Source organism: Bombyx mandarina, chromosome 17 (assembly GCF_030267445.1).
Source record: "Bombyx mandarina strain Sakado chromosome 17, ASM3026744v2".
Taxonomy (NCBI): Eukaryota; Metazoa; Arthropoda; class Insecta; order Lepidoptera; family Bombycidae; genus Bombyx; species Bombyx mandarina.
This window is the reverse complement of record NC_143223.1, coordinates 8639453-8711541: the sequence shown is the minus strand read 5'-3', so window position 1 is coordinate 8711541 and position 72089 is coordinate 8639453. Positions and strand designations below refer to the sequence as shown.

At 38.0% G+C, this 72089-nt stretch overlaps 2 protein-coding genes across 5 annotated transcripts; one reads left to right on the top strand and one right to left on the bottom strand.

Moving 5' to 3' along the window:
• Positions 1-15269: 15269 nt before the first annotated feature.
• Taf1 (TATA-box binding protein associated factor 1) lies at positions 15270-50039 on the top strand. Of its 4 annotated transcripts, none has more exons than XM_089734340.1 (35): positions 15270-15654; positions 16789-16856; positions 16997-17226; positions 17477-17591; positions 17700-17881; positions 17989-18160; positions 19020-19193; positions 19884-20011; positions 21450-21697; positions 22194-22353; positions 23302-23536; positions 24455-24640; positions 25723-25895; positions 26640-26760; positions 27193-27350; positions 27719-27914; positions 28706-28969; positions 29622-29755; positions 30340-30508; positions 32253-32367; positions 33181-33380; positions 34415-34496; positions 35062-35177; positions 38987-39175; positions 40359-40589; positions 42104-42248; positions 43129-43259; positions 43644-43806; positions 44601-44743; positions 45445-45607; positions 46100-46156; positions 46643-46732; positions 47750-47904; positions 48640-48741; positions 49757-50039. In XM_089734340.1, exons 1-35 carry the CDS (start codon positions 15435-15437, stop codon positions 49829-49831), a joined length of 5490 nt encoding a protein of 1829 aa, XP_089590466.1. In that variant the 5' UTR covers positions 15270-15434; the 3' UTR covers positions 49832-50039. The 4 variants fall into 4 exon arrangements, with proteins under 4 accessions (XP_089590466.1, XP_089590465.1, XP_028027174.2 ...); XM_089734339.1 differs by having other exon boundaries at positions 35062-35192; XM_028171373.2 differs by having other exon boundaries at positions 33178-33380.
• Positions 50040-55388: 5349 nt separating this feature from the next.
• On the bottom strand, positions 55389-58282 carry LOC114240663 (polyglutamylase complex subunit TTLL1). The gene has a single exon (XM_028171292.2). It carries the CDS (start codon positions 57843-57845, stop codon positions 56541-56543), a length of 1305 nt encoding a protein of 434 aa, XP_028027093.2. The 5' UTR covers positions 57846-58282; the 3' UTR covers positions 55389-56540.
• Between the last annotated feature and the right edge of the window lie 13807 nt (positions 58283-72089).

Sequence of the window (72089 nt, the reverse complement as noted above, 5' to 3'; positions counted from 1 at the left end):
GTAAATTCTGTACTAATACAGTACAAAATTTATTTTGAACTACAGTAAGCAACAATGTATTTCGAGATGTTAAATGTCAAGTAGGGTGACCAGGCTCTCGTTGTAGCGTTGTTGATGTCCACGGGCTTCAAACAAACTATTCAAATTAAATGAGTTTGTATGTCCTGCATCAGTAAAACATAATGATTATAATAATCAAGTGAGTATGTAAACGTTCGTAGATTGAATCGTAGAACTAATTCGGTTCGATTTTCTGCAAATATCGATACTACATGCGTTAATTTACTTTATCCTACAAACAATTCACTACAGTGGTTTAATCACTAAATGCAATTATACATATTGTTTATGCAATTTTTTACCGACGAAAACTGTACACAAAAATATCGCTGTACAATAAAAGTTTTTTAATTGAAGTATTTTTTTATTTATTTTTTATTGCTTAGATGTGTGGACGAGCTCACAGCCCACCTGGTGTTAAGTGGTCACTGGAGCCCATAGACATCTACAACGTAAATGCGCCACACACCTTGAGATATAGTTCTAAGGTCTCAGTATAGTCACAACGGCTGCCCCACCCTTCAAACCGAAACGCATTACTACTTCACGGCAGAAATAGGCGGGGCGGTGGTACCTACCCGTGCGGACTCACAAGAGGTCCTACCACCAGTAAGAAACAGGTATTTGATTGTATTATTGATATTTGTTGTTATTGATAACAAGTAACAGGTATTTGATTGTGTTATTGATATTTGTTATAAAATGTTTGGTTAGTAACGAATTCTTGCACATCCATTAAATGGTGGCTTCTAAGATTAACGAAACTTCGCAGGTCTGTTTTTTTAGCGAGTAGCTAAACTGAGGGAAAATTTGCTGTCTTTTGTGAAAGGAATAGTCGCGGCTTTTCCAGAGACCTTACCGCTTGGCTAGAACGGATGGGTGAACTCAAGGGTTTAGTCAGGAGGAACAAACATCTTTGCGATTGTCGTGAAAGATACATATTTGTTGAAATTATTCACGTGTCACCTAAGCCATACTTTTATGGTCCTAAGTCTCTTAGTGCCAACATGTCCAAAGCTTCAGCACAATGATTATGAATACGAATGAAAATGTGTTGTTTATTTTATTAATTAAAATAATATAAGTAAGTTTTTACAACAAAATGCTCGTTTTCTAATTTTAAACACGTACTCAAGACGTATTTACGAATGTCTTCGACGACGTAGGAACATTTTGCAATAATGATCGAAATGCAAAAATTATATAGCGCCATTATTGATGGTAGGGCGTGCTGAGAAATCATACAGGTAAGTACCGCCATTCTATCTATTTACTGTAAACAAGGCAGTGCTGATGGGATAGTTGTCACACAGTTGAGTCATCGTCCTCATGTATCAAGGTGGGTTTTTTTCGTAGATCGTTAAAGTTCACGGCCCAACTGGTGTCAAGTTTCTCAATCTATGGGGTCGTCGCACACCCTTATAGGGGCACGGGCTAGGCTTCAGGATGAACACCATTGCCTGGAAATTAGCTCCACGCTGGACAGGGGTGAGTTTGAGGTGGGGGTGGGGATGTCATGTTTCTATAGAAGCCCATAAATAGCAACCTGAATGATGCCATCCAGTCTAAGTCTCAACTGTATTGTAAGGCCATCATACCTTATAAACCGGATTACATTATTAGTTCGTAGCACAAACTTCCCGATTGGCAGTATGCTGGTATAATATTCAGAAAAGGCTGTCTCCGGTGCTCCCGGGATCCCGATAGTGGTCTTTTACGGAACTCGCGAGAAGAGACACGTTGGTACTATTCGAAGTTGAAACCCCACAGATGAATGAGAATATTCACGGTAACTACCTCAATCTATCAAAACAATACTGGGAGACCATGAAGTTGGGTCAAAGAACGGAATGAATTGAATCTAAAAGTACCGGAATGTATACAGTAAAGTGTTTACATCACATCCCCGATCACCGGGACGTATGGAAACGCGATCGGCTTTCGCAACTGCTAAGCTGAACTCTTTTAATTATTCCTGACTCGGTAAAATTTTGTACGAAACTTTTACGGATAGCGTTAATGAATCTCGATGGCTAATGAGCTTTATGTAAACCCTGAGTAAGTAATATTATTAGAAGGGCGCAATTTTGTACTCTAATGAACAAAATTAAGGTAAGCTGTTTTTTTTGTTCATTCCATGTTTAGAATAGAGGTTTAAAATTGAAATGCTCATTTGAAAAAGTTATTTTTTTTTATAAAATTTGTTTTCTGTTACGAATAGCTATTAACTTAATGTTAAATTTATAAAGAATCATGCATATGACATAGTAATAGCATAGTACAGGTACTAAAATAAAGTTAATATAATATAGGATCTCTACACACCGTTGGGTCTGAATCATGCCTTGTAGACATTGTGTGAATAATTTGAAAGTAAAATAAGAATATTTCGTAGTCAACTGCTACGTATTTACGTCGTAGACACTGCTACGGAAAATGTACTATTTATTATATGTATTTTGCTACATTCCGTGTCTGTTACGATTTACGTTGTTTATATTTAGAGAAAAAATATATTATAAATTAATAAACACGTGTGGCACTAGGGGACTGCTGCGCTAAAGCTATTGCATAGCATTTGTTATCAACTTGTGCAATTATAATTAGACAATAATAATTTAATATTAAAACAATAATAAAATAAGACCACGCTATATTTATAAACATTAACAAAAGCAAAGCATTAACTGTCCCCTTCACACTCATAAGCTAGACCGCGCGAGAGAGAGAGATGGGCAGACTTTTCATGATGCGCATGCGTGCGACGTCACGCCGCGCGCTTATTCACAAAACACTACGCAAGCGCAACGCGTGAATGTGTTGAACGTGAGCTACATGGTAGGCAGAGTGGGGGGTGTTAGATTTTATTTTCGTTACGGAATTTCTTAATTCGATCGCCGCGCTTAAAGACCGCGATTACAGCTATGCAATAGCTTCAAAAAAAAAATATATATATATATATATTTTATTACCACAGTTCATTTTATGTTAAATTAAAGTCATTAATTTTAATTAACATCGTCTTAATTTACATAGATGAATGACGCACTTAAATCAGCCAGTGAATGCAGAAATGTTTTAAAATACTCTACAAACATTCGCTCCATAGGATGGGATGTTGTAAGCACGTCTAAACTGGAAATAGACAACATTAGTTCAACTGACCGATGCTAAATGTTCTGAGTGTTCCCAGCGGTGTCTGTTCAGCCGAAGCAGTCTAGTACAATAGATCAGTTGGTAAGCCGCACAAGGCAATTGCGGATGGACGAAAGCGTGAACCTTGTATTTATTGCCTTCAACTGCAATAAAAATGTTGCAAACACACATTTATTTAGACTTACTGGCGGCACGCGAGACGCATTCCGTGATGACTGGCACTTACCGAGCTTAACGCATTCGTTCGAAAAGTTTCATAGCATGTTGTAGTATATTTATTAAAAAAAAAAAGAATTGAAAAGTATTAAAAAAATATTTGGTAACTTTTTTTATAATTAGATGGGTGCACGAGTTTTTTTTTCTACCTAAGCTGATAGCCTTGAGAGGCTATGTCAGCGTAGCCCTAACGTGTAGATCAGCCCTCGGGGCTCAAACCTGGAGGCGTTGCTAACACTAGCCCCAGCAAGAGCAATGTTTTGCAGAACCTACCACCAGATCAGACACAAATTCACTGCTCACCTGGTGTTAAGTAGTCATTGTAGAGTAGTTAGGTAGTTAGGAATAACATCGTGTAATAATAATCAAACCCGCAAAATTGTAATTTGCGTAATTACTGATGGTAGAACCTCTTGTCAGTCCACACGGGTAGGTACCACCACCCTGCCTATTTCTGCCGTGAAGCAGTAATGCGTTTCGGTTTGAAGGGTGGGGCAGCCGTCGTAACTATACTGAGACCTTAGAACCTATATCTTAAGGTGGGTGGCGCATTTACGTCGTCGATGTCTATGGGCTCCAGTAACCACTTAACACCAGGTGGGCTGTGAGCTCGTCCACACATCTAATCAATAAAAAAAATACATCCAATAACCATTTAACACTAAGTGAGCCCTAAACTTGTTACCCGGTTAAGTAATTAAAAAAAATCCAATTTAATTCCAATTCCAATTATTATATACTCTAAATATCGTTTATTACTTTGATATTTTTAATTCTGCTAGAAACTTTCCATGAAATGCATCTGCCGAATACTGGAAGGCGAATTTACTAGTACCTACACAAAAAAAAACTAAAAAAAAATGATCCATATTGTTTGAATAAAGATTAATAGTTTTGATAATTATGTGACAAAACAGTTCAGCCCGCATAAAATTGTATGTCTGATAAATACCGTAACGTAATTTCCAAACCACAATTAACCATAATAATATAATACACAGGTCTACGAAAACAAAATGGCACGATTACGTGCCGAGCTTAAAACTGTTGTTTGTTCTGATGTAATACCGTAATTCCGAAATTACAAGATAAGGCTTAGTCTTGACCATGGTCTAAAATATTGGAATATTTTAAGTTGTCAGTTGATATTGAGTTAAGATGCTAGTTAAAGTGCTTTAAGAATAGAATATTTTAGAAGATTGGTACTGAATTATTACTCTTTTTACACATATAGTTTTTTTTTCTTTTTATTCAATTTCAAAAGTCAAGAAAATTTACGGAATTAATTGAATTACGCCTACTTTAAATACATAACATATATCTGTGTATATCTATATAATAATATCTTATATAATATATCTAATATAATAATAACCATATATAAATAACCTTAACAACATTTTAACTTGAACACATTATAAATAGGCATGCGTTATTCTTGTTTGAAATACTAATTAACAAACCAGATACACATTGCTATGATTCTAAAATCTAAATTTATGTTTGTTTCAATTATTTAAAAAGGCGGCCATATTTTTATTTGTTCAATTAAGAGAGGTTACAGCCTTGGAGTATAAAATATTTTTGTATTTTTAAAGTTATGTTTATGATAAGCTAATTTCAACGAAACGAACAAAAAGCAATGTTTAAAAAAAAGAACTGGCGAGAGACAATAAAACAGCTGGATCAAAACAGTTACGATCCCTAGTAATGAAGAAATTATAACGGAGGAGTAAAATATACTGTAATTATGTTCCATCCAACTATACTGGAGACCTTAGAACTTATATCTCAGGGTGTGTGCTGCATTTACGTTGTAGATGTCTATGGACTCCAGTAACCACTTAACACCAGGTGGGCTGTGAGCTCGTCCACCCATGTAAGCAAAAAAAAAACAAAAAAAAACCAAACGATTTCAAAAAAATACGGCTACCCTCTAACATCTCGTAAACATTCAAATACGCTAAACGTGACGCTTAGCACTTTTTAATGTGATTTCCTGAGCTTCGCTTTAATTATGTAAACTTTGAACTCATCGAGGCTTAAAGGATAAGATGTAGGGAATTACAGCGTGCGCGTATCAAGGGAATTGCGACTATGCTAGGGGATTCAAATCTTATTGGAAAGTCAGCAAATATGTAGTATTTATTTTATTTGATGGCTTAGATGAGTGGACGACCTCACAGCCCACCTGGTGTTAAGTGGTTACTGGAGCCCATATACATCTACACCGTAAACGCGCCACCCACCTTGAGATATAAGTTCTTAGGTCTCAACAACGGCTGCGCCACCCTTCAAACCGAAACGCAATACTGCTTCAAGGCACAAATAGGCAGGGTGGTGGTACCTACCCGCGCAGACTCACAAGAGGTCCTACCACCAGTAATAGTATCTAACACGTATTAATTGATTTGGAAGGCCGATGAACATACGGCTCACTCAGTAGATGCTAACCACTAACCGATGCTCATGGACATCACAGTGCCAGTGCTACAGCTCACAGCCCTTGTCTATCGCTAACATTACATGCTCACGAACGAGTTCAATGATGAAAGAACAATATCGTGTAATAACAAAAATATAAAGCATAATTACAAGATCATTACAAATGTATGTTTGTAACGCAACTTATATTTCGTAAAACTTACTACATAAGAATTAGATTCGTACAGATGGTTGTTTTACTGCTGGAGCCTCATTAATGAAGAAGTTACAGTGATAATGTAAACGCTTATTCAAACAACTAATTAATTCATTTTACTAAAACGGAGGCCTAATAGCGACGCGGTTTTCGTACAAAATGAGCTCGGCTAAGCGGAAATATTTTGTGGTCTCCCAGCGGACTGGAGAGCCGTCCCAGCTCGCCTCAGTCGTGTACTTTAGTAAACCCTATTCCCATCCGTTTCCTTCGCTATGAAAATTCACTTACCGCCCACCGCTCAATCTCTCGAACTTAGAAAAGTTTTTAAGGTGCCGTCGTTCTGTGCACTTAAGTACGACGATATCTGAATATTTTATGGATCACCACGATGGTGTGGTTCTTATTACAGTTCCAAACTAAAAGTACTGTTTTTTACCGTTAGGTCAGTCACCATTTCATTATTTACAAGAAGTTTTTATTACACCCGTTCATTCCCATTTGGTTACAAATGACAATATATGGTAAATGCCTTTGGATAATTGTCATTTTAAATGCATTATTATATATAGACAGGTATGTGACTATTCAAGTAACAGAGAATATGAGTTTCCCCAGGGTTTGACTTATTGAACATGATACCCGTTAACTAGACATCGATGTAACATTGAGGTCACTATGTAGTTACTGATCTGTAACTCTCACAAGTTTTTTAAGTAGATATAACGTGAAAGTAAAATAGCACTACTTTTTAATATTATTAATTTTTAATAATTTTTGTTTGGATTTCTTTCAGAACAATTTTTTTGTTTATGTTGTTGTTTTGTTTTTGTTTTTTTAATTTTTGAACAAGTGTTATTAAGTAGTAGGTAAACTTTTGGTTTAAATTTGCATTATTTTTAACAAATGGAAACAGTATAAATTCCGTTTCTGCAAATGGAATGAATAACAATATAAATACGTATGTATATGAAACAGTTGTTACATTGTATAAAACGAATTTCTCCAAACTCCTAGTTGTGTGAGAAGTTAATCATCTCACAGACTTGTCGCCTTTTATTGTACTTGAGTGAGGTATAATTTGGTTAACCGATTTTTTTATTACCACTATAATTGCATCTAATTACGTTATGTATGCAATTAAGATTATTTAGGCTGTTTTCTTTTTATTATGTTATTATGTTTGTTATTATTTTTCGTGTTATATTTCAGTTAAATACAAGTGTTTGATAATTCGTCATAATACTTAGGTAATAATTCGTCATAATACTTAGGTCTTTAATATTTTTAATTATCTTTTACACCATACTGCCTCCTATCTCAAAGAACCATTTGAGTTTCTTAGTGATACGTATATAATTTCCCTGAGATCATTAGATAGCTTGAGACTAAAGATGCCCGGGCATTAATCTTCATTTCTTTGACCGTCACATTCACCGTCCAGGCAATTCAATAGCGGAATGAATTATTTGCTGCAGTGAGAAATGCGTCAAAGTTAAACTGCTTAAGTGAATGATGGAGGAAAATTACTTCTATTAATTTGTACATGTTTCACCTGCTTGCAAACTTTGTTGACGTTTATGTAAGTATTTTGGTATGTAAGTGATATAAAGATTATTATTATATGTATTTCGTAGATATACATTTATGTTAGTTTCCATATATTCTTCCACATTCTTTATAAATATATTTAATATTGTTAAACTTAGTGAAACAAAGTATATATACCTGCGTTTTCTTTTGCTGGGAGCTATAGCTCCCCTATTTGAAAACCGTTATCAGGGAAAATTGCTTCTAGTGGTAAGACCGCCTGTTGTACTTATTCTAACTGCCTAACTTCTATGTTCGTTATGTTTTGTGTGGATTAAAGTATATACGCTATTTGTCTACAATCATACGAATTTTTACAATTGGGATGATTTTTTTTATTATTATTAAATAATTGATTTCGTATTTTAAATGCGAATGAGATAGCTCTATGTTTTTGTTTCCTAGCGTTTCCAATCAGCAATCCAATTTGAAATCTCTTTCTTTAAATTGTATTTATTATCTCATTTTTGCAATCAAACAAAGGTCGGTTACTCGTGTAAATAAATAGGGTATTTTTAATTAGCCTGTTAATTTATAATCTCATATCTCAAACTGTTAACTTCAAACAATTATAAAATGTTTGCAATCAAATGGTTACTTGTATAAATGAATAAGGTATTATCATTATTATGTCTCATAGAATTGTTTAAAAGTAGCTACTTAGACGGAACTGAACATTGATATTATAATGACTAATATATAATACTTGAAATTATTTTTTAATTTTCAACAGTCCGTCCGTGACTACGAAAGCTGTAATATTTTCGAAACATCTAAAATAATGTAATGATAATAAAGCCGCCAGATTAAATCCTATAAGTAGTTTCATTAGTCAAAACAACAGCCCTTTACATCTGCTTACAAATAAAACATAATTTTTGATGTGAATTTTGAGGTTCCTGCACTGGAGCGGACAAATTAAAGGTTAGATAAAAATTTACGTCAGAGCTTGTTGAAAAGACGTCATGAACTTAAAATTACGTCTCGTTCGCCAGTGAACGGTTGAAGTTTCTTGCAATAGTATTCTGGGAGAGTCGACTTAGCTCGGCTAATGATACCTAAGTGCGTCAGTGTGTCATTAAAGATTATAGATATTAGCGTTTTCATGGCCACAATGTTTGAGAGTGCGACGAATCTGACTAAAGTTGCGCAGTTCAATTCATATTAAATTTGAAGTAACGAAGAGCTTTTCATTTTCGACAAATACCTATTATTATTTTTATGTTATATTGATAAATCAATAACCTGATCAAATTACATCTTACTTTGTGTTACATAATGAGTTAAGCCCATACGCCAACATCGCAACCCATCCTTATACGGATGCTTGATGGTACAGTGACAACCGCGCGTCTAAGAAAGAATTTTGTGTGCTTAGTGGGAGTTTTTTAACTTCTCGATCGCGTAAAATTTAACTCAAATTGGTATGGAGTTGGAACAGCACCCCTAGCGGTAAACGAAGGGATGCTGTTCTTTCAAAAGAATCATAATCTGGTTGTGTGTACATACCTGTTTTCTTCATCTTACTTTTTTTTTCTTTCCTACCTATGTTGATAGCCATGAGAGGTTATTTCAAATTTCTCCTTGACGTGTAGGTGAGCTCACGGGGCTCAACCGGAGTGTTGCTAGCACTGGTCCTAGCAAAGGCAGTGCTTAGCAGAATCTACCACAGGATCGGAAACGCAACCCAATGAGAAGATCCGGCGAGAAACTCAGTGGGCTGTGTCTATGGGTTAAACCAACTACCGACCGATGACGTCCATATAGGATTTACGATGACTGCAATTGACTATCGTGATGTCCTCGCGGCAAGTTTTTATTTTTATGTGGATGAACAAGCTTGCTGTCTCGTGTTGAGCCAAAGGCATCACAACGAGAATACCGCTGCCTATCTAAAAGATGACGTCTTGACGTCACAATCGCATTGTATCATTGCTGTGCCGTCATTTAAAGTGTGATCGTTTCGCAACAAAAATACGCAAGATGATGGTATCTAACTAATAAATACAGGGAACAACCCTGCTAATTTCAATAAACGTATCATAAGATTAATTTATAAACAGCTTTATGCTTGTTATTAATTTTGAAGAGGTTAATTACTCGAGATTACGTTGCCGGCTTTTGGCATTTACACTCTCAACATAAGCTTTGACTACGTAACGAGAGCACCTTATGACCAGATTTACATTATAATAATAGGTATATGTACGTAAATTGAAACCACGGATTACTTTATAATTACTAGTAAGTTAAGCGTTTTGTGTTTTATATTCTTAACATTTGTATTGTGTACTCACATAGCATGTATTCAGTTCAGATTTGAATTCTCTTAAATTAATAATACGCTTAAGGAATGCAACTGTTTTAATGTGAAAGTGTGATTGTTTGTTTGTGTGTGTGTTTGTTTATCTTTTTTCACTTAGAAAAGCAGTAGCAACAGAAAATCTTGCTGACCAATGAATCTAGCAGAGAATCTATCTAGAGAGGCAGGCACATCTCATCTTTTCATAAATATACCTAATTAGATCGTGTCACCAAATATGGACTAATAGAGATGAGAATAATGAAGATAGAATAAAGAACTAATATGATTTTTTTCCCCTACCTATGCTGATAGCCTTGAGAGGCTATTTCAGCATCACCCTAACGTGTAGGTGAGCTTTTGGTGTTCAAACCAGAAGTGCTGCTAACACTGGCCCTAGCAAGAGTAGTGTTTCGCAGAATCTACCACCGGATCGGAAATGCGACCCACTGAGAAGATCCGGCGAGAAACTCAGTGGACGCGATATTTTCAATCACCCAAATAAACGTAATTTGTTACTCAAAAGCTATCCTAGTGAGATAAGGTAGTACACGTCTTAATTTACGTCTTCATTATTTCTATGCGTATCCTCATTAACTATATTATTATAGAGTGAAATATCATAGTTGAATATTCATGATTCATTTCAAACTAATTTCCGCTAAAGTGTACACGTACGTATAATCGATTAGAATAATTATCTAGTTGTTACGAAAAGGTAGTTTGTTTTATAGTTCTCAAATCGATTTCTTGCTTGAAACTTAATCCCCGAGAGTTGTTCAGAGGAAACTACTTCACATCAATTTAACAGATCATCCAAGCGGACACACACAATTTAGCTAGACGTACCGTCTATAATAGTTGTAATCCGATTAGTGAAATTAGTTCGTACAGTTTAACCCGCTGACCCTTCCGTTTCTCGTATCCCAATTTCAGCGAACTACTTGCTGAACGTATTCCAGCCCATACAATAATATGATTCGGGCTCTAGGAATATTATATTTATAATGTATTATTTTATTCACATCAAAGTAAAGCTTAGCCTAGTAAAACTATAGCACAAACTGAGTTGCTCTATAAAGAGAAACAACATTTAAAGCTATTGCTTCACCAGTTTTTGTTTTTTATATTTCAATATTTAAATTCCCATTTATGTCCCCTTTATAACATACTAGCGACCCGCCTTCGCTTCGCTTCGGAAACATTAAAACACACATGAAACCAAAAAAATAAAATATTTTTTTTTTTTTTAAAAGTAGCCTATGTTCATCAGGGACAATGTCGGCTTCTAATGGAAAAAGAATTTTTCAAATCGGTCCAGTAGTTTCGGAGCCTATTCGAAACAAACAAACAAACAAATCTTTCCTCTTTATAATATTAGTATAGAAGTATAGATTAGTATAGATTAATAACCTATTTTAAGTTGTATGTCATAAATCATATAGAGGTTACATATTTATACGGGATTTATGCGCCACCCACCTTGAGATATAAGTTCTAAGGTCTCAGTATAGTTACAACGGCTGCCCCAACCTTCAAGCCGAAAACGACGATTCAAAATTTGATTTAGAATAAATAATCTTATTACAATTTTTCTTAATCTGCAATGTACGGAGAAATTGCTTTAAAGCACAGACATTACTATCTTGGCACGTTAATCGCATGATGGGATCAAAAAGAACTTACGCCCGATACCCTTTCGTTAGGAGTTGGTTGACGGCTAATTTGCATTTTCCTTTTGTGTCTGCGCTTCGCAGTTCGCCTCGGAGCATCTTTTGTACGAATTTGGGAACTTTATCTACCGGTTTCCGTCGTGTCGGAAATTTGATAATTGTTTTGTTGTTAGATAAACAGTTTTTCTTAAAATCTAATATAAAATGAATAATTAATCCTGTTTTCAATTTATTGTTTCAATTTTACACAGTGTGTATTGAGAGAGATAATAATATATTATGAAGATTATTTTTTACTAGACGATGACCGAGGTTTGCTCGGTAATTTTATTTATTTTTTGATAAATTGTGTTTTTTAGAAATTCTATTTAAATACGAATTACATATTGATAAAATGATGAAATATTCCAAGATCGTTTAATATTATATTAAACATCACAACTAGTCTCAAGTGAATAAGATAACTCAAGTATGTTATACTCACTTATTATCTCGTGTTTTTTTTAATTTTATTGCTTAGGTGGATGGACGAACCCACCTGGTGTTAAGTGGTTACCTACTGGAGCCCATATACATCTGCAACGTAAATGCGCCACCCACCTTGAGATATAAGTTCTAATATCTCAAGTATAGTTACAACGGCTACCCCACCCTTCGAACCGAAACGCATTACTGCTTCAGGGCGGAAATAGGCAAGGTGGTGTTACCTACCCGTGCGGACTCCCAAGAGGTCCTACCACCAGTAATTACGCAAATTATAATTTTTGCGGGTTTGATTTTTATTGCACGATATTATTCCTTCACCGTAGAAGTCAATCGTGCACATTTGTTGAGTACGTATTTCATTAGAAAAATTGGTACCCACCTGCGGGATTCGAACACCGGTGCATCGCTACATACGAATGCACCGGACGTCTTATCCTTTAGGCTACGCCGACTTCGTGTCGTGCCGCTTTGTCGAAATGGCGCATTGATACCGACTGTAGATACGTACTGATGGACTCTAGGTCCAGGTCATCATGCAAGTCGATGTTCCTGACAAACCACGGGGCTCCGACGGCTATCCTGCAAAAACAGGATTTAATTATTTGAAGTGGTTTTAAGTTAGTGCGGGCCGCGTGAGCGAACACTACACTTGCATAGGTCATGACGGGGCGTATGCAAGTTTTGTAGAGTGTCACCTTATTTATAAGAGACAATTTAGTTTGCTTGCAAATCATCGGATAGAGGCGTCCTAGTATGAAGGCGGCACGGTCGCGTACCGTCTTTAAGTGGGGGCGGAATGTCATCCTGCTTTTGTTCATACATAATTTTTTGTTCATGGTTGTCAACATCATTTTAAAAATACACAAGCAATCTAAATCATTAAACAGTTAATTCATATATACAATAACATAATAATAACATCTGTCTCATGGGATTTCGTAATTGGAATAGAGTATAGTAATTAATATGAAATGGTCCTGTTTTGTGCTAAGAATGTGAATTATGTATGGCCCATTGTCTGTGAAGCTATTATACCTACGTACGTAAATTAGCCTTAACCTGTCCACTACATGGGCTCATTAATTATCCACAATGAACAACATGGATTTCGGATTCGGTTGAAAATTCAAATCGCTGTTCAGTGGTTTCAAGATTACTTTGTTTTGAATACTTTCGTGTTATGATTATCAGACATGATTTCCGAGGAAAAACATTGTATAATTTTATTACGAGCGTAAAATAAAATCATCTAAATTCTAACTCCATTAATAGTTGCTTCAAATAAGTAAATCTGTGTTAAAATTAAATAACACATAATTAGATATTACAACTGTTTTGTATATAGAGGCCGATTTTTTGTTTTGTCAGCTTGACGGTAGTAAACTTTGCTTTTTTTTCTAGCCGCCTGCTTACGAACTTGCTACTACTCGCCTCTTGTCTTATATTAAATTATGAACTATATTGAGCAATAAAATTAAAGAAATTAATTGAAGCAGTAATGACAGGAACGCGAGATATGATTTAATATGGTTGTTTCCGTCATATTATATTATTTATATTATTTCTTCTCTCTCTGTCGAATCCGCGGCACTCGAAGCTGTGTCTGAATACACCATCTTGGACAATTTTTTATCTAGGCAGGGCTCACTTGGAAACGGAATCTGAAAGGCGCGTACAGTTGGGCTGGGCTGCGTATGGAAAACTCTGTCATATCTTTAACTCAGCAAACCCGCATAGCCTAAAGATGAAAGTCTTCAACGATTGCGTGCTACCGATCATGACATAATATGGCGCTCAAACGTGGCGCCAAAACCTACTTGACCGTAGGTCTGATTCGTAAGTTCAAAGTCGCACAGCATGCTATGGAAAGGGATATGCTCGGAGTTTCTTTCATGGATCGAGTCAGAAATGAGGAAATCCGCCGTAGAATCAAAGTAACCGATATAGCCCTAAAGATTAGCAAAGCTGACGTGGTAATAGGCCGGATATACGTGTCGCAGACCCAATGACCGATACCCGATCCAACATACCCAGAAGCGCAGTGCTGAGCGTCCCGCTTCCCTGTGAACCGATGACTTACGGCGATATGCTGGAGAAGATTGGATGCGGAAGGCGGAGGACCGTTCATTATGGCAGACTATGGGGAGGCCTACATCCAGCAGTGGAGAGAGATACAGGCAAATTATTATGTAGGTTCTTAATCGTATTGTTTCTATAAAAGTCTAGGATGTGGTTCTCGAACTCTTCCAAAAATTTATTACTTTATTCCATCTCACTTACTTAATTTCACAAAACATTCAATTTTATTCCTCAACTAGCGACCCGCCCTCGCTTCGCTTCGGAAACATTAAAACACACAAGAAACAAAAAAAAAAAAATAAAAAAAAAATTAAAAAAGTAGCCTATGTTCATCGGGGACAATGTCGGCTTCTAATGGAAAAATAATTTTTCAAATCGGTCCAGTAGTTTCGGAGCCTATTCGAAACAAACAAACAAACAAATCTTTCCTCTTTATAATATTAGTATAGATATAGATATCATTTTATACCTGAACTTTTTTACTGGGCAAGGAACATTGGTGTCGGCTTATTTTTTTAAATTATATTAATTAATAAATTATTGTTATGAGTATTAATTTTTTTGCCAATTTAGTGAATCAATCAAACATTTTTGATAGTGGAGTTTATAGTTGTCCCGACTTTTTGATGGGAACGCGAGAAGCGAAATTGTGCGAATTGTTTTATTTTGTCTATTTAGTGTTTCTTCAGGTTTAAATCTGTAATAACGGTGGCTTATTAACTTTTTAGTATCTGTAAAAGTGCACAAATGTGGGAAAATGAAACAAAACCGATGGACGTAGCTTTTTGGGATCTTCCAAAATGTACACTGAAAAAGTTTCAATAATTATTATCCACCATTTTACTGAGATTATAATTCATCCTATATCATCTCATCTCATTTCATTTCATTTCATACCATACCAATTGATTAATGTTTCAAATTAATCAACTTTGTTTTTTATTTCATTCTGTATTATCATTTTTCATAAAAAAAGGAAATAAACAACTAGTCGTTATGGTTTGATACTTTTGCCATTTCAGTTAGAAAAATAGAACTTCTACTACTGTTATCTGTCAACTCAAAATTTATGTCAAAATCTACGAGGCATACAGCAAACACTCATAAATAAAGATTACTACCATTTGAAACAAAAAAATTGCAATGCAACTTGAATAGCCTTATTAAACATTATACATATCTTAAACCAATATTATGAACTTGGAAATGTAATTGTATTGTACTTCTTCGAACCATGTGTGATAGTGACGAACAAGGTGACCACAGCCGTTCAGGCTTGGATCTGACCGGGTTCTTGTTTGGTAATATTGACGAAAGGGGTCAGTTAGAAGATGATGGATTGCTAGATGGTGAATCGAAGCGAATGTTATCATCGCTTAGTCGCTTAGGTTTAGGGTCTATGCTCTCTGAAGTCCTGGAAGTTGAGGAACCAGTTAAAGAAGAGGAAGAAAAAGGTTAGTGTTTTTTTATCAATTTCGACTCTGTATTGTCGATGTTGAGTGTGTTACTAGATTTGACGACACAAAATAAACATGTTAGAATATGTTTTTAATTGATACTACGGACCTTAAATGTAAATAAAATTAAAGGGGTAAAGCTAAAAAAGAATCGTAGAATATCAACTAAGGATTTTCAGAATTTATTCATTCTGTCCCTTTGTTCACTCAAATCTGCAAATACTGACCTGAATTTCATGTAGATTTTGTAGGTACTAGTGAGACAGATTATCTTGCTGCATAGGCTTTGTTTCATTACAGAAGAATGTTGCAAAAAATGTTATTGTCATTTAATAATCTTCGAAATTATATATAATTTATAATTAGTATGAAAGTACCTAGCCCTATTTGTATGTTTTCACTCCCAAACCATTATACTAACTTTGAAATTAGTTTGGTGTCGAAATTATTACTGTATAAACCTTAGGAAATAATATGGCCTATATTTTGTCCCACTGCTGAAAATGGGTCTCCACTCTTATATAAAAAGTAAATTGGTTATGCACAGCTGTATTGGCAATTGAATGAAAGCCAAATAAAAAAAAGTAAAATAGTAAAAACAAATAGTTGTTGATTTTTATATTTAAAACCTATATTAGATATTACGAAATCATTAGTGTAAATTAGTACATTTTTTAAATGGTAACATGCACATAGACATCACATGGCAAATCAGTTTGAAGTCCCAAATGCCGAAATCACCTACTCTTGAAGTGGAATGCTTGCTTATTTTCTAGTAAAAATATGCAGAAAAGTGGATTGTAACCTTTGCCTTACCTTTACGTATCTGATATAAAAGCTTTGAATTGGATAACCAATGGTATTAATGAGAAATATGCACTTATGATGAGAATATGCACTTAGATTAGCAGTGAGTAAGCAAACTTCAGTCATAAATCATACATAGTCAAGAGTAAAATCCAAGTCAGGAAACTTAGATGATACTAGTTTCTTTTAGTATGGTTCAAACTACTGTTAAGGTTTAATCTCACATTTTCTTATGTCAACTGAAATTTTAACTTAACTTTTAAACTGAAGACATTATTAACTGCAGTAATGGTAAACATCTAATTCTTTATTTTATTTCATCAGACTATAATGAGAAAAGTCCATCGGCTGTGGACTTTTTTGACATTGAAGATGCAGCAGAGGATATAAAAGTATGTTTTTGATTTCACAAACCAACTTATAATATTGCATAGTATTTAATCTATTAAACAGCTATCGATTCTATCTAAACACCTACCATTATTTTAAAACTAATCACTAGCTCTGAAATAAATTTATGTTTGTGTTACAGGTAGAAAATAATGTGATAAAATTTGAAAATACTTCAGATGTACAAACTGTGCATAGCAGCAATGTTCCTTTGATTATTGATTCACAGAGTATTAAAGAGGAATTAAAAGAAGATACTTGGAGGGACACTGATATTGCAGGAGAACAAGAGGTACAGAGTACCAATGATGATGGCTATGAAGGTGATATGGAAGGTGATGGTGGACTTATGCCCCCTCCTTCTACAGTTCCGTGAGTATATTCTTTTCCAACTTATGAATGAAAAAGGAACAGATTCACCCAATTAGATAGAGAATTTCATTTTATGACAACACAAATTGCATAATTGCTAATAGTATGGTATAATGTAACCAAATCAATGGCTTATATGTAAGTACCAACATGTTGCCTATTTCGTCATCAAAATTTAATTTAGTAAATATTGGTAAATACAGAAATACAATATGACATTAAAATAAAATGAAAATTAATTGTTTTACAGACCACCCAAACAAGAAAAACCCAAAAAACTAGATACTCCATTGGCTGCAATGCTTCCATCTAAATATGCCAATGTTGATGTCACAGAACTGTTTCCAGATTTCAGACCAGATAGAGTGAGTAATATGTCGTTTTTAAATATTAACAACAGCTGAATTCTCAAGCTAATAAATGTTTTTTATTTGCTGTTTTCATGAAATTTTTTTTGATAAATATTCATGTAGGTACTTCTTTTCTCTCGACTTTTTGGACCTGGAAAACTGTCCAGCTTACCGCAAATATGGCGCGGTGTTAAAAAACGTAGACGTCGAAAGCGCAGTGGAAGTACAGGTAGTGACACACCACCGATGGTTCCAGACAGTCAGGAACCTCAATATGCAAGTGACGATGAAGAGAAACTTCTCAAGTAAATATACTGAAGATTAAAACAGCATTTTATTTATCAATAGCTTACTCTTATGTATGTATCCTTAAATTAATGATTAAAAATAAATTTAATAACACTTATTTTAGGCCTATGGAAGAAAATCAACATATGTCTAATGACGATAAGGGATTAGGCTCAGGAGACAAAGCACAAAGGCCAACACCGGCCCACTGGCGTTTTGGTCCTGCTCAAGTTTGGTATGATATGTTGAATGTACCAGAGACAGGGGATGGGTTTGACTACGGATTCAAATTAAAGGTATGGAACAACATCATGTATTTTTCTAAATAAAATTATACTTTAAATCGTCTTCGTCTTAATGGATGAGACGCCCGGTGTATTAATCTAGCGCTATATGTCAATAGGCTATAGCCCTGCGAATATGCCACTGTTAAAATCCCGTAGATAAGGCCAATACTACAAATGAAATAGTTTTTAACTCACAACTGTAAATTCTCACACTCCACAATAAATAAATATGTAATAAAAATAAAGTGAAAAATGTGAACAACGTAATTATCTTACAATTCAGCTGTTAACTACATTTCCGATCCTGCGGACCGAATGGTAATCAGTCGACTTCGCCCTAAACACGTCATTCCATCTTCCCAATCCACTAACCATGCTTTTATGTACATCAAGCACCGGTTACCGTTCTCATCGTACCCGTCGCTTACGACGAAGGGCTCAGCGAGTAAATTAACCTGAGTTTTCGCCAGATCTTCTCAGTAGGTGGCATTTCCGATCCGGTAGTAGATTCTGCGAAGCACTGCTCTTGCTAGGATTAGTGTTGGTAACGTCGTCAGGTTTGAGTCCCGTGAGCTCACCTACTTGTCAGGTTACGCTGACATATACTCCCAAGGCTATCAGCTTCGGTAGGAAAAAAAAGCAAAAAAAAACGATTCAGATATAAAGCTCAAGTCTCAAGGTGAGTGGCGGCATTGTCTTTGTGTTATGTATGGGAACTGGTAATTATTTAACACCAGGTGTAGCTTGTTCACCTACATATACACTAAAAATAAAGAAAAACTCATTTGAAAGATTAAGTATATGTTTCTTACCTATTCGGGTCAATTTAAAACAAACAAATTTATTACGTATATTTATTTGTAAACAGACTCAAGGAACAGATCGTGAAGAAAAATCAAAGGAAGTTGAAGAAGAAATTAGAGACACTGTGGAGAGTGCGGATAGCCCTGATAGTGGCTTTCCCGATGATTCTTTCCTTATGCTGTCACAGTTGCAGTGGGAAGATGATGTTATATGGGATGGAAGTGAAATGAAACATAAGGTATGCTTTATAAACAACTACACACATTAAATTATATCAACCATTTTCTCTTGAAATATCTGAAATAAATAAAAATAACTTAAAGTATATTGAAATTATTAATATTAGTATTATTTTTTATATTTATTTTAATAATTAATATAAAAAAAAAAAAATTGTAGCCGTGGTGGCCTAAAGGATAAGACGTCCGGTGCATTCGTATCTAGCGATGCAACAGTGTTCGGATCTCGCAGGCGGGTACTAATTTGTCTAATGAAATGCGTATTTAAATGTTCCCGATTGACTTCCACGGTGTAGGAATAACATCGTGTAATAAAAATCTAACCCGCAAAGTTATAATCTGCGTAATTACTGGTGGTAGGACCTCTTGTGAGTCCGCGCGGGTAGGTATTTTGAAGGGTGGGGTAGTCGTTGTAATTATGCTGAGACCTTTGAACTTATACCTCAGGGTGGGTGGCGCCTTTGCGTTGTAGATGTCTATGGGTTCCAGTAACCACTTAACACCAGGTGGGCTGTGAGCTCGTCCACCCATCTAAGCAATAAAAAAATGATTTTTTTTGTTAATGTTTTAAACAATGCAATTGTAACTTCTATTTTATGTCAGGCCACATCTTCATTGTTTGTCTATGGTACACCCAATTTATTAATAGATTACCTTATGTGTATTGTATGTGATAAGTACTTGTTCAGGTGCTTGCCCGTTTGAACAGCAAAAGTAATGCAGCCGGATGGGTTCCTACTTCAGTAAGCCGCACTGCACAGCAATTCTCACATCCTAGACCACAGCCACCAACCACATTACAGACTAAAACACCCGCGTAAGTATTTATTTACCTTAATTTAACATGGCTTAGTATGTTTATGATTACGAGGACACGGCGGAGCACACGCTCGCGTGCTGCCCCGCTTTCGCGGAGCAGCGCCGCGTCCTCGTTGCAAAAATAGGACCGGACTTGTCGCTTCCGACCGTCGTGGCTGCGATGCTCGGCAACGATGAGTCCTGGCAGGCGATGCTCGACTTCTGCGAGTCCACCATCTCGCAGAAGGAGGCGGCGGAACGGGAGAGGGAGAACTCTTCCTCCCTCTCGGCGCCGTGCCGCCGCCGTCGAGCCGGGGGTCGGAGGAGGGCGTTTGTCCAGCTCCGGCCCCTATGAGGAGGCAGTCTCCTCCCGGTGAGACTGCGCCGCACGCTACCGTCACTCTAGCGCGCTGGCACCAGGAGGACGGGCCGACGCGTCGGCGGCTGCGGACTGCGATGCGGTCCGCATTTTCGTCGTCGCTGTCGTCGCCGAACATACTGTGGAAGAGCAACCCGGTCGGCGGTGTATCGCGTTCCGACCCGGCAGGCTGGTTCTGGCCCAGCGGGGTATCCCGGAACACCAGCGGCATCGCCCGGGCGGCCTGAAGGGCCGCCGTACCGCGGAGACTGGCGTCGTTGGTCGTCGACTATCGCCTCGACGACCCGTCGGTCGGGCGTCCTCGGGGTGGCGCCGCGTGTCTGGTTGTAGTGTTGACCGCGGGAACCCCCCTACTCTGACCGGGTTTTGACCCCGGACGGAGATCGGACGCCGGGTGTAAGAGTGCAGGGGAGTCGTTTAGTGGGTGGGCCCTAAATTCCTTGGGCCCGCGGTCTGCTCTCAACACCTGCAGATCGTAGAGTCTCACATACCCCGCGCGCCCCCTAGGCGCGGGGACCTCGTAGGAGGTTCGGCCCTCGGCCCGGAAAAAAAAAAAAAAAAAGTATGTTTATGATTCCTAATTTATGCTACGAATTATTGGAACATGTTAAAATAACTCTCTCAAAAAAGAATAAATCAATGGGTAAACATAAATCATTAATTTGAAACTTATTGTCGTCGTAAGTAAGAGCACACAAGCAAATATTTTTTATATCTACGATACAGCATGAAATTCTGGAATGAAATAATCGATTTCATGATGAATACAAAACTAATTTTAAAAATGTTGTTTTTTACAGTTTAGTAGAGCATCACTACACAATAGTCTTTATTTTTTAGAAGTGAAACGCTGTATGCTCTTCCGGGTAGCTACTAATATTTATACCGCAAACAGTTATATGTTTCTGTTTGAAGGGTGGGGATAATAGTTATAGAATACAAATGAAATATCGAGCTCATGTCTTGAAACTGAATGGTGGCATTCACATTGTTATATCTATCTAACAATATCTTAATATTCTGTGATTCTGAACTCTTATATTTGAAGAATAAGATTGTTTTTTTCATGAATTCTTAGTGCTACAGCCACTTCTGCTAATAACCAACCAGGAGGGAATTCAGCTGACGGTGAAGATAACACTTGGTACAGTATATTCCCAGTTGAAAACGAAGAGTTGGTATATGGTACTTGGGAGGATGAAGTTATATGGGATGCAGAGAATATGTCCAAAATACCGAAACCTAAGATACTTACGTTGGATCCTAACGATGAAAACATTATATTGGGTATTCCAGATGATGTCGATCCTTCGAAGATTACTAGAGGTACGTTTGCATCACCATTTGTGTTTAATTTGTACCCTATACATCCATCATGATTTCTTAATCTAATTCAAATATATATGTGTCAGTACATTGATGAGGAGTCTGACTGTTGCGGGAATATGGTTAATGTTGATAAGACAAACAAAAACAAACGACATGTAAATATGGAATAATGGCATTTAAAGAAATAGCAAAAAAAAAAACCTTATTCAGTATTATTTTAATAGAGAACTAGCAAAAGAAACATATTCAGTATCTTTAAATAAAACTATTAGTAGTTAGTGAATATTATTAATATTATGCCATCAGTACTATAATAAAATGAAGTGTTATTAATTGATTTGAAATGAAGGTAATAGTAATTAATTAACTAATAAATAATTCTTAGCTTGAATGTAAAGTATATCTAGATATTTCTATGTTTCAACATTCATCAGCCTTATGTAGCCCTGTGTTTGGGTACAACAACTATGAGCCATACTTAATTTGGTTTCAGAGCGAGGTCCAGCTCCTAAAGTAAAGATACCTCATCCTCACGTTAAGAAATCCAAGATCCTGCTTGGAAAAGCTGGTGTGATTAATGTACTTCAGGAAGACGCTCCACCGCCGCCCCCTAAGTCGCCTGACAGAGATCCTTTCAATATATCTAATGATGTGTTAGTATTCACACTAAAATCACATTATCTTTATCCTACCTTAATTTATCATTATTAAATCCCCTCCTCCAGGAAACAAATTTAATACGACACCCATAGACACAGCCATTTTTTATTGCCTTTGTAAGCAGGCGAGCATACGGTCCACCTGATAGTATGAGGTTACCGTTGTTCATGGACGTCAGCAATGCCAAGGGCACACCCAAGTCACTGCCTATCATAATATAATTCGAAACTAAAATAACTTAAACTTAACATAATAAAACAAATCGTAATCCCCATATGTAAATCTTGTTGATAATATTATTTTACTTTCACTACATACCATAATTATTTTAAAATTATATGATCAGTATACGTTGAACTATTCCAAGCAGTACACTGAGTTTCTCGCCGGATCTTCTCAGTGGGTCGAGTTTCCGATCCAGTGGTAGCTTCTGTGAAGCACTGCTTTTGTTAGGGCCAGTGCTAGCAACACTTCCGGTTTGAGCACCGTGAGCTCACCTACACACTAGGCTGAAATAGCCTCTCAAGGCCATCAAAGCATCTTCTATATCGTTTCCTCACTACTGAGGATCGCGACCACATGCGACGTACTTCCACCGTGTTCGATCATGAGTGGCATGGACTGCATGGTACAGACTACCACCAAGTGCTTCTCTTGCTAGACCTGACCATCTGGCTGGTGTTCTGCCCACGGCGCGCTTGCCCTCTATGCGACCCGTAATTATGAGCTTCTCTAATTCATGTCTGGGAGACCGCATGATGTGTCCGAAGAAGCTCATAACACGTTCCCGGCAGATGGAAGAGAGCCTTTTTCGGATCTTTGGTCTGCCTTAGAATGGATTCGTTTGTTCTCATGGCAGTCCACAGTTCGTAGCATTCAAAGCATAGGGAGGAAAAAAAATTTTTCGAACTGCTGGACACACCTGGTAACTTATTAAACAGATACTACCAGCCAAAATCGCAGAACCCACGTTTGAAAGTGGGCGGCGGTCAGCTGATACAGCACAGCACGCCGGTGGTGGAGCTGCGCGCGCCGTTCATCCAGACGCACATGGGGCCGGCCCGACTGCGCGCGTTCCACCGGCCCGCGCTCAGGAAGCTGACGTACGGGCCGCTCTCCGCCCCCGGACCGCACCCCGTCCAACCCTTGCTGAAGCATATTCGAAAGAAAGCTAAGGTCTGTGTTTTTTTTTAAAGAGATTTTATGACCTGGTAACAAAGGCCTTTAGGTCATGTCTTATTTTAATATAAATTCTATTTTTATGAAAAACGATAATATGGAATGAAAAGAGATGAGATGATATGGGATGAAATATAATCTCAGTAAAATGGCGATCATTTACTGAGATTAGAGAGATTACTGCTTTGGATAGGTGGACGAGCTCACAGCCCACCTGGTGTTAAGTGGTCAACGGAGCCCATAGATATCTACAACGTAAATGCGCCACCCACCTTGAGATATAATTTCTAGTGTCAGTATAGTTACAACGGCTGCCTCACCCTTCAAACATTACATTACAACAAGCATTACTCCTTCACGGCAGAAATAGGCGGGGTGGTGGTATTACTTGTGCGGACTCACAAGAGGTCCTACCACCAGTGTTTTGATGTGAATCGATTTTATTTTGCTATAAAAATGAAAATACACTTTAACGTGTTTATTTACAGACTTTTTCACTGTAATTACTTAAATGTGTATTATTCGGTTCACAAATCCTCTAAGGACCGTGCTATAATTAAAACTTTCTTTACGGTTTTATTTCGCGTTTTTTTTAATTGTCATTCTAATATCTGACTTATACTATCATAAATTGAATTGATATTCAATCAACAAGTACAATACAAATGCCAGAATGAAACGAAGAAACTTCGTACATAATATATTTTACTATAGCACTATGCTATTAAGCTAAATTGACGTATAGTGTATATTTATATAGTTACGTTATTTTTCTTTGATATTTCTTTATACGCCAATTTTGTGAATTAGGGAAGTGAAATGCTGAAAATTTTATTTTCACCAATGAAATAGGGTTGTAAATTGCAAAACTTAATTCTTCGATCGACTAATGTCTAGTCAATGTTATTTGAACAGCAACGTGAAGCAGAAAGACTAGCGTCTGGTGGTGGTGACGTGTTCTTCATGCGGACGCCGGAAGATCTGAGCGGTAGAGACGGTGAAATAATACTGGTCGAGTTCTGCGAAGAGCATCCGCCACTGTTGAGTCAAGTTGGCATGTGCACTAAGATCAAAAATTACTACAAGCGGACAGCTACCAAGGTGAGCATCAATAAAAAATTTACACATCCCGGAAGTGATGCAGGGGTACTATTTTAAATCATTAACAACGTACAGTAGATTGAGGGGAATAGAGACTAGAATAGAAGAGAAGGGACAAATCTGGGATGTCACAATATTTTTATTGAGTGGTTAGATTTAATTTTGTTAAACTGAAAATGACTCGTATTTAGTTTTTAAGAATACTAAATAGTTTAATTTAGTCATCAAAGTTTTGTAACTCGTTAAAGAAATTAAAAAGTTAATTACCTAAACTTAGGTACGTACCTAATAACTAAATAGTGCCAGCCCTATCGAAAAACTCTATTGTCCCCATACATAACCTGATTCACCCCAAAGCCAATCTGACTCGGGTCAAGCTAGTTTTTTCAGTTTTTGTGTATATTTTGCAATGAACTATGTATAATAACGCATCGTATATAAAAATGTAAGTTTCCAGAACCATTTCAATCTCAATTTTATTGGTATTACTCTATAAAAAACTATTGAAAATTTGTGTTGGATTTGAAAAGGGTCCCGATTCCCTCTCAATCTACGGTAATAATAATAATAATATAACTCTTTGCTTGACACTACATGTACAGAGTAAGCATATAAAACAAATAATAATAGACGCTGACATAAATTGACGGCCTTACAGCTGAAAGCCATCTCTTCCAGGCAACCTTGCAGCGGGAGGAATAAGTAAACTGGCATGGACGGTGCTATATCTTAATAAACTTACTTAAAAAATATATACATATCGACGCTTGAAAGGTAAACGTGACTAAGCGACAATGCGTGAACCTTACAGTAGACTAATTTAAAGTTGAAATACCTGAAAAAAAATCTATTTTAACGAATCTAGCTGTAGGATTGAAATGATTTTAATAGACCTAGAAATATATATTTTTTCCGCATCGAATATGGTTATTGCCTATCATTTATGTACAAAACAGTTATTGTCGCTTAGTCACGTTTGCCTTTCAAGCGTCGATATATATACCATGTGAAAAATAAATACAATATAAGATAGACTTACATACTACGGTACAGCCAAACTTAATTATTTCATTGATTCACAGGACAACGGTCCCAAGCCACTGAAGTACGGTGAAGTAGCGTACGCTCACACGTCGCCGTTCCTCGGGATCCTGGCGCCGGGAGCCACGCAGCCCGTCGTCGAGAACAACATGTACAGAGCTCCTATATACGAACACACGTTGCCGCAGACCGACTTCATCATTATACGTACCAGGTACGTAATACTGTCTGATGTATATATAAGCTTTTTTTTTCCTACTTTAGCTGATGATCGTGAGGGACCATATCAGCGTAACCTAAGAAGTAGGTGAGCTCATGGGGCTCAAACCTGACGTTGCTAACACGAACTCTAGCAAGAGCCGTGCATCGTAGAATCTACCACCGGGTCGGAAACGCGACCCACTGAGAAGATCCGACGAGAAACTCAATGGGCAAATGTCGTCTGCTCTATAATGACCCTCAACAGTCCGGTGGAGGTAATCCCGGGCATTACGCTATACGAAACCCATATACCATATTTTACAAATGAGATTTATGAAAAGTCCTTAATGGTTGGCATTTTTAATGTCAATGAGCAACGTGATAACAATAATAATAATAAGCTCGTTCTGTGAGCAGTGCTGTAAAAATTTCAGAAACCAATTTGGAAAAAAAATTTTCCTCGAATCAATCGATTTTTTTTTAATTACTAATAACAACAAAATGTACTTACTGCTTAAAATACTAAAGAATTTAACGAACCCTAATGGTCTTATTTATAATGAGTTATTTGAGCAGTATTAGCTCGATATAAAAATACTGTCACAAAGTTCTTCTTTGTATGTATAATGAGTGAAACTATTCTTATAACAGGCTTAATGGACTCAGATAACTCTTTATGAATAAGAACGCTTATTTAAAGTTTTAAAACAAAATTATAACTGAAATCGTTATCGAAATCTTAATTATTAAATTTCAGACAAGCATATTATATACGTGAGATCGACGCTGTGTACGTTGCCGGACAAGAGTGTCCGCTGTATGAAGTCCCCGGACCAAATTCAAAGAGAGCTAACAATTTCGTTAGAGATTTCTTGCAGGTAAATATGGTTCTAAATATTGGAGACTGATCGACACTTGCCTACCTACTGCCAGTAGCTTAGAAGAGATATTCTGTCTTTACTGGGTGTGTAGGCGTCATCCCGGGAAACTTTGCTAACATCTGCTCTAGTAAGAGCAGTGCTTCGCTGACTCTACTATCGGATCGAAATCGCGTCCCATTGAGAGGATTCGGTGAGAAACTCACCGGGTTGTATCTGTGAATTAAGTTGCACGTCGAGCTCTTAACGATAACCGGTGCCCGAAATCCCTAAGAGCACCGATCAATACTAATGGTATTGATAAATCTAAAAACGCAAAAACTTTTTTTTTAAGTGAAAAAAGTTTTTCATCGAAATTTGAAACTCAATATTCAAGTCATAATAGCGTGAATGTTAAATATGAATAGTACTGAAAACATATTTTTTTTTCAGGTGTTCATATACAGGCTATTTTGGAAATCTCGTGACAAGCCACGTCGTATAAAAATGGATGACATAAAGAGGGCGTTCCCATCGCATTCTGAAAGTTCGATTAGAAAGAGATTGAAGCTTTGCGCTGATTTTAAGCGTACCGGATTGGATTCGAATTGGTATGTCAGTTAGATAATATTATACAGAAATTGGACATTATATTTAATTTAATCTAATTTTTGTTAAATTGTTCCGAATATTATATTCATTTTTAGTCATAAAAACATCTTAGAATTGTATGTAATTCAGGACACTTAATATCAAGTTCGTAAAAGATTTGTATGGCTCAAGTGTGCAGAATCTAAAAAGAATATAATCAAACATAGACATTAAGATAATATCATTTTGTACGAATAAAAGACCCGACGATAAAGAATTTACTTTGTCTCATTTACACATTATTGACCTTCATTCTTGACATTTTCACTTCCAACCAATATGAAAACAATAAAATAATCAGCCAATAATAAGATAAACTATAACACAGGTGGGTGATAAAGCCGGATTTCCGTCTACCCTCCGAAGAAGAAATCCGAGCCATGGTGTCGCCCGAACAGTGCTGCGCCTACTTCAGTATGGCGGCCGCAGAACAAAGACTGAAAGACGCTGGCTACGGAGAAAAGTTCCTGTTTACCCCGCAAGAGGACGATGACGAGGAAATGCAGCTGAAGATAGATGATGAAGTGAGGAAACCTTTGTCGGAAACACCATATTTTTACTGGTGGTAGGACTTCGTGACTCCGCGCGGGTAGGTACCACCACCCCGCCTATTTCTGCCGTGAAGCAGTAATGCGTTCAGTTTGAAGGGTGGGGCAGCCGTTGTAACTATACTGAGACCTTAGAACTTATATCTTAAGGTGGGTGGCGCATTTATGTTGTAGATGTCTATGGACTCCAGTAACCACTTAACACCAAGTGGGCTGTGAGCTCGTACACCCATCTAAGCAATAAAAAAATAATAATCACTAACACTTCAATATTTAGACTAATTTTGTGTATTGCATTTTCACTTTTGATGTGATAAAGCGACAATATAAATATATCGTCTTTTCGCATTAAAAGTGTACAATTTCCAAAAATATTCAAAATTGAGTTAATATGCGTAATCATTTGGTATCACCAGTATTTTTCTCATAAATACTGTCAAAAGAGTGTTGTTTAGTTTTCGTTTTTTTTAGTTTACCTATATTTTGACTGCTATTAACAAAATTAATACATCATTTTGTCTTACTTTAAAAGACAGATAGTGTAACTTGTTAAAAAATAAAGAATAAATGTTGCAACGATGATTAATATTAAAAATATCACGTGTTAAACTTTTAAAACACTCTCCAGTAAAATTAGTAAGTTTTGAGATTATACAGTTTTAATGCGAGAAGACTATATGTTCGTAGGCTGTTGTAACCACCTAATAAGGACGCGACCATTCACTAATCAATACCAAAAAAATGTTGAACTCAAAAGTTTGTAACAGGTAAAAGTGGCTCCGTGGAACACGACCCGCGCCTACATCCAGGCCATGCGCGGCAAGTGTCTGCTGCAGCTGACCGGCCCGGCGGACCCCACCGGCTGCGGCGAGGGGTTCTCGTACGTCCGGGTGCCGAACAAGCCCACGCAGCAACCGAACGAGGAGCAACAACCGAAACGAACCGTCACCGGGACCGACGCTGACTTGAGGAGGCTGAGTTTGAACAACGCTAAGGCACTGTTGAGGAAGTTCGGCGTTCCTGAAGAGGAGGTGAGATCTAATTTATGTTTTTTTTTAAAGGATTTTGAGACCTGGTAACTAAGACCTTTAAGGTTAAGTCTTATTCTAATTTTTTTTTTTATATATGAAAAATGATAAAAAATGAAATGAAATGAGATGATAATATGAAATACAATCTCAGTAAAATGGTGGTCATTTACTGATACTTTTTCAGTGGACTTTTTGGAGGATCCCGAGAAGCTATGTTCAGCGGCTTTGTTTCATTTTCCCACATTATACATTTAAATCTAATACTAAATAGACAAAATAAAACAAATCACACAACTTCACGCCACGCGTTCCCGCCAAAAAAACATATTTTAGTTTAACGTTCGAACTGTCAATAGGGTATTCCCCCCTTTCTTGTCTATATTTCATGTGGCGAAAATAAACCCCCTGACGTCACCCCTTCTTGATAAGTAAGAGGACTGGGGTTGCCAAATTAACACGATGATAGTCATATATTTATGTAGTAGGGGATTATGTTTACGAGTTAGGGAAGTGAAATATAATAAACAGTTGAGATTGAAATTTTGTATTGAATTTGACCAATACATTTTGGCAATACACTTAGTTGAAAATATAGAAATACTTTTAAATAGTACTGCGAAATTACTATATCAGAACTAAATTAATTTTTTAGATCAAAAAGCTGTCGCGCTGGGAAGTAATCGATGTTGTACGAACATTATCGACCGAGAAAGCAAAAGCTGGCGAGGAAGGCATGACGAAGTTCTCCAGAGGAAATAGATTCTCTATTGCAGAGCATCAAGAAAGGTACACTTGTTTTTAGTAACTTTAATAGGAAGACAAACTCACCGCTTATCTGAGGTTAAACGACTATCGGAGCCCATAGATACATACCACAAGCCCATGTTGTTGAATTTTTTATTTATTATATCCTTTAAGTCAAAACGCATAAATTACTTCTTGACGTATTAATTCCAAACAAAAGGGGTAACTATGTATTATTATATCAATAATACAATCAAACAATGAAAACAAAATTTCAATTCGCGCGGAAAATAACTATAGCCTTATTTAATTTCACAACGAATACATGATCCCTATAAAAACTCGAAATACTTCTGTGTGGTATTACCGATTTTATCTTCAAAATTTGTATTATATCTAATTTAAAAATCCGTATTAGATAAGCTCTCGTTTTGAGCATCGACCATCGTTTGTTGTTTTTTTGATTTTTTGCTGAGTACATTTTTCATTACAAAAATTGGTACCCGCCTGAGATTCGAACACCGGTGCATCCCTCAACACGATCGCAACGGACGTCTTATCCTTTAGGCCACGACGACTTCTAAATGTTACTGAATACTGAAAATGGCGACTGTTAAATAAAATAGGTACAAAGAAGAATGTCAGCGTATATTCGAGCTCCAGAACCGCGTCCTGCAGAGTACAGAGGTGCTAAGTACCGATGAGGCCGAGAGTTCGGTCAGCGAGGAATCCGACTTGGAAGAAATGGGCAAGAATCTCGAAAATATGCTAGCAAATAAAAAGACCACAGAACAGGTAAGGATCAAGATTTATTTGAGGAGCTTGTGGTATTGCTGATTTCATATCAGCATCATATCATATCAAGGTTTCAAGTTATAATTTATTAATTAGAGAATGTTTTATGCCCGTGTGCATGATGTTGAATAAATATATAAAATTAAATAATTAACGGGTTCTTACCGTGATTTTCATATTTCATGAGTTTCCGATATTTCGGCGCTGTTGCAAGCCCCATGATCATTAAGTGTATTATCTATGCCCATGTATTGTCTATGCCCGGGTAGACAGAGTCGTCACTAACGTAGGTAGCTGCGAAGGTTTCGTTAAAAAACTATGTTACGTTATAATTTGTGTGCAAAAAGAATAGAAGATGACTCTCTCTCTCTTTCTTTTATTGCTGTTCTCGTATTAGTATCATTTTATAGCGAAAATATTGAAACCAATATTTTAATGTGGTAGTTATGCTACGTATAAAAAGGTGAAAAAAATCACAAAGCTAATACTATCCAGCGAGGTTAAATTTTCAATCGTGGATACAGTTGTTTCGACCCTCAAACTGGAAATAACGGGTTTGCTTCGCAGTTAAACTACACAGGATGGTAGGAATACCTAAGGGGGCATCCAAAACAACCAATACCTACATCGTGCAAGTTGTATGCGCTTACAATAATACTATAATAATATATTATGAAACTAAAAGTAGTAAAAAATATAAATATACTAAACTGGAAAGATGACTTAAAAGGAGACTGAAACGATTACATACATTTTTGGGCCCGAATGTAACGTGATGAAACTAATATGAATTAATAGATTCAGATTTATCAGTACCTTGCTGAAAATTATAAAAGTTTTCTCAATCTGAGAGCCGAGTTAATAAAGATTTAGTAAAAGTTAGGTTATGTTACAATCTCTTTAAAAGAGCTGAATAATAACTTATTTGAGCATAAGTAAATGTTTATTATATCCATTGGATAATCTTTTAAATGTCATATTATGAATGAATATCAATGATATATATCAGGTATGGAATATGGAATTGCTATCCCACAATTCACACAGCGATCCATAATTTCAACAGTATCCAATGCAACAATTTCAAGTCAAACGTGTGAGCGAACTTCGGTGTCCAGTGTAGAAGCAATTGTCGTACAAGGCTGGCAGAGTTCGAATCCGTAATAATAAAGCAGTTATCGTTGAAAATATAAAAACAGAACGATAGATACACACTCAAAATGCGTCAAAGATACAAAACGAGTAGAGCAGAAAAAACCAACAAGCGCCAAAAAATAATTGTATAATCTATGAACAAACGTCATGTCAGCTTACTGTCAAAGCTGTCATCAAAAATACAATCGATTTTAATCGATTTGAAATCGATAATCATATTACTTTGCTAAGTAATAATAGACTTTTTCTTCATTTATGTATATAATCGCAAATAAATCCGGCGCATACCGCACTTGTATACAACAAGTATAAATCGCTCATTTAATTACTTTGCATTAATTACCTAGTGCAATGTTTTTCTTTTTATAATCCTGTAATCGATTAATTAAATCGATCACACCGTTATACCGACAAAAACTAATTTTCTCATTTTTCTCCGGTCCCAGAAAGAGGATTGAGGTGATTTTTTATATTCTTATATAAAAAAATATGACAAATTTTTTAGACTACATTCCAAGTTATTACATTTTTGGCCCACGATTTTCCGTCTCCTTTCACAACTAGCTTAAAAAGTCTATCTCCATACTAGCTGTCAATGGAAAGAGAAGAGGCAGAGAGAGCGGAACTTCGGAAGATGATAATGGGACAGTCCGAGAAGAAACCGCAAATTAATCCAAGCGATCAACAACAAACATCGAGTCAAGGTATGTCTTAAGTTTACAATACAACTTAAAAATATGTTTATGTACCATACCTTTGTTTTATGACATAAAGCTTAAAACACAATAAATTATTTAACACTGGATCATAGTCGTAAATACGTTCTAAATTCAAAGTTTCATATTTATACAGGTCAAGATAATCCAATTCATATTATATTAAGGCGTTAATATTATATTTTAAAATTAAATATAAACAGTATAATATAATATACAACATATAAACAATATTATTGTATACAAAATTAAGGAAGACAAATGTCGTGTATTTTTTTTCTTTTTTCCTACCTAAGCTTGCCTTGCTAGCCTTGAGAGGCTATTTCAGCGTAACCTGAACTAGTAGGTGAGCTCACGGGGCTCAAACCGGAGTGAAGCTAACACTGACCCTAGGAAGGGCAGTGCTACGCAGAATCTACCACCGGATCGGAAACGCGACCCACTGAGAAGATTCGGCAAGAAACTCAGTGGGCTGTGTCTATGGGTTAATTCGCTCTTCGAGTCCTTCGTCGCAGGCGACGGGTTCGATGAGGGCGGTGACCGGTACTTGTGGTGTCGTGTATTATTAAGTACGTAATTCATTAGAAAAATTGGTACTTGCCAGGCGGATTCGAACAACGGTGCATCGCTAGATACGAATGCACCGGACGTCTTATCCTTTAAGCAGCGACAACTTGTGTATGCCACGTTTAAATAAAATTAAAAAAAAACATAAAATTTTTGACAATCAATATTGTCAAAAATTTCGAATTTCGAACAAAGATGGTGCCGGCTGAAGTTACAAACTTTAATTCACAGCAGGTCGAGTGCTCCGCATAGTGCGCACGTTCCGCGACGCGTCCGGCCAGCGGTACACGCGCGTCGAGCTCGTGCGGAAGGCGGCCGTCATAGAGGCCTACACCAAGATACGTTCCACCAAGGACGACATGTTCATACGGCAGTTCGCCTCTATGGACGAAACGCAGAAAGAAGAAATGAAGAGGGAGAAGAGAAGAATACAGGTAAAATATAATGGATGTGTACTAGTCTTAACGCATTGACCGAAAATCGACCATAGTTACTGATACCATAAGATTTATATTCGTTTTATGTACTATTTTTTTCTTCATACCTTTAAAATTAGTCAATATAATAATAGAGGAGATAATGTTACTTAAATGTGTTAGTCTTAGCCTATTTATATTATTATATCTATATATATATAAATGTTTCTTCTTAATGCGTTCTTATGACATTCATCCGATTGTATTAAAATTAATTATGTGCAGTTGACTTTGGAACCTCAAGAAAGTAAACTATGATAGTACCGTTAACGTATACTAGATGGCGCACGTATAGTTTCAACAAATGGGTGTACTTTACGTACATATTTACGTACATATTTACGTACCTTATTTCACAAGTACCCCATAACATAATTTTAATTATTGAAATATTTGAAATTCTGCCCTTAATACTTTTTAATATATCCCATATTATTATCTTACTAAGAAGAGATTTATGACGAATTCCATTTATGAACGGGTAACTGTCATGCTTTTTATTATTTTTTTACTTGATAGAATGTACCATAAGCCCGCATGCAGGGTCGAACTCCTACAGACACAGCCCACTGAGTTTCTCGCCGGATCTTCTCAGTGGGTCACGTTTCCGATCCGGTGGTAGATTCTGCGAAACACGGCTCTTGCTAGGGTTCGTGTGAGCAACGTCGTCAGGCTTGAGCCCCGTGAGCTCACCTAATGGATAAGGTTACGCTGAAATAGCCTCTCAAGGCTATCAGCTTAGGTAGGCATAACAAAAAAGGTCGAACAACTGTTACAAAATACAGTCGGAACTTCCAGCCACGAGTTTGTTCATCTGTTAACAATACAATTAAGGCAAAGACTTAGTTTCTAGTTGTGACGAAGAATTTAAAAAAAAACAACGGAATCCTAAATGTGTTTTCAGCATCATCCATTCTAAAGTACTTATCTTATTGATCTAGAAATCGATGTGTAAATTAAATTAAGTTTTTTTTTGTTTTTTTTTTGTTCAGGAACAATTGAGACGTATCAAGCGAAATCAGGAGAGAGAAAGACTGGCCGGCAATGTCACCGTACCTGGCCTTGGGAACGACAGTGAGTAACCACTATAATATGTATTGTGCGCGCGGAACTGGTTGTAGCGGATACGTATAAGAGTAATTTAGAGTATAAGTATATATGTATTAATTAAATAATTTCATATATCATTAAGTCAGAATAATTTCATATACTTCATTTGTTTTTGGTTTATTTTACTGTTAATTACAATATAATGAGATAGCTACAATATAAATGTTTTTATATAAAACAGGAATCACACGCTTCCTAGTGCGCGTTGTACCATTTGAAATCAAGCGACATCGTACAGATCTTGAAAGAGTAGATAGATTGTCTATTATACCTGCTTGTTGACTGGTTTTCAATGTTGATTGTGTTTTGGTGTGCATTAAAATATAGTCTCTCTCTCTTTCTCTTTCTTTTTCTCTTTTTCTCTCTCTCTTTCTCTCTCTCACTATACAATTTAACTTTTTTAAGAGCCATCACATCATGAATGCCGCGACCCGCCTTTAGACACTTGATCGATTTCTTAATTGTATAGCAACATCGACTGTTCAAAAAGTTTCACTAAAATTAAACATATCGTATGTTATGTGAACAGGTGACCTCGGGCCCTCCTCCAGCAACCTCATACCTCTGGGCCAAATCAAACAAGAGCCGGATCTCCACACGCCATCCCGAAGACGTGCCAAACTAAAGCCTGACTTGAAACTAAAGGTATCAGTATGCAAGGTATTATCGGCTTGTTCATATTTTCATACGCAAATAACACGACACGTTAGGAGTACAAGTAAAGTGTAATGAACGTCCTAAGCATGAGCATGAGTTACTAATGTGCGAATGTATTCTGTATGCACTCAATTCACTACAGCGCGAACTGTTTTTAGATAGAAGCAATCACGCGGTCCGACTTGAGGGTCGTCGTTGTTCTAAAGCATATATTATGGGCAAAAACCCACTGTAAGATATGATCCGGACCGCGAGACATTTTGAAAAAACCCAAATTAAAAAATATTACACTAGGCACTTATACTCCCGGCACCCGGGCGGGCCCATCTCCTCTCTCATTGTGTTACGTCGGGAGAGATTGAGCGACGCGGACCAAAACCAGCCGGGGCGGGTTCCGGGCTCTCCACGCCCGTCACTGGCTGAAGGGTGTTTCTTCTGGAGACGCCTGAGCCTCCGTCTCCTTTCTTCTTCCCCTTTGTTATTTTGGTTTTACTTTTTATTCTGTCTTTCTGTCTGTGTTGTTTTTCGTTCTGTTTTCTTTTATGTTTTGGCCATCTGCCACAAAGAAGGGCTCGACAGCCGGTGTCTTCCGCTCCGTCCGACTCATCGGAGGGAGAGCCTATCAGCGCCAAGTATATGGCGTTGGCGGAAGGGCCGGCGGCTGCTGTTGCGCCGCCCGCCACCGACTGTAAAAAGGATTCATCTCGCGGACTTGCTGCTGCCTCTTCGGCGCAGTCCAGGGCAGCCTGCCGTAAGGCAAACGAATATGACAAAATAGGAGAGGTTGAGCGCTTGCAGCGATTCCTGACAGAGGTGGGTCCCTCCCCCTCCCCACATTCAATGTGGTCGGCAATATTGTCTCGACAATTGCGGCCAAATTGGGTGCGGGCTTGAAGGGTACCTATGTGTTGGCTATGAAGGCTGCGGCTAGAGCTAGACTTGCTGCACGCTCGCTTCGAGCAGATTTCGGCGGACTTCGGGCGGAGAATGGACAGTTACGTGTTGATATGGCCGAGATGCAAACGATGGTTGCCGATCTTATCGAGCGGCAATGCAGCTCGGCCCCTGTCCCTCCGCTGCCCGAGCGCAAGCCAGACGGGCAGACTCCCGGTAGTCCCTCCCCGGGGCTACGACCAACATGTCGTCGGCATAGCAGACGACACTTAGCCCGAGGAGAGGACCCCGTAATGCGCCCCGCAGGAACCAGTCGAAGCCGATGTTCCACAGCAGGGGGCCCAGGACAGACCCCTGTAAAACACCGCGCTCGACGGGGAAGCGGTACACCGCCCCACTGTGTCAGACACATTCAATCGACCTATCCTCGAGATAAGAGCTGATCAGCCGGCTCAGATACGTGGGGACGCGCGGACGCCGTGATACTCGAGCGCCCCCGCAATCACCGACCAAGGCAGGGTGTTGAATGTATGTAGTGTAGCGCAGTAGTGGGCCTGTAGTAGGCCCACTACTGCGCGAGGCCCACTATAGCGCGAGACCTACTACAACGCGAGACTCTCTACAACGCGAGACTCTCTACAACGCGAGACTCTCTACAACGCGAGACTCTCTACAACGCGATACTCTACAACGCGAGACCCACTACAACGCGAGACCCACTACAACGCGAGACCCACTACAACGCGAGACCTACTACAATGCGAGACTTTTTACAACGCGAGACTCTACAACGCGAGGCCCACTACAACGCGAGACCCGAGTAACCTAAAACTAATATAACAGGGTAGCACGTCATTATTAGTAATTGCTTACATTCGAGCTGCGACGCCCAGCCATTTTCAAGTCTGCGAGTGATTTGAAGTTAACGAGCGAGGCTGCTACGGCATTATAGTCTTTTGTAACTCGATCTCTTTATTTACGATATGCGATACGATATTTTTTTTCTGAAGTATTGTCGTGGACTAGGCTTGGCTGACATTGTAGCCAAATTTTAGCTGAGTTCAGTTAGTCTCAGCTTGATGCTTCATTTAACACCAAAAGCACCAAAAGGCCAAAAAGGGACTGCAAGATTTGCTCTGACAATAACACGCCTAGAGTTAGGTGGGAAATATCGTATTACTGTGATACGTGCGCTGGTAAACCTAGGATTCATCTTGGCTGTTGTTTCATTAAATATGACACTTACACTCTAATTATAGAGTGTATTTATCAAAGTTTGTTGTTTTCGACATGTAAATGAAGAACGGGTGAATTTTTTATATTTGTATACGTTTGTTTGTTTATAAATGTTTTTGAAGTACCTGTAAACAGTTCACCTAATTTGGCCGAAATCGTTTTGAGTTACTGGTTTGCGCAAACAAAAAGGCCTCGAGTTCAAGGGTTAATATCGGTGATACTAATTATAATTTATTATTTTTAGATATATATAGAAAATCGTGTTATACGTGTTTAAGTGTCACATATCCAATTGAAAGCTTAGTTGTTGGTTTTTCAGGGAAATATTATATCATAGTCTATTTAAGGGGGAGGGGAGCATCAGCTTCAACAAATTTATGCCCTTAAGGACATAAATTCGACTTAAGTCAATCTTATCATAAGAGCAATCTTATAGCGGATTCACTAGTCTTCAGTTATCGATAAAAACAAAATCGATGTGTATATGTCTATTTGTCTATTGTGCATTTCTACTCATTTGATTGTGATGAAACTCACGGGGCTCAAACCTGACGACATTGCTAACACGAACCCTAGCAAGAGCCGTGCTTCGCAGAATCTACCACCGGATCGGAAACGCGACCCACTGAGAAGATCCGGCGAGAAACTCAGTGGGCTGTGTCTGAGGGTTAACGTATAGAATACGACAGCTCCCCCTTAATTTCATTTCCTATAGACATCGGACACCTTGTTACATCAGGACTGAGCGCGCTTAGGTTTGTTTAAGTACTCAGTTTGACACTACCTCATAGTCTTCTTAGGGCTATCCTCGTTATCAATAGGACACAATGACTATGATTTGAAAGTACATATGCGTTCGTTTTGTGGCATTCGATATTATTACTTAAAAATTAATTATGAATATGGATCCTTTTGGACAAATATTGTTAAGGGATAACTTTAAAAATAATTAGGATTCGAAATGAACTTGGTACAGTTGTTGTTGGCAGTTCAAGGTTTGTGTCAATATTATCGACGTAAGATACGTGACGCGCGAGCAAGTATAAAGAATCGATGTTTTTCATACACGAATCGAAATGATAAAGCATTCGATTCTTCGATTCTCTAGATTCTACCTAACAATATGCACTAAGGTTGCGATTTCTTTGGGCCCCGTTAACCGCTCATCAGCTGAATTGCAAGCTTGTCTTTGTCCGTAGCAAGAAATGCCGTTTGGATAAAATTGACGTGCATACAGAATACCGCTTAATAACACGTAGAAAGCCAAGCAAGCTAAATTATATGCTTTTGAATAGAATAAAGAACTTTTATTATACGTATTATACAGCTACATAAAATCAGAAGTTGTACTATTTAAATAATGCTTGCAAACAGATCTAAATACTGCTAGTTGATTTTAAAGTTAATTAAAAACACACAGACAGTCACTCTTTAATATAAGCTTTACTGAAATGGTAGAACAATTTACTAAATAAGCATGGCGCATGTAGTACCTACATAAAAATAAATTTTAATTCAAGATTGCATGGATTCTATCGATATTATTAATCTTAATTGATATTAATCTTTCCAAATATTAACATTTTTAAGCATGTTTTAAACGACTGCATGACTCTTTTAAAATGTAAGTCCTGTAATCAAAATACACATTGTGAGTGTTGGAACAGTGTGGCGCCTGCGGCCAGGTTGGTCACATGAGGACGAACAAAGCGTGTCCGCTGTACACCGGCTCGGTTACGGGTGGACCAGCCTCTCCTCCGGACATAGACGTGGAGCCTCCTCCCGTTGAACCAGAAGATGATGATCTTGGATATGTGGATGGAACAAAGCTAACGCTACCAACCAAGATTATTAAGGTAAGGCTTATTTCAAGAGCTCCAAGTTGAAATGTGAATTATGTACTCTCAACAACACACACTTTCTGCATATTCTATAATCAACATATTTCACCCACCTCAAATTAGTTGAATAATAACAATAAATAATAACCGCTAACTAGGATAGTACAGGACTATGGAACATTCCCGATTCTGCGGACCGAATGGTAAACAGTCGACGTCGCCCTAAACACGTCATTACGGTCATTAGACGCAGTCCACTTAGTTTCTCGCTGGATCTTCTGAGTGGGTCACGTTTTCGATCCGGTAGTAGATTCTGCGAAGCACTGCCCTTGCTCGGGCCAAAGCTAGCAACACTTCCGGTTTGAGCCCCGTGAGCTCACGTACTCGTCAAGGTGAAGCTGAAATAGCCTCTCAAGAGTCTCAAGGCTATCAGCATAGGTACAAAAAAAAGTTTGCAAGTATTTGGGGGTAAACGATAAAGGTATAATCTTCCACCAAGCGGGTGATATTGCTCGGCAGACCGATGGTCTGAATGTTGTTGTTCGGAACTTGTATAATTGCAAGCTTATCTATACTTATATATCTATACTAATATATAAATCTACAGTGGTTTTTACGGATGTTCCGTTATAACTACTGAACCATGCATCCGATTGACTTGAAACTTGGTATCCATGTAGAAAATACATGTACTTAATGGATAGGCTAATATTTATATGAGTGTTTGGACTCCCCTACACCAGTTTCGGGGGCGTTCATGATGAGAATCTTTGTGGGGATGAGAAATAATAATGTTAATTTTAAATGCCCAGCGAAGCGGACGGGTACAGTTTTGTATAATGTCGTAAGCGAGATTCAGGTATCTCGTCAATTAACGCCATAAGTTATGTTTTTTTATTTATTGCTTAGATGTATGGACGAGCTCACAGCCCACCTGGTGTTAAGTGGTTACTGGAGCCCATAGACATCTACAACGTAAATGCGCCACTCACCTCGAGATATAGGTTCTAAGGTCTAAGTATAGTTACAACGGCTACCCCACCCTTCGAACCGAAACGCATTACTGCTTCACGGCGGAAATAGGCGGGGTTGTGGTACCTACCCGTGCGGACTCACAAGTGGTCCTACCACCAGTAAGATGTATTATAGCTAACGCCACAAGTTATGCATTCGTTTTAATGCGAAGTTTTTCATTTAGCAAACCGCCGAGGAGCTGAAGCGTCGCGGCGGCGGCAGGCGCGGCAGCGAGTTCGGACGCAGCAAACGTCGCGGCGCCACCGCGGACTCGTGCGAGTACTTGGTCCGGCGGCCGGCCGAGAGGCGCCGCACCGATCCGCTGGTCACCCTGTCGTCGTTGCTGGAAGACGTACTCAACCACATGCGGCATTTGCCCGATGTACAGCCTTTCCTGTTTCCTGTCAATCATAAGGTTAGGGAGTTGTTGCATATTTACAAGTTTTCAATTTTAGTAAAGCCCAAACTTAATGCGACGATTCGATCTGGCGTTTTCGGATTATCAGATGATATATATAAAAAATCCTTATGGGGCGATGCGGAGGAGTACCCTAACCGGGAAAAAACGTCTGTAACGTAAGATTTTTATTAGTAATGCACACAGTGTACGACTTAACTTTGTAATAACGTACAAAAAATAACATATTTTTTTATCATTCATTGACCACGATCTCAGAGCGTTCGTTTGCACAATACACTAACTCTTATGCAAACAACAGTGAATGAAGTGTACCACAATAAGTTCGCACGTTACCGAATGACCGTGGGTTGTTGCGAAACCTCCAGTTTTATTTTCTTTATACCTCGAATAGAACTTAAAATTAATATTTTTATAATAATGAACTTCGTTCCTATCCAGTGTCCCACGACAACACACATCTTTTTTTTTATTGATTATCCATAGCCTTCCTAATGTACAATAATAAGTTTTGTAACATGGAAACATATTATATTAAAAATTTCAATAGTACAGGTTTTTTATGTATCTCCAATTTTTTTTTTTGAAGAACTGCCGTTGACATTGCAATTAGCTTGTGACCTTAAAACATTGCTGACATTGCTTCTTATTTGCTAAAGCACCACAGTTTAGATTTTAAAACATTGACATTGCCATTGACATTGCTTTTTATTTGCCAAAGCACCACAGTTTACCCCAAATTTATTCCGCCTTATACCCTAACGCTTAGATTGATTCATAATGAACGTTTGAAAGAGTGAATGAACATAGACCGTTTTCTACATTTATTTCTTTACTATTCACAGTTACTCTATGCTGTACGAATAGGGAACGATAGGTAGCATTTTCTTCTCTGGTTGGCAATTTGATTTCCATTTATGCTAAGTAGCTTGTGACGAGTATTAGTGTTATGAATAAAAATGGCGATTCCCTTCGGTTCTTACGAGTAGTAGACATGATTAAAACCTCTTTAACGAATTAATCAGACTATCCAGTCGTCAGTCAGCTATACGAGAACTATAAAGTTAATTTGTGGTTAATTGTGGTTTAACGGCCGTCTGGTGTAGTGGTAAGTGACATGGTCACTACACAAGGGGGTCGCGGGTTCGAATCCCGCCAAGGGAAGATATTTGTATGATAAATATAAATGTATTTTCCAGGGTTATGGATGTATATTAAATATATGTATGTGTATAATAAAAATCTTACATTTATATCCGTTATCTGGTACCTGTAACACAAGTTCTTTACGAACTTATCACGGGGCCGGTTAACGTGGCGTGATTGTTAGTAAATATTTATTTATTAAAAAAAAATTAAAAAAAATTGTGGGAATTGTAAGTTTTTTTTTTTTAATTAAATGGCAACAAGACAGAAAAGAGCAATATTTAGGTGTCTCGGTGATAGTGGTGGAATTTCGTTCATTGGTTATTTATAACTTTACAATATTGTTGTTGTTGTTTTTTTAACAGCTCGTCGCAGATTACTATCGCATAGTTTCCCGGCCGATGGATCTGCAAACTATACGAGATAATCTCCGACAGAAACATTATCAAAGCCGCGAAGAATTCTTGGCCGATGTCAATCAGATCGTCGAGAACAGCACGCTTTATAATGGTGAGTTCGACGGGACAACGCACGATGGAGATATGATATTTGTCGGCTGTCGGACAGCCGCCAAATCATCAATGAAAGGGAGTCTAAATGAGGCCTGAAAAAAATGTGAAGATAATAACTTTGATTTTGCGTCCATATTAATTATAATGAGTTATTAGAGTGCGCATTTTTACGGGTGTTGATGGTTTTGGACCGTTTAGAAGTCACAATAAGAATGCCGAAATTATTTTTTTCTATCTTAATGATGGAGCATATTGTATCGCGCGAATCCAGCTAGGCTCTTCAATAACTTGATTTGGATCATCGCATTACACTTTATGGCAATAAGTGGTGATTGTTTTGAATGCAAATTCGTGCAAATTTATTGGTATTTCCGGTTTAGAAATTACTCACCTGTTAAATGTTAAAACCTAAGAAAACTAGTGGACTGTTTATTTTGCCACAAGCATGCTATTTCCAGACTAACATCACTTCTTCGGGGATTCAAAATCTTGATATTTGTAGAATTTATACGAATTAGAAGTCGTCGTGGCCTAAAGGATAAGACGTCCGGTGCATTCGTTGAGCGATGCACCGGTGTTTGAATCCCGCTGTATAAATCAAACATCGTGTAATAAAAATCAAACCCGCAAAATTATAATTTGCATAATTGCTAGTGTTAGGACATCTTGTGAGTCCGCACGGGTGGGTACCACCACCCTGCCTATTTCTGCCGTGAAGCAGTAATGCGTTTCGGTTTGAAGGGCGGGGCAGTCGTTGTAACTATACTGTGACCTTAGAACTCAAGGTAGGTGGCGGCATTTACGTTGTAGATGCTCCGGTAACCACTTAACACCAGGTGGCCTGTGAGCTCGTCCACTAATCTATGCAATACTTTTAGGTCCAACAAGCAGTCTCACTGTGGCGGCCCAGAGAATGTTACAGCGCTGCGTTGAGAAATTAGCAGAAAAAGAGGAACAGCTAATGAAACTCGAGAAACAAATAAATCCATTACTTGATGACAACGATCAGGTAATCTTTTCACTGTTATGGCTCCTTAACTTAATACATTCCAATTTTTAACTGGTGGTAGGACCTCTTGTGAGTCTGCGCGAGTAGGTATCACCACCCTTCCTATTTCTGCCGTGAAGCAGTAATGCGTTTCGATTTGAAGGGTGGGGCAGCCGTTGTAACTATACTTGAGACCTTAGAACTTATATCTCAAGGTGGGTGGCGCATTTACGTTGTAGGTGTCTATGGACTCCAGTAACCACTTAACACCAGATGGGCTGTGACCTCGTCCACCCATCTAAGCAAAAAAAAAAGGAAATTATATTTATTGCAGGGAATTTTGTAACACGTTGTTTATAGTTTCAAATATATTCATGAAATATTATGAGTTTTTATCGTCGTCAGGTGGCCTTGTCGTTTATATTCGAGAATCTTCTGACAACGAAACTGAAGATAATGCCCGAATCGTGGCCCTTCTTGAAGCCCGTCAACAAGAAACAAGTTAAAGACTATTACAACGTCATCAAGCAACCTATAGACATGGAAACTATGGGAAAGAAGATTCAAGGTATACAAATAATAGTATATTCTTATCCAAAATTATCGAATCCAAACTAATGTATCGAAATGTTAAATACTGATTATAGTTTCAAAATCTAAATAAACTCAAATTTTTTTTAAATTATTTCTTAAATATTATCACTTCTGAGCCCAAACGAATTTATTACGTTTAAATGTACCGGTGATGGATCCGTTTGCGCGGTATTCGATATACGAGTATGAATTACGCGGTAGTAGATTGGGGTGAATAGAGTTTAGAGTTAGAATAGGGACAAATCTGGGATGTCCCAATACTTTTGTTGAGTTGTTAAAAATTTAACTTTGTTGAACTAAAAATTACTTTTATTTATTGTTTAAGAATATTAAATAGTTTAATTTAGTCATCAAAGTTTTGTAACTCATAAAAGGTAAAAAGTTAATTACCTAAAGTTAGGTACCTACCTAACAACTAAATTGTGTCAACCCTATCGAAAAACTATTGTCCCCATGCGTAAACTGATTCACCCCAAAGCCAAGGTGAATCGGGTTAAGCTAGTTTTTTCAGTTTTTGTGTATATTTTGTAATGGACTATGTATAATAACGCGTCGTATATAAAAATTTAAGCCTCGGGACCCATTTTAATCTCAATTTTATTGGTATTACCCTAAGAAAAATCATTGAAAATTTGTGTTGGATTTGGAAAGGGTTCCAATTCCCCCCAATCTACGGTATATGAAGTCTGACAACTGCTTAACAGCAGAGAGGTTTGGCCAGCGATACCATAGAGAATCGTGTGTTGATTGGTATGATTGTTTTTTCAGCCCACAAATATCACAGCCGAGAAGAATTCCTCCGGGACGTACAACTTTTGGTGGATAATTGTCGGGCTTACAACGGCCCGAACTCTCAGTTCACGAGACAAGCTGAGGCCGTATTGAAGGTCACGCAGGACGCTTTAGGCCAGGTATATTTACGCAGTGTTTGTAGCCAGTCCTCGCCTAAATTATCGGTTTTGTTATTACTCAACTGTTGAAAGATTGTTCGATGCCTTTTACATTCTGATAATGAATATATGTATATATGTATATGTATAATGAATATAACTTGCACCAAACAAAATTAAGTACTGATGTAGTTAGTTTAATGTGCATGTATTCGTTACTGTTGGATTTTTATCGATTACTAGCTAACCCGGTAAACTTCGTAGTGCCTCAGTCGATAAATAAAAGATCTAAACTTTTGTTTAAAATAAACTTAAAACAAAACAAAACGAATCCGTCCGACGGGGGGGACACATCAAAGAGAAAACAAAATTGTTATTTTTATTTAATTCCGAGAATTTTCATATTTATCTACCTTTTAAACCTTCTCTGGACTTCCACAAATAGTTCAAGACCAAAATTAGCCAAATTGGTCCAGCCGTTCTCGAGTTTTAGCGAGACTAACGAACAGCAACTTATTTTTATATATATAGATTGTATTTATATTTAAATAATATATTTTCTACGTCAAATTGTCGTCTAATTGTTGCCAAAGTAAATAATTTGAAATGTGCCACAACGATCCAATGGTTTGATGTTTTTGCGATAATATTATGTCCCCGGTGTTTGTTTTAATATATTTTATATTGATAAAAATAAAATTAAATGTAATTTATTTTTACAGTTCGACGAGCATGTAAGTCAGTTGGAAGCGAACATAGTTAGGGTTCAACAGAAAATGCTCGAAGACGCCCAGCACTCGGAGCCGGAGGGCGACGAACTCCCCCCCACGGACGAGAAGCGCGGCCGGGGGCGTCCGCGGAAACACAAGCCCTCAACATCAGACGGTTAGTATCACTAGTGGGCGTTGTCCCATGTCTCAAATTAATCATCTTCATTTCATTTCATTTCAGTACACTCCATAATTATTATCATTTTTCATAAAAATAAGAATATAAATTAAAATAATACATGACCTTAAAAGTCTTAGTTACCAAATCCAGGTTAAAACCCTTAAAAAAAGAAAAATAATAATTAAATATTGTTATTAATGTTAAATTTGTCTAAAGTGTAGTCTTGGCGAAATCTGTGATTGTAGAAGTATAATAAATAGTCTTTGACAATAGAATCATGTACAAACTTAAAATTTCAATTAATTATAGTGGAATTGCGACTGCCGGGGGAACACTAGTGTAATTGAATTAAAAATCATATATTTTTTTTTTCAACCATTTCCTGTTATATATAAAAGCATGTAAAAAAATTAATTAACAATTTTTCTTAAAGAAACAAAATCGATTTTTCTCTTATGTAAAAAAATTGTATTGTTTTATGCTTAGGTGCTACTCCTAGAAAACGAGGCAGACCACGTAAAGATCAGAACAGTTTGGAAGAAGGTATGTAAAGTTAAGATTAAATAATTATTTTAGTATTCAGTTTTCTTTAAGCGCTGTAACATTATAGCGTATCAGATAATGTATTTCTTTCGGTTTAAAAAAATAATCGAAGACGCGTTAACTAATTATATGTTTCAATGTCTTCATTTATTGTTTTCGTTGTATTTTTTGTGTTGTCGTCCGTGACTAAAGTAAAGTATTTGAATCTTGGTTTCGGAAATAATAAAACCAATTTAATATACACTATAATCGAAGATCCAATAATTTATTTAATATTAGATGTTTTCATTGAAATATCGTTAGAGTTTAAATTTCTCAGTCCTTATTTTGTTATGTTGAAAGCAAACAGTCTTTATATATAAAAAAGTACACATTGATTCGGTTTTGTTTTTACCCCCCTTTGGGAATCTGATGTTATGATTATATTCCCTCCCGCCCCTCTGTAATGTGCGAAAGTATTTGTTCAATTGCTAATAACGTTTTTAGATCTTCAATACTCGGACAGTGGTAGTTCGGAATTGGAAGAGGTGGAACAGAAAGACATCGTTGACACCATTCAACTCTGTGTCAAACCAGGTAAGCTGATTAAAACGCTTTGTAGGTATATATATACTAGCCCTACTCGCCGTACTCGCGTATTATTTATTATCATTATTATTAGGGAGTCCAACACTCATATAAATATTAGCCTATTCATTAAGTACATGTATTGTCTACACGGATACCAAGTTTCAAGTCAATCGGATGCATGGTTCAGTAGTTATAACGGAACATCCGTAAATACCACTGTAGATTTATATATTAGTATAGATAACTGTTAAGCCACTGTTATTAACTGTTATATTTATAAATGTGTTCATCGTATTAAAAAAAAGAAAGAAAAAACGTATTTGTTGTCACTGTTGTTGTCACTTAATCAAACCTGAAGAAACACTAAAATGACAAACAAAAAAAACAATTCACACATGCAGTTCTTTTTTTTATTGCCGAGACGAGCCTACGGCTCACCTGATGGTAAGTGGTTACCGTTGCCCATGGACTTCAGTAATGCCAGAGGCAGAGCCAAGCCGCTGTCTACCGAATTGCTGCTTACATTCCCGCCAAAAAGTCCCTGTGTACGATTCAAATGTCAGTTTTGATACGACAACCACAGAGTACTTAGTACACTCTTTTAAGGTTTGTGTATCAATACGCTGTTTAACAATCTGAATACGTTCTCAGAGAAATGGTATTTAATTTATAAATAAAATCGAAATAATTTATTAAATTAACGGGTGACATTGATAGAATTAGGAAAAGAGTATCCTGTCACAGGTCACACACATTGCCTCAAAATAAGGCAATGGTTCCCCGTTCTTTACGTAACTCATGATGTCACCATATTGAAAAGCAATAATATTTTCAATTAAAAAAAAATTATAACCTAAAATTGGTAAATAATGTCTAAAAAAAAACAATTTTTTTCTTAATCTATGTCCACTAATCAATGTCCACAGAGTACAGTCGACATTCGTGGCAATAAGACAAAAGCGCCCTTACTTAAGCTCTTGATGTTTATTTCGGACAAACTTAATGGATGTTATTGTTATGTAGAAGATACAACGCTGGACGAGCCGAGCATGATATCGGATCCGTCCGATTTCCCGACGACGATCAAACGAGAAGTGACGGACGACCTGCCTCCGCCTTCGGATGACTTCGTGGACTTGGATCAGCCGACTGACTTTACTTTCCCGCCCATCGTAAAGGTAAATATAAATATGGAAACGGACAAACAATATCTACTCACGATATCCTTGCGAGCTGCGAGTTTTACTGGTGGTAGGACCTCTTTACTGGTGGTAGGACTTCTTTACTGGTGGTAGGACCTCTTTACTGGTGGTAGGACCTCTTTACTGGTGGTAGGACCTCTTTACTGGTGGTAGGACCTCTTTACTGGTCGTAGAACCTTCTACTGGTGGTAGGACCTCTTGTGAGTCCGCACGGGTAGGTACCACCACCCTACATATTTCTACCTTGAAGCAGTAATGCGCTTCGGCTTGAAGGGTGGGGCAGCCGTTGTAATTATACTGAGACCTTAGAACTTATATCTCAAGGTAGGTGGCGCATTTACATTGTAGATGTCTATGGGCTTCAGTAACCACTTAACACCAGGTACGCTGTGTGCTCGTCCACCCATCTAAGCAATAAAAAAAATCGAGTGGTGACAGGCTATTTGGTTTAAGCGACATTTTGCGACATTACAGGAGAGCCATTTAAAGTTTAAATTTTTGTAAATATTGTTTTAACAAACAAAGCCTTCTCAGCTATTTGAATGGGGTAAAGTTAATTGAAGTTCAACTAAATAAAAACATCTAATTTTTGATACTAATATCAAATAAAACAGACCTTTAATTACAAAGGTAAATGGCGCGTATTACAGCGAAATATCGCTTAAAAGGAATAAATAACCTTTCACACATCGATATTGTGATTGTCAACAGGAAGAGCCTATCGAACCTGACATGAGCATGGTTCCCGCGATGATAGAGAGTCACATGGAGCCGCCTCAGCAGTTCAAGGAGGAGCCGCCAGAGAATTGGCAGGTACGTGACGACAAGACATTACTGGTGGTAGGACCTCTTGTGAGTCCGCACGGGTAGGTATCACCGCCCTGCCTATTTCTGCCGTGAAGAAGTAACGCGTTTCGGTTTGAAGGGCGGGGCAGTAACTATACTTGAGAACTTAGAACTTATATCTCAAGATGGGTGGCGCATTTACGTTGTAGATGTCTATGGACTCCAGTAACCACTTAACACCAGGTGGACTGTGAGCTCGTCCACCCATCTAAGCAATAAGAAAAATAAAAAAAGACATTTACTTTATCAGTGAATGGTTTTTCTCCGCCGCTTTTTGTACCTCGCAAATCCGTGTTTGTACAAAGTACCGTTATGATATTGAATTAAAACTTCAGTGTTTATAATTTGAAGTTATAGCGGGTGAGAGTGCTGTTAGCAATAAATTGCTATATTTGAAAATGGTTGAACGTAAATAACATGAACGACGTGATATTCATTTGCTTGGAATGAATCCTTTCGTTTTAGAAATATCGAACCCGCAATATAAAGCAAAGTGAGTTCTGTATTAATTACATTGCGTGCAAAAAAGTTGAATTACAATTGGAACGATTTTTGAAGATTTTACACTACCGGTACCGGAAAAGCTTCATTCAGCTTGTCTTTTTTTATTGCCCTTGTAGCAAGATGAGCAATGCAAGGGACAGAGCTAAGCTGCTGCCTACCGTCGTTTATTCTATATTATACTATTCGATACTTATTCTATTCTTTGTACAAATATATTATAACACTACACTAGCTTAAAAGCTGCCTTGCGTAGAACATATAACACACAGTAAAGATTGGTTTCTGCACACAAAAATAGTGATTCGATCTGGAATTTTAAGGAAACGACTGCTCGACGATTCCATGTAATCATCTCTAATGTCTTTGTATAAAGTAGTCATCTAAAATATTTTTTTTTGTGATTAAAATCAAGTTGTGGATAAACAGGCAATATTGAAATCAAATTAAAAATATTATAATATAATATTATTTTGTCCAGCCCGACCCAGCCATTCAAGATGATCTCCAGGTGACTGATAGCGAGGAAGAAGCAGAAGATGGGTTGTGGTTCTAAGCGGTATAGATATTGGTGATGAGAAAAGATAAACGTTTTCGAGAAATTTCCTCGAAAATCTTCAAACAGTAAATATTTAAATGGAGTTACTAAAAAGGTCACCGATCTTTGTTTCTATATAAGGAAGAACATGATTGATTGATTGATATATTATTTTAAAGTGTATTTTATAAAAATAAGCTATTAAAGAAATAAAAATAATATTTGACATGGACGTTTAATTTATTTAAGCTTAAATAACATTCATTTTTTATAGCTAGTGTTATAATTTTACCACTGAATCGTGAAAATCGCATATCAATCGCATCAGAGACACAACGTGAAATATGTTTAATTTTTCTTACACAAAAGAGTGCTAATGGCGAATTTAATACGCCAAGGGGTTCGTGATAAAATAATGAATTCGGTTTTAAACAAAGACAGGCTTATTAAAAGTTATCAAAAATAAGACGTACTATCAGATTATTATTTTTAAGGGATTTTATGACCTGGTAACTAACGCCTTTAGGTCAAGTCTTATTTTAATATTATTGAAAACTTTTATATGAAAAATTATATTTTGAAATGTAAATGAGATGAGATTATCTATGGGTTGAAACATAATCTCAGTAAAATGGTGGTCGTTTACTGAGACTTTTTCAGTAGACTTTTTGGAGGATTCCGAAAAGTTACGTTCAGCGGCTTTGTTTCATTTTTCCACATTTGTGCACTTTCACAAATACTAAACAGTTAATAAACCACCGTTATTACACATTTAAATCTGAAGAAACACTAAATAGACAAAATGAAACAAATCACACAACTTCACTTCCCGCCAAAAATTCCGTACTATCAGAGTCACTAAGGCAGTCACAGAATATCTTGCCGTACTAACTAATACCTAATACGTACTAGTATTTACTTACACTATATCACTTTAACAAATTCCAATGTACTGTAATCTTTCCCAAAGATCGTTGTGTTGATTTGATTTTATTTTGTTTGAAGTCGTCGTGGCTTAAAGGAGCGATGCTACTTTGCCGGTGTTCAAATCTCGCAGGTGGCACCAATTTTTCTAATGAAATATGTACCTAACAAATGTTCACGATTGACTTCCATGGTGAAAGAATAACATCGTGCAATAAAAATAAACCCGCAAAATTATAATTTGCGTAATTACTGGTGGTAGGACCTCTTGAGAGCGTTAATTGATGTTAATTGTTATTGTTTTGTCTGAGCTATTAGTTATATTGACCAATTTACCTGTTTTCGATGTTAACAACATATTAATGTTATATTGATATACAAAAACAAAGGTCATAAGAATAATAGCCCTCGTGAAACCACAGGACTTAGGATTTATCGAGCGCTACCTCCAGACCTAGCCTTCGGAACCTGCCGACGATGAAGGTCACCTCTGGGAGATATACAGTTGAGTTAACCTGATAACCCACTTTTTTTTTATTGATTAGATGGATGGACGAGCTCACAGCCCACCTGGTGTTAAGTGGATATAAGTTCTAAGATCTCAATATAGTTACAACGGCTGCCCTTCAGATCGAAATGCATTTCTGCTTCACGGCAGAAATAGGCAGGGTGGCGGTACCTACCCGCGCGGACACACAATATTCTTAATTCTCACATATAGCTACAGGAGATTTATCATTCTAAACATAATAAGTTCGTGCTTGTAAATATTAAGTCATTTACTTAAAATGTTAATTTAAACACATAAGAAACTTATATCTCCATTTGGCAGTATGCATATGACCTCAATAACTCACGTTTTCGCAGAATATTAAAATGGACGTTTATTCAAATACAGTTGTTATAAGCTCGTTTAATCATGCCATTGTGGATGTTTGTATTCAAATGTATTCAAAACAAAGCCATCTTCAGACGTACTCGATGAATAAAACAAATTCACGTTTGTCGCAAGTAGGTATTTGTGAATAAACTTTATATGTCATCGCAACACTTCGGCTTATTTTTGCCAGTGGCTATCATAGTAGGATTATTTATACCTAGTCAGGTCATAAATTCTGTCACATGTTTAATGTAAAATAATTGAAACAAGTTTATTCATTATGTAACCATTCATATACCAAAATGAACTTAACAAAACATAGATTCTTATGATACTAAAGTTTATTCAAAATGACCTCCGTGATTTTGAATACAGGCCTTCAATCTGCGCGGCCAGTCGTCTATCGGAGCACGAACGAGGTCCATGTCAATATCGGCGGCTGCTTTAATCAAGGATGTCTTGAGTGACTCCAAATTGCGATGAGGCCTTGAGCACGCCTTTTCCTCCAAGTGTTGCTATATCTTGTAATCTAACGGATTCAAATCTGGACTGGAGGAGGGCCAGTCTTCGTGCCGGATGAAGTCGATTTCACGCGCCGTCAGCCAGTCTTGTGTGCTCTTCGCTCTATGAGCTGGCGCCGAATCTTGTTGGAATACCCAGTGCCTGTTATTGAACATGGTATGAGAAACAGGTTCCACAAGGTTCGTCAGGACTGTATTTTGATACACAACTGCATTCGTTTTTACACCTTTCTCACAAAAATGTACCTCTGTTAAGCCCCAATAAGAAACTCCCAACTATACCATGAGCGAGGATGGAAAATGACCTCGTTGGACACGCGGAATACGGTTGCTCGCTTCTTCACTACTGTGTGCGTACACCTTATCATTTTGTTTGTTGTAGCTCTCTTCTACGGTAAAAATTTTTTCATCCGAAAAAAGAATTTCCCGATATTTTTTTCCCGCGTACCGCTTCAACAAAGCGCGGCATCTCTTCAGTCTCAGGTCCATTAGACGAGCATTCAAACGATGTCCTGTTTTTCTTCGATATGCCCGAAGCCCTAAGTCTTCATTTAACACCCTTTTCACCGTGGTTCTGCTTAACCCCATCTGAAGGGCCAACAGTTTCTGCTTACGTTTGGGATTTCTTTGAATTCGCGCCTTCACAGCTTTTATCACTGCTGGAGTCCTAACAGACCGAGGGCGACCACTTCTTGACCTGTCATCTACACTAGAGTCTTCATTGTATAGTTTGATGGTACGATAAACGAATCTTTTGGTTATATTCAAATTTTTCAGTATGTTAAAAATTTGAATTGGCGCGTAACCGCAACGATGCAACGCAATAACTGCAACACGGTCTTCTTTAAGCGTCCACTCCATATTTAAAAATGAGTAAAATTCTAAAAGTACACATTTTTATTTTCATGAACAATTCGGAATTCGAATTCAATAAACTTTTTTGTGGCCAGCATTCTAATAGAAAAGTTTTTACTGTGTGACAATACTTATGACCTGACTAGTTATAATACCTATATAAAATACTAGCTGTACCCGTCCGCTTCACTGGGAATTTAAAATTAACATTATTATTTCTCATCCCCACAAAGATTCTCATCATTATCGCCCCCGCAACTGTTGTAGGGAGTCCAACACTCATATAAATATTAGCCTATCCATTAAGTACATGTATTTTCTACATGGATACCAAGTTTCAAGTCAATCGGATGCATGGTTCCGTAGTTATAACGGAACATCCGTAAAAACCACTGTAGATTTATATATTAGTATAGATATATTTTTATGAAATAGAATATTAACTTATCTACTATTGATCTTCATTGTTTTTGAGCTCTGTAGAAACTCTAGCAAGTATAATACAATAGCAAAAGTTTTCATGGAGCACGCCGTCATGATTTACTCAAGAAATGTTTTTAAGATCTTCATTTTTTTGTCACAAATACGAGAATATAACCCACCTCGTCACCATCGCTCATGGATATCAGCAATTCCAGAGTTACAGCCAAGCCGGCGGCTATTGTTGTTTTACCTACTATGTATTTATATACAGGGCGTCCCATAAAGGATATATCAAGTCGAAATATATACTTAAATATATACGAATATACATATACTTAAACATTCCGCCGGCACTGGCACGTAACATTTGCGGAAATAAGTTTAAGTTTTTTGAGTTTTTGAGCTTTTTTTATTTTTATTTTTGTTATTGCTTAGATGGGTGGATGAGATCACAGCCCTTCTGGTGTTAAGTGGTTACTGGAGCCCATAGACATCTACAGCGTAAATGCGCCACCCACCGGCGGCGGTGGGTGCCCTACCCTTTAAACTGAAACGCATTACTTCTTCACGGCTTTAATTATCTATTATGTAGTAGTAATATGGTTGCAATATTTTCGTATTTATTTGTTTGAAATGCGTTAATCGAATTTGTTATATCTATCTCGTTCTGACTTATTGTAATTTTATTATATTATATAAATTCAGGGCTGTTATCAAAAAGTTAATAAATTAGTTTTTGTATGAAACTACTGAATACAATTTTTTTTTTTATTTTATCTTAATCTACATTAGGCATATTCCGGCTTGATATACCCTTTACGGGAGACTCTGTAGATTTACACATAGTAGATTAACTTGTACAATGTGTTACTATTAAACCTAAATTTTCAATAATTTGAATATTGTGTTAAAAGTGAATAGACCGTCGAAATATGGTAACTAATTTATTATATCTACAAATGTATCAATACGAATGTACACTATAAGTTATATTAATATTCGATCTCATAACGAAGCAAAATCTAATATGTCAACGTTATAATTTTGCTGTATTGGGAATAGAGATGAATGCTCCGGATTGCAATCATCGGAGTGCCAATAAAGTTGACACCGTGCACTGAATATCAATGTAGTTGGCAATTCCCTATAATTTAGTTTCGCCAATTCCATCGTGTAATATGAATACGAATTTTAATGAATAGTTGCGATTTACCATAAATATTTCTTTGGTAGTTTTACGAACGCATGAAAAACATAACAAAGACCTTTTTTTTATAATATTTCTGTTTATTCACAGAATATGTGTCTGTTCATCAAAACAAAATATTGCCTATAATTTTGTAATTTTTGGAACGAAGTTCCTTACGGCAGGCATGGAGGGATTTTGCTGCACGACCGAACTGAAAAAAATTTGATAGTAAAAACCGTAAGAAAAAGTCAGTGGAATAAGGCCTTGTTTTCTCCACAGCGATATTTCACGGCGCGATTTTTTTCTCGTAATTCTTTTTTTTTTTTTTAAAGGATTTTCGTTCCTATCCGGTATCCCACGACACCACACATCTTTTTTTTATTGCTTAGATGGGTGAATGAGTTCACAGCCCACCTGGTGTTAAGTTGTTACTGGAGCCCATAAACATCTACAACGTAAATACGCCACTTACCTTAAGATATAAATTCTAAGGTCTCAGTACAGTTACAACGGCTGCCCCACCCTTCAAACCGAAACGCATTACTGCTTCACGGCAGAATTAGGCAGAGTGGTGGTACGTACCCGTGCGGACTCACACGAGGTCCTACCACCAGTAAAAGTATTTACCATAAAATCAACATGGAAATTACTTTTGTTAACAATTAATCCTTGATACCGTTTGAAATTCAAATTGCAATGCAGTTATTAGGCAGAATAATAAATACATACATCCATTACTTTATCTAATAATTAGGTACATTTTAATATTTTTGCTGTTGTAAAATTAATTAATATGTTTCAGTTTTTTGTCATACGATTTAAGTATACATGATATAAATGCTCTAAGCCTTTTTTAATGAATTCACTTATTAAAATCGTAATCCTTGTACATTAAATATATACCTTATTGAATAGTATACAGAGCAGCAATCAATAATACAGAGTTAGAATCTAAAATGCACTTAAGTTCCGGGCAGGGATCAGAGCGGGCACGTTTTGAACTGTGACTTGACTTCAGTTTATGATTGCAGTAACCGCAGTACTTGCCCAGATGGCTTACTGACCATTTCGGTTTTATCGGTTTCAATAAATTCCGAACTGAAACTCAAATTGAATTTCTATGTACACAACGTTCATTTTGCTAAATACATAGGTGGTGAATACTGCGGAAAAGAAATTTCGATCTTTTCCTGATTCTAAACCACAAAATATAATAGACTGACTCAGTGGTGGAGAAGTTAGCGCTCCTCACAATTCCGCCGGGGGTTATGGGTTCGATTTCCATATGGGGCAAAACATTTGGGTGATGAACAGCTTTGTTTCCTTTTTGTCTGGGTGCGTATTATCTACATAATATGTATAAATTTAAACGTATATAATTATGTATATCCGTCTCTTTTACTTATAACACAGGGAATTCCAATTTAGGGGTGGATGACCGTGTGTGACTCGTTTCCAATTAATTATAAAAGTTATCTAATCCTTTTCATGCGTTTACACACGTATATTATTAATAACACATTACAGAATTACATTATATACTATATACGAATATACTACACAGTCATACTTTTTTTCTCGTAGCAAACGGTTAATCTCAAAAGCATTTTCAGTTATACGGGTAAATTCCGCTGTGATCAATTCAAAAAGTTACCAATTGTCCGAATGTAGCAAGCACCGAATTATAAAGTTTTCCGCCTGCAAAGGCGAGCTCCGACGGCGGATAAAACTTGCACAGCATTCCTCTGCCGGAAGTTGGCGCCTGTTTAGCATATAGAATGGCCGTAGGACGTAGCCATATTTTTCTGCGGGTAACAAACATTAAAATGCAAATACACACCGCACTCAACAAACACTTTAAGTGCACTTAGATCGCATTAAAAAGGTATAACTACTGAAATGCCGAATACAACTTAGGCTGATTTACGTAAGTTTTCATCTAGCTTTATTCGGTTTTGTGCCTCTACCACTCGAATTAGATGGTTCCTCTTTTTCTAGAAGCTCTTCATCGATGAGAAGATCGAAATTCCCCAATGCTTCGGCGCTAGGTAATTTATTCCAACGCACATCCGGCACACCGTCCGGTGGAAACACCACACTCAATATGTTATCAATCAATTTGTATTTCAAAATCCTGTCGTTCACCGTTGTCGAAGTTAATGATGGAGAAGCATTCACTTCGACAAGCCAAGGCTTTAGTTGATTGTCGATAATAATGTCATAACCGTAACATTCAAAACAATGTCGATCATTTGCCATTACCGATGATACGCCTTTTAGGGAATGCACGATTAGCCACTGAATGGCGGAGAATAATTTATCGGTAACAGCTCTTCCTTTAGTGCCTTCTAAATACAGTCTTAGGTTCTGAACTGTCATTTTACCCCCGTGTATATTGTTATAATCACCTCCATGTTTTTGGACACTGACATTTGTCAAGTGCACGTACATGTTGTCCAACTCTGTTACGCTTGTGTCATATTTGACTGTACAAAACCTACAGAAGCCGAGTTGGAATAGATAAGCCTTCAGAGGTCGAAAAGAAGTGACCAACACGTAAAGACGGAGATCAAACTTTTTCCCTCCTATTAGTAGAGGATTGTCGATGTACCGAGAAATAACGTAACTTTCTTTACTCAGTTGCGGGTGAAAAGGAGTTTTCGCCTCACGAGACCATTTTTTCAATTTCGAAAGTTTATTTATGAGAAATATTCCTGTTCCCTGTGACTTCCCGCAGGGCTTCATAATCCAGGTGCTTTGCGGTGATTTGCGGTACTCTTCGACGAACATATTGTAATCCGCAGGCAGAACAAAAGTCACTGGTATAAAGTCTAAGTGCACATAGCGCGTGACAACTTGACCTCCATGTAGAACTACTTCTGCTTTTTCTGCCAAAGGATTGCCTTCTCGCTCGAGTTCTTTCCTATATCTCTTTATGTTCTTCACAAGCAGATCTTTTCTGGACAATTCGTAATGATTGGGAAAGTGATTAATCATTTGGTTGTCATTCATGCGGTATCCGCTTTCTACGCTGAACAGATTTCTGCAAGTCTGTGTAGATGCCCAATAAAAGTTCCATTCGTCGTCTGGTCCGACTTGGTTCCACCCTCGTCGCTCGAAGTTACTCATCAGAACGGACTTTTCCAAATCCGTACAAAAACTGACCCGGCATCTTTCTATAGCGGGCATATTAACTCTTCCATATGAATTATTGGCCACTTTCTTCGCTTCTTGATTCATTGTTGACACTTCGTTTCGCCTTCGTACGCAATATTTGCTCAGTTGTGCTGTATTGACCAAATATTTACGGCACAGGTGCGTAGTTACGTTGTCATCGTTTTCTGCAAATATCGTCCGCTATTGGCCGATATCCAATCTCGTTCGTTTCGCTATGACTACGTGTAAACACTGCCGGTAGGTGCCTATTGATTTTAAACGAGTTTTTTTGTAACAGCACACGGTTTACGAGAACGCTTTGGTGTTGTATATCAAAGGAAATTTTTAAAGCAATCTATTCGTAGTAAATGAACGTATTTTCTTCGATGTTGTTGATGCATCTGTAGAGATTCAAAAAATAATTAAAAAGAAAAGTAGCTACGTAACTTATTATTTAGGTGTATGCGTGTAGGTACATATTGTTTAAAATTGTTATAATTTCTAAGAAGAAGCCCGTGTCTTACGTGAAACAAATCTAATTATGAGTGTTAATAAATTAAATTTCATTCCAAGTATATTGAATCATGTAAGACAAGGGTTTATTTAAACTTCAGTAATTAAATCCCAAATGAAATATGTCTTCTTGTTTTAAATCGAAAACAATCATAGTCGTAAAAAGTAGGAAAGTGAAAATGAATTAATAAAATTGGAGAAAAATAACAAATGCTGATCTGGTCCTCAACTAAGATTATAGCAACAACTAATGATTCATTTCAGATCTCACTAATATCTTATTCTGCTTGACATTTCAAAGTGTAGATCTTTCAGAAGCAGTTACCTATAAGTTCATATACATACATGAGTGTTCCCCATCCATCTGTATGCAAATATGGGGATCGACGAGGACGACGACGAGGAGGACATGAAGACGAGGTCTTTTTTTTTTTTTTTGTTCAGGAGTAAATCGCCGGACTTCCGCCCTCCACTGGGGATGGAGGACGGGCCATGTCAGAGTCAAAACTGACTAAAACCTCCTGTCGCTCAACAAGCCGCGTCCGAACCTCGCATGAGACAGAACCCATAAAAAGGCAAAGGGGGGAAAGTGAAGCGTTTAGTGCGGAGCACATCTCTCCCATCACCCTCCCCCTCGGGTCGCCGGACCGACGGTCGTCGGTAACACGACCAGGCAGGTCGGCAGGCTATCCGAAGCCCGCCTAGATGGCGATTAGAGTGAGCTATCCTACGGAATACCCCGCTGGACCAGAACCAGCGTGGGTCGAGGATAGCCGGCCTTCCATCACCCGAATGCTCTTGCGTAAAACGTGCAGAGCAGCTTGCACGTCGTCTTCTTAGGCCCCCCTCGCCGGTCCCCAGACCGACATGTGAGGGGTACCCGAAACACTTAGAGGGCCAGGGCTTGGGCGAGATCCGCCTCCCTGGCCGAATACGAGGTCTAGGATGTTCTACACGTGTCTTTTGACTTAAAAAACAGTTATGATCTTTTAAAAAATTGTAAACCAGAAACGATTTACTTTTTAAGCGAATATTGGATTAATAGGATTGTTATTGAAACTTCGCCTTGTACTATTATTTGGTTTATTTGAAATACAGCAATTGTCTTGTCCTAAAAGATAAGACGCTCGGTGCATTTGTATGGAACAATGTAACTGTATCGGCGTTCGAATCCCGCAGGCAGGTAACAAGTTTTCGTATGAAATATGTACTTCACAATTGTTCACGATTAGAAGTCAATCGTGAACAACTGTTAATTAAGTACGATGAAGGAATAGCATCGTGTAATAAAGATTGAACCCGTAAAATTATTAATTTTCGTTTTTTTTATTGCTTAGATGGGTGGACGAGCTCACAGCCCACCTGGTGTTAAGTGGTTACCGGTGCCCATAGGTATCTACAACGTAAATGCGCCACCCATTTAGAGATATAAATTCTAATGTCTTAGTAGAGCTACAACGGCTGCCCCACCCTTCAAACCGAAACGCATTACTGCTTCACGGCAGAAATAGGCGGGGTGGTGGTACCTACCCGCGCGGACTCACAAGATGTCCTACCGCCAGTAATTGCGCAAATTATAAATTTGCGGGTTTGATTTTTATTACACGATGTTACAGCTTCACCGTGGAAGTCAATCGTGAACATTTGTCAAGTACGTATTTCTTAAGAAAAACTGGTACCCGCCTGCGGGATTCGAACACCGTTGCATTGCTCAACACGAATGTACCGCAGGCTTTATCCTTTAGGCCACGACGACTAATTAATTATTAATAGGAGTATCTAGTGAGCCGACACGGGTAGGTACGACGACTACTACGCCTACTCTAGCCACGAAGCAGTATTGCGTTACGGTTTGAAGGGCTATGCAGCCAGTTTTATGTAGAACGGCGACTTAGAACTCATGTCCCAAAGTGGGTGGGGCAGCATTTACATTGTAGATGTCTATGGGATCCGGTAACGACTTAACACCAGGTGAACTGGTTTACATGTCTAAGCAATAAAAAACTATATTAATCAAATTATGAAAGGCCATGAAACATTATTGTAATTCAGGTAAACTGTAAAAAATCATAAACTACTTATCGGTAATAGTAACAAGGCTTCTAAAAATAATATATTCAACGCGAATAATTATTAAACGTTACCAAACTAATCAAAATTTCAAACACATAACGAAATAGAGTAAAATAAAATCCAACTATAAAACTGAACCAAAAATTTATCGTATGCTTTTAAACAGACACGAAGAATCGTAAACTTTCATTAGTTTGATATTAATACGAATCCTAGCCCCTTTGCATCGTTAAATGCGGGTAGATTACTTCATAACAGCGTGCACAGACTATTAAACGTAGTTTTCTGACCGACCGGTAAAAGGTTTTCCTAATAAAAGCCATACAAATAATACGAGACCCAGGAGTCAGGTAAATATTGCTACAAACGGTTGAACAGCGGAATATCGTTAAGGTAAGGAGAGTACAGTTTTTGATTAGACAATCGAAAATCGGCATTTCTAATTTTGTTTCCGATTACTGCGACTATGTTTTTTTTTAATGCCATTTTGCGTTAAAGCAATGGATTCCACATGAATGTCGGTGTCGATCGAAAGAAATAAAGACTCAGCTTCTTAAAATATTAATAAAAAATATAAAATAATATATACCTAATTGAAACTTCCTGGTGACGATATTCGAGCGGTAATGTTTTGTAGCTGAGCATATGGCTCTCCTAGTATTTTGGTGGCGTTCATAGTAGTTTAAAAATATAATTTTAAGCTATTGCATAGCTTTTATCCGGGCCTTGAGCGCGGCGATCGAATCATGAAATTCCGTAACGAAAAAAACCTTACACCCCTCACTCCACCCACCATGTAGCTCGCGTTCAACACATTCACACGTTGCGCTTGTGTAGTGTTTGTGAATAAGCGCGTGGCGTGACGTCGCACTACATGCGCATCATGAAAAGTCTGCCCAACTCTCTCTCGCGCGGTCTAGCTTATGAGTGTGAAGGGGATAGATAAGGTTTTGCTTTTATTAATGTTTTAATATTAAATTATCATTGTCTAATTATAATTGCATAAGTTGATATAAAATGCTATGCAATCGCTTTACCGCGGCAGTTCCCGAGTGCCACACGTTTTTTTTTTTTTTTTTTATGAAAAAATATGTTAACTTATCTACTAATATACTTCTGAGTATTGTAGCTACTAGAATAAAAAAGCTTAGATGGTGCACGCCATATTGTCTTCCGAAGACTGGTTTTTGAGAATTTTCAAGAGAAGATTTCTAAATTGTTCTAAGACAACAAACGTGATTGGTGTACTCAATATTTCTCTTAGCTCGATCACCCTATTCGCCCCTATGATGTCTGATGATGGTGTTAATAATTGTGGCTTCTCCGACATATATCTAGTCAGGTCATAAATTCTGTCACATGTTTAATGTAAAATAATTGAAACAACTTTATTCATTATGTAACCATTCATATACCAAAATGAACTTAACAAAACATAGATTCTTATGACACTAAAGCTTATTCAAAATGACCTCCGTGATTTTGAATACAGGCCTTCAATCTGCGCGGCCAGTCGTCTATCGCAGCACGAACGAGGTCCATGTCAATATCGGCGGCTGCCTTAATCAAGGACGTCTTGAGTGACTCCAAATTGGGATGAGGCTTTGAGCACGCCTTTTCCTCCAAGTGTTGCCATATCTTGTAATCTAACGGATTCAAATCTGGACTGGAGGAGGGCCAGTCTTCGTGCCGGATGAAGTCGATTTCACGCGCCGCCAGCCAGTCTTGTGTGCTCTTCGCTCTATGAGCTGGCGCCGAATCTTGTTGGAATACCCAGTGCCTGTTATTGAACATGGTATGAGAAACAGGTTTCACAAGGTTCGTCAGGACTGTATTTTGATACACAGCTGCATTCGTTTTTACACCTATCTCACAAAAATGTACCTCTGTTAAGTCACCATTGTGATTGCGACTTGGACACGACAGAGCATACGCTCGTCGCCTGCCCCGCATGGGAGGGGTGGCGCCGTGTCCTCGTCGCAAAAATAGGAAACGACTTGTCGTTGCCGAGTGTTGTGGCATCGATGCTCGGCGACGACGAGTCGTGGAAGGCGATGCTCGACTTCTGCGAGTGCACCATCTCGCAGAAGGAGGCGGCGGGGCGCGTTAGAGACGCGCAAGCCCGCCGCCGTCGAGCGGGGGCCAGGGAGGCGGATATCGCCCAAGCCCTGGCCCTCTAAGTGTTTCGGGTCCCCCTCATATGTCGGTCTGGGGACCGGCGAGGGGGACCTAAGAAGACGTCGTGCAAGCTGCTCTGCACGCGTTTTACGCAAGAGCATCCGGGTGATGGAAGGCCGGCTATCCTCGACCCACGCTGGTTCTGACCCAGCGGGGTATTCCGTAGGATAGCTCACTCTAACCGGCGCCATCTAGGCGGGCTCCGGATAGCCTGCCGACCGAGAGGGCTGGTGGTCGTGGCGCCGACGACCGCCAGTCCGGCGTCCCGAGGGGGAGGGTGATGGGAGAGATGTGCTCCGCACTAAACACTTCACTTTCCCCCCTTTGCCTTTTCATGAGTTCTGTCTCATGTGAGGTTTGGACGTTGGTTGTTGAGCGACAGGAGGTTTTAGTCGGTTCGACTCCGACATGCTCCGCCCGCCGTCCCCAGTGGAGGGCGGAAGTCCGGCGATTTCCTCCTGACCAAAAAAAAAAAAAAAAACCTCTGTTAAGCCCCAATAAGAAACTCCCAACCATACCATGAGCGAGGATGGAAAATGACCTCGTTGAACACGCGGAATACGGTTGCTCGCTTCTTCACTACTGTGTGCGTACACCTTATCATTTTGTTTGTTGTAGCTCTCTTCTACGGTAAAAATTTTTTCATCCGAAAAAAGAATTTCCCGATATTTTTTTCCCACGTACCGCTTCAACAAAGCGCGGCATCTCTTCAGTCTCAGGTCCATTAGACGAGCATTCAAACGATGTCCTGTTTTTCTTCGATATGCCCGAAGCCCTAAGTCTTCATTTAACACCCTTTTCACCGTGGTTCTGCTTAACCCCATCTGAAGGGCCAACAGTTTCTGCTTACGTTTGGGATTTCTTTGAATTCGCGCCTTCACAGCTTTTATCACTGCTGGAGTCCTAACAGACCGAGGGCGACCACTTCTTGACCTGTTATCTACACTAGAGTCTTCATTGTATAGTTTGATGGTACGATAAACGAATCTTTTGGTTATATTCAAATTTTTCAGTATGTTAAAAATTTGAATTGGCGCGTAACCGCAACGATGCAACGCAATAACTGCAACACGGTCTTCTTTAAGCGTCCACTCCATATTTAAAAATGAGTAAAATTCTAAAAGTACACATTTTTATTTTCATGAACAATTCGGAATTCGAATTCAATAAACTTTTTTGTGGCCAGCATTCTAAAAGAAAAGTTTTTACTGTGTGACAATACTTATGACCTGACTTTATATTAATCCAATAGCCGCTAAAGGTATTTTACTGCATTTCTTTTAATTATCCTTTACAATTCTTTATTTAAATTTTTATAAGTCGAACACTTATTTTTTGTAAGTCGAATATAAAAAGAAAAACATAAATAAACATTCTAATCTTAAAAAAGCGCTTCACCAACTCATAAGGGTGCCAACCGCGTTGCTAATTAACGTAAACAAAGACATAAGTCAGTGTTCCAAAGAATTTTTAACCTAAAAGCACAGGAAATAAGATATTATTTATATTGTAGTTTTTAGAAACTAGTCAGCTTCAGATGCAACTTGAATTTTATTTGTAATTTTCAAGTGAAGTAAGTCTGAATGCTCTATCAATTATGAGCGAGCTTTCATTTTATCTTTTCCGACGAGAAAGAAAAATATGCCTTTTCATGTATTTATTTAAAAGAACAGGACTTTCAGGATTCATTTTACTCTGTTAGTGTAGCATTCGTAAAACGTTACGTTTTCGTTACAATGGTGTTCTTATGAAATCAATTTTTTAAAGACTACGGTAATTCTTGTTCATGATTTAAGATTTCTGTAACCGTTTAATATCTAAACAAAACAAAACAAAACAGATTTCCTTAAAGAAGGACTTTTTTCGATTCAGTACAGGCAATACGCTTATTACAAAAACGACACACGCATGTCTTATCGTTCTATAAGGTAATAAATCAATAAAAATTAACAGAGCAGTACAGCCTTACGACAGTGTTGCCAACATTTAATTTATCGATTTCCGAACGGAAAGGAGCAATAAATGGCTTTGTTTTACAGGAGCTTTGTTGGGTAGGTGCCAAGACCACCAAACATATGTAACTAAAATTCTACACAATTAATGGTGTCAAAGCCTTTGATTATTTACAACCTCACCACACTATATACCAAACTCGAGTTGTAATGTTGGTGGTAAAATTTGTAATTTGATAAACTTAAATAAACTTTGTCCAGTATCCACGAGATCTACATTTGAATTAACTTAAACTCCCAGCGAGTCTCATTTTAAATGTGCAAACTTCAAATATCACCATTCCGATCCATTTACCAGCGCGAAGCGATAGTACTGGGTGAACTTTTGGATTACATTACCCCGAGGATTTGGTATATACTATTATCGGAGAATTTAAAATAATAATAATACTAACCATTGAACACGAACTAATATTATTTTCTATTTCGATGTAGCTAGTTTTTTTTAAGCATAATACGTGTTTTGTATTCTCCACTTAAGACCATTTGCTTATACCTCTATCGAAAAAGGTAAGTACAAAAAATGTATATTCAACCAATCCAAAGTCCAGTTAATTTTATATTTGTCTCAAATATTTTTATAACAACACTTATCGCAGTGAATATGCACAAATGCAAAACGGACCAAAGTCTAAAGTTTGAGAGTCGTCGAAAATTTCATTCAGACAGTGAAACGCCCGGTTTTACGTGTACGCCTTGTGTAGTTTGTAACGTAAAGGTTAAATTAGAATCCGAAGGGCATTTTCAAAACAGATTTCATCTTGCCCAAATTTAACGGTTTCGTGTCGACGAATATTTTATGAGACGTAGATTTTACGTTCATTGTATCAGTGTCAAGTGGGTATCGTCCTCAGAATGCCGTAAAATGTCCTCGAAGGTTGCCGGCGGAAGCGATCTCGGGATTTATGTCTCATCCCAGTCTCGTATGGGCTCGTTCGATAAAGGGCAACTCGGTACAAACATAAATCCTGTTTAGTTTTTACACGGCTCTGTCGTTTTGCTCGGAATTGCGGCGCTGCGTTTGACATCTGAAACGGTCAAATAAATACGATTTTTTTTTTGTTTTATAAAAATAAAATAAAGACGAACCGAATAGTTTCGGTTTTTTTTTATTGCTTAGATTGGTGGACGATATCATAGCCCACCTGGTGTTAAGTGGTTACTGGAGCCCATAGACATCTACAACGTAAGTGCGTCACCCACCTTGAGATATGAGTTCTAAGGTCTCAGTATAGTTACAACGGCTGCCCCACCCTTCAAACCGAAACGCATTACTGCTTCACGGCAGAAATAGGCAGGGCGGTGGTACCTACCCGTACGGACTCACAAGAGGTCCTACCACCAGTAAAAAGTTCGCTTGTTTGTTATCAAATTGACAATATAGAAAATGTTGATTGTTAGCCTCTTGAAACTACCTTTAGGCTTAAGTTTTTAAATAAAAACAGAATAATAACATATCAAAAAATAATGTGTACCTATAAAACCCTCGCTTACGATTTTACGATTTCATAACACTAGAGCCATACAAATTAAGTTATTTTGAATGTAATGTTTTGCTTATCCACTATGTACATTTTATGATTGTTTTAATGGGAGTTCTGATTAAAGGGCACCAATAAAACATTATCAAGGGGAGGTAGCTCTTCGCTGTATCTGAATACGCTATTATCTTTATAAGACATTTAGAAATTCTTAAACAAATACATGAGCGGTATGTACTAATTTTAATTAAGAAGTAACTATACTGAGACCGTAGAACTTATATCTCAAGGTGGGTGGCGCACTTACGTTGTAGATGTCTATGGGCTCCAGTAACCACTTAGCACCGGGTGGGCTGTGAGCTCGTCCACCCTTCTAAGCGATAAAAAAAACTGACTTTTTCACAAATTGTCAACGATGGCAATATCGCTAATCCCCTTCCATTTGAAACTAATGAAAGGTCTTGTTTTATAGCTTAAACTTCATTTACGGTACATATTTGTTTCTAATGCTATGCCATGATAATGCTTATTTGTCATTTGTAACCATAATTGAGGTCAATGTTGATGTGTTCAGTTACAAATATTATGTATATGACGAACAAATTAGTTAATTAAAGAAATGAGTTCAAAAATGTTCACAAGACTTCATCACCGACAAAAAAGAAATAAAATGAACCAAAAACACAATGTTAAATATCGTATAATTCAATTAATGAGATACTTCCGCGACTCCGGAAACCTAAGAAATTAACCCAAAATCCAATTTTGATTTTGATGAATAATTTCATTATTGAGAATGGCTGATGGTAAAACAAAGAATATACCTTATTATTACAATATGTTATTAGTATATAAATATTATATTAATTAATTACAATACTAAAATAATATAAATGTAAATGAATGTTTTGTATCAAATATGACTTTATCAGGTTCAGATTCAATGCAAATGAAACTGCCCTAAACACGTCATTTCGGATCCTCTCGATCCATTAACGCTGCTTTTAGGTACCTCAAGCACCGGTCATCGTTCTCGTCGAACCCGTCGCTCGTGATAAAGGGTTCGGCGAGAAAATTAACCCACAGACACAGTCCACTGAGTTTCTTGCCGGATCTTCTCAGTGGGTCGCGTTTCTGATCCTGCGAACTCCTACTCTGCTCTTGCTAGAACTAGTGTTAGCAACTTCCTTAGGTTAGAGCCCCGTGAACTCACCTGCTGGCTCGGCTACGCTGGCATAGCCCTGTAAGGCTACAAGATTAGGTAGGAAAGAAAAAAAAACCAAATGAATAGATTTCGACAACCGGATATTTTATACGTTTTAGCACGCTTTTATTTTCCGCTTCGTTTTGAAGTGACTGGTGACAATAACCACTGATGCAGTAGACGCAAATTAATGTCGCACTACATCGTTAGTGAGCATAGCGCTGTTCCCAGTCACGCATGACGTCAGATCATACAGCTCGGCTCTCTGAAATTACGAATCATTTTAGATTTGAAATCATTATCTATTATTTTCATCAACTATGGAACTAACGCAAGCCTGTCCAAGTTAATTGTGAATGCAGTAATTCTATTTCTATTAGTTACGAATATATTTTTTCTGTAGCAAGATAAACTTATCAAAAATAAATTTCAATTTATAATAAACAAAAAACATTACATTTTTGTTTATTCTTACTATGTTACTTTTATTGATGTTTCTTTGAATTCAGCTTATTCTTATAAATATTATATGATGTTATTGTTGACGAAAAATTTACAACATTTGTCATTTGGAGTATACATGTAGTAGTGAAATGTGGATTGGTTATTTCAGCCTGAGTCGGCACTGGCTGGTATCTTTCTGCAGTCTATTCTTGACGCAAATCATGAGTCTTAGTTTGAAGGGATGATGACAGCTCTCTCAAAGCAGTATTTTTGTATTTATGGTTCAGAAAACTGGTTAACGCATGTGAGGACGTAAGCTTCGTCTACTGGTCTTCGCAAATAATAACTAATTGTAAATTGTATTCATGTTTTACTCTAAATATTTTATATAGAGAAAATAGGTACGTATTTACGAAGTTGAGTAGTTTTAATGGAGACGTAGGTAGGTACCTTTGAAGTCGTCGTGGCCTAACGGGTAAGACGTCCGGTGCATTCGTGTTGAGCGATGCACCGGTGTTCGAATCTCAGGCGGGTACCAATTTTTCTAATGAAATACGAACTCAACAAACGTTCATGATTGACTTCCACTGTGAAGGAATAACATCGTGTAATAAAAATCAAACCCACAAAATTATAATTTGCGTAATTACTGGTGGTAGGACCTCTTGTGAGTCCGCGCGGATGGGTACCACCGCCCTGCCTATTTCTGCCGTGAAGCAGTAATGCGTTTCGGTTTGAAGGGTGGGGCAGCCGTTGTAACTATACTGAGACCTTAGAACTTATATCTCAAGGTGGGTGGCGCATTTACGTTGTGGATGTCTATGGGCTCCAGTACCCACTTAACACCAGGTGGGCTGTGAGCTCGTCCACCCAACTAAGTAATAAAAAAAAAAAAATTATCTTCAATATAAGCTTCATATTATTATAAAATGCGAATTCTTAACAAACATTGTCTATGTAACATAAAAATAAGCAAAGGCAATGCGGTCTCTCAATATTGTTGAAGTGTTTTGTTTCCCGTGTCGAGAAATGTAGCTTGAATTTTGTAATACCGAGGCGGTTTCGTTCCTAGAAATTCAATAACTGGCCAACTTGTACCGCAGTATGGCTTCATCAGATATTTATAGCTTCTGCGTTTTCCGTGATTCAAAAGTTTAGGTTTTTTGTTAGCTAAGTGATTTTAAACAAACATTAAAAACAATGCAGTAATAGGAAAATGTCATTTTAAATTAAATTTATCAATATCAATTTGGTTTTCACATCAATTGACAATCCGAGTAATACCTATATATATCCAGTCACGTTGTAGTAATATCATTGCTTAGATGGGTGGACGAGCTCACAGCCCACCTGGCGTTAAGTGGTTACTGGAGCCCATAGACATCTACAACGTAAATGCGCCACCCACCTTGAGATATAAGTTCTAAGGTCTCAGTATAGTTACAACGGCTACCCCACCCTTCAACCTTCAAACCGAAACGCATTACTGCTACACGGCAGAAATAGGCAGGGCGGTGGTACCTACCCGTGCGGACTCACAATAGGTCCTACCACCAGTGGTTACGCAAATTATAATTTTGCGGGTTTTGATTTTTATTACACGATGTTATTCCTTCACCGTGGAAGTCAATCGTGAACATCAGTTTCGTGAACGTGAACGTGAACAGTTTGAAGTCATCGTGGCCTATAGGATAAGACGTCCGGTGCATTCGTGTTGAGCGATGCACCGGTGTTCGAATCCCAGGCGGGTACCAATTTCTCTAATGAAATACGTACTCAACAAATGTCCACGATTGACTTCCACGGTGAAGGAATAACATCGTGTAATAAAAATCAAACCCGCAAAATTATAATTTGCGTAATTACTGGTGATAGGACCTCTTGTGAGTCCGCGCGGTTGGGTATCACCGCTTTACCTATTTCTGCCGTGAAGCAGTAATGTGTTTCGGTCTGAAGGGTAGGGCAGCCGTTGTTACTATACTGAGATCTTAGAACTTATATCTCAAGGTAGGTGGCGCATTTACGTTGTAGATGTCTATGGGCTCCAGTAACCATTTAACACCAGGTGGGGTGTGAGCTCGTCCACTCATCAAAACAATAAAAACAAAACTGCTTCGTGGCAGAAAGATGGTGGCACTATCAATGCGGGCTTACGCTATATCCTGTAACTGATATTTATATGCTTCTGTATCGAGAACATTTTTTAGATTGCATTTTTCAATTGGGAACGTCACTATTTTTATTATTTCATGCAAAATATTTTCCTTACCTATTCTGATAGCCTTGAGAGGCTATTTCAACGTAACCTTAACTAGTAGGTGAGCTCGCGGGGCTCAGACCTGACGACGTTGCTAGCACGAACCCTAGCAAGAGCCGTGATTCGCAGAATCTACCACCGGATCGGAAACGCGACCCACTGAGAAGATCCGGCAAGAAACTCAGTGGGCAGTAAAATATGAAACAACGTGACTGGATATTGCTAATCATAAGCATCCTACATAATAATTTGCAATACTGGCAGCAATACAAAATCGAATCGTCGGTCGTAATTAAAACAACTATACTGATTGGGTTTCGATTAATTCCAAAATGAAATGTATTAGTGATTTCAAATTTAAATTTCAGCTAAATTAACTAATTTCACTACAATTGCTGATTCGTAGCAAATTTAGCATAAGTTGTTTATATATTTCCACAATATCGGAGAACGTTCTATTACTACGAGTATTTAAATAACATTCAAATAAAAAATCGAAATATTTCATGTGGAATTAAATTTTTTTTTTTCCTACCTATGCTGATAGCCTTGAGAGGCTATTTCAGCTTCGCCCTAACGTTAGTAGGTGAGCTCGCGGGGCTCAACCGGAGAGTTGCTAACACTGACCCTAGCAAGAGCAGTGCTTCGCAGAATCTACCACCGGATCGGAAACGCGACCCACTGAGAAGATCCGGCGAGAAACTCAGTGGGCTGTGTCTATGGGTTAGTTCACTCGTCGAACCCTTCGTCGCAAGCGACGGGTTCGACGAGGACGGTGACCGGTGCTTGTGGTGCCTAAAAGCACCGTTAATGGATCAGGAGGATCCGTAATGACGTGCTTTGGGCGACGTCGACGGTTTACCATTCGGTCTACTGGGTCGGGTATGTAATTTCCAGCGGCTACGATGAGAGGGTTCTCATGTCGTGCCGCCTTCTCAAAATGGCGCAGCGATGCCGACTGTAGATACTTACTAAGGGAGTCGAGCTCCAGGTCGTCGTGGAGATCCACATTCCTAAGGAACCAAGGCGCTCCGACGGCTATCCTGCAGAATCGTGATTGAATAACCTGAAGGGATTTCAAGTTGGTGCGGGCTGCGTGAGCGAACACTACGCTTGCATACGTCATGACGGGGCGTATACAAGTTTTGTAGAGAGTTACCTTATTACGGAGGGACAGTTTGCTTCGACTACAAAGCATTGGATAGAGTCGTCCTAGAATAAACGCGGCGCGGTCGCGTACCGTTTTTATATGGGGACGGAATGTCATCCCTCTGTCGAGGGTGACGCCTAGATATTTGACCTTCGAGACCCACGGAATGGGCTGGCCAAAGAGAGTGATGGGACTAACGGCGGAGGTGTTTGCGCGCCTACTACGGAGTGGGATGCTCGAAGTGATGTTCGGAGGGCGACCCCTTTTGAAGAGCACCGCTGCGCTTTTCGTGGGGTTGATGTCTATTCGCCACTTCCGGAACCACTGTCCCAGGGTGGCTACTGCGATCTGGAGTCGCCGATGAAGCAGCGACATCTTCCTACACGAGTAGTAGATAGCCGTGTCATCGGCGAAGAGCGCTAGATGGGTCTCCGGAGACCGGGGTATATCATTGATATACAAACTAAATAATAACGGGGAGAGCGCGGAGCCTTGCGGGACTCCGGCGGTCAGTTGACGGGGACGAGAACGAGTTCCCTCTACTCGATATCGAAACGAACGGTTCGACAAGAAGTCTCGTATGATGAGCACGAGTCTGTCTGGCACTCCCATGTTGTACAGTTTATAAATTAAACCGTTGTGCCAGACTTTGTCGAACGCCTTCGCGATGTCGAAGAAGAGGGCGCCGGTCGGGATTTGTTTACGCCTATTTAGTCCTATCAGAATGTGCTCCGTGAGGCGGTGCACTTGTTGTACGCACGAGTGTTTTGAGCGGAATCCGAACTGTTCGTCAATGAGAATTTTGTTCGCGGTAACAAAATCCCAGAGGCGTTTCCTAAGGAGCCGTTCGTAAATTTTTCCTATCGTCGAGAGGAGACTAATCGGACGGTAACTAGAAGTTTCGTTTGTCGGTTTGCCCGGCTTATGTATACCGATAACGTCCGCTTCTTTCCACACCGCGGGAAAGATGCAGTGCGTCATAGCGGCATTTAAAATTGTAGCCAACATTGCTATCA

Coding starts and splice junctions, on each gene's coding strand:
- Taf1 (XM_028171371.2), top strand. CDS start 15,435: ATGTGTGATAGTGACGAACAAGGTGACCACAGCCGTTCAGGCTTGGAT. Junction 24,641..25,722: donor ACAAGCGGACAGCTACCAAG/GTGAGCATCAAT, acceptor ATTGATTCACAG/GACAACGGTCCCAAGCCACT. Junction 46,157..46,642: donor TCAGAACAGTTTGGAAGAAG/GTATGTAAAGTT, acceptor TAACGTTTTTAG/ATCTTCAATACTCGGACAGT.
- LOC114240663 (XM_028171292.2), bottom strand. CDS start 57,845: ATGAATCAAGAAGCGAAGAAAGTGGCCAATAATTCATATGGAAGAGTT.